Raw genomic sequence first — 72,089 nt, 5'->3', positions numbered from 1 at the left:
TGTAGAAGAGGTACCTTGACTATCACCTGCTGAGAATACAGCTTGTGAATGGCTTCCAAAACCGTCTCCCTTTCTGAGGGGGACGTTGGTAAAGCAGACTTCAGGAAACGGCGAGGTGGCTCTGTCTCTAATTTCAACCTGTACCCCTGAGATATTATCTGCAGGATCCAGGGATTTACCTGCGAGTGAGCCCACTGCGCGCTGTAATTTTTGAGACGACCGCCTACCGCCCCCGAGTCCGCTTGCGAAGCCCCAGCGTCATGCTGAGGCTTTTGTAGAAGCCGGGGAGGGCTTCTGTTCCTGGGAAGGAGCTGCCTGTTGCTGTCTCTTCCCTCGTCCTCTGCCTCGTGGCAGATATGAATAGCCCTTTGCTCTCTTATTTTTAAAGGAACGAAAGGGCTGCGGTTGAAAGGTCGGTGCCTTTTTCTGTTGGGGAGTGACTTGAGGTAGAAAGGTGGATTTCCCGGCCGTAGCCGTGGCCACCAAATCCGATAGACCGACCTCAAATAACTCCTCTACGCATCGCCTGTCCACTGTCGTGTCCATAAAGCTCTTCTGGCCGAAATGGACATAGCACTTACCCGTGATGCCAGTGTGCAGATATCTCTCTGTGCATCACGCATATAAAGAAATGCATCCTTTATTTGTTCTAACGACAGTAAAATATTGTCCCTGTCCAGGGTATCAATATTTTTGATCAGGGACTCTGACCAAACTACCCCAGCACTGCACATCCAGGCAGTCGCAATAGCTGGTCGTAGTATAACACCTGCATGTGTGTATATACCTTTTTGGATATTTTCCATCCTCCTATCTGATGGATCTTTAAGTGCGTCCGTCTCAGGAGAGGGTAACGCCACTTGTTTTGATAAGCGTGTTAGCGCTTTGTCCACCCTAGGAGGTGTTTCCCAGCGCTCCCTTACCTCTGGCGGGAAAGGGTATAAAGCCAATAACTTCTTTGAAATTAGCAGTTTTTTATCGGGGCACCCCACGCTTCATCACACACGTCATTTAATTCTTCTGATTCGGTAAAAACTACTGGTAGTTTTTTAATACCCCACATAATACCCTGTTTAGTGGTACCTGTAGTATCAGCTAAATGTAACATCTCCTTTATTGCCAAAATCATATAACGTGTGGCCCTACTGGAAAATACGGTTGATTCGTCACCTTCACCACCGGAATCAGTGCCTGTGTCTGGGTCTGTGTCGACCGACTGAGGCAAGGGACGTTTTACAGCCCCTGACGGTGTTTGAGGCGCCTGGACAGACACTAATTGAGTGTCCGGCCGCCTCATGTCGGCAAACGACTGCTTAAGCGAGTTGACGCTATCCCGTAATTCCACAAATAAAGGCATCCATTCTGGTGTCGACCCCCTAGGAGGTGACATCCTCATATTTGGCAATTGCTCCGCCTCCACACCAATAACGTCCTCATACATGTCGACACACACGTACCGACACACAGCAGACACACAGGGAATGCTCTATACGAAGACAGGACCCACTAGCCCTTTGGGGAGACAGAGGGAGAGTCTGCCAGCACACACCAAAAAGCGCTATATATGACAGGGATAGCCTTATGATTAAGTGCTCCCTTATAGCTGCTTTTATATTAATATATTGCCATTTATTCTGCCCCCCCTCTCTGTTATACCCTGTTTCTGTAGTGCAGTGCAGGGGAGAGACCTGGGAGCCTTCCTGACCAGCGGAGCTGTGACAGAAAATGGCGCCGTGTGCTGAGGAGATAGGCCCCGCCCCTTTTTCGGCGGGCTCGTCTCCCGCTATTTAGTACATTTAGGCAGGGGTAAATATCTCCATATAGCCTCTGGGGCTATATGTGAGGTATTTTTAGCCTTATTTAAGGTTTTCATTTGCCTCCCAGGGCGCCCCCCCCCAGCGCCCTGCACCCTCAGTGACTGCCGTGTGAAGTGTGCTGAGAGGAAAATGGCGCACAGCTGCAGTGCTGTGCGCTACCTTAAGAAGACTGCAGGAGTCTTCAGCCGCCGATTCTGGACCTCTTCTTGCTTCAGCATCTGTGAGGGGGCCGGCGGCGTGGCTCCGGTGACCATCCAGGCTGTACCTGTGATCGTCCCTCTGGAGCTTCATGTCCAGTAGCCAAGAAGCCAATCCATCCTGCACGCAGGTGAGTTCACTTCTTCTCCCCTCTGTCCCTCGTTGCAGTGATCCTGTTGCCAGCAGGAATCACTGTAAAATAAAAAACCTAAGCTAAACTCTCTAAGCAGCTCTTTATGAGAGCCACCTAGAATTGCACCCTTCTCGGCCGGGCACAAAAATCTAACTGGAGTCTGGAGGAGGGTCATAGGGGGAGGAGCCAGTACACACCACCTGACCTGTAAAAGCTTTACTTTTGTGCCCTGTCTCCTGCGGAGCCGCTATTCCCCATGGTCCTTTCAGGAACCCCAGCATCCACTTAGGACGATAGAGAAAATAATAATACCACATATCAGGGTGCTGGGGGCTGTGTATAGACACTATATAATAATAATACCACATATCAGGGTGCTGGGGGCTGTGTATAGACACTATATAATAATAATACCACATATCAGGGTGCTGGGGGCTGTGTATAGACACTATATAATAATAATACCACATATCAGGGTGCTGGGGGCTGTGTATAGACACTATATAATAATAATACCACATATCAGGGTGCTGGGGGCTGTGTATAGACACTATATAATAATAATACCACATATCAGGGTGCTGGGGGCTGTGTATAGACACTATATAATAATAATACCACATATCAGGGTGCTGGGGGCTGTGTATAGACACTATATAATAATAATACCACATATCAGGGTGCTGGGGGCTGTGTATAGACACTATATAATAATAATACCACATATCAGGGTGCTGGGGGCTGTGTATAGACACTATATAATAATAATACCACATATCAGGGTGCTGGGGGCTGTGTATAGACACTATATAATAATAATACCACATATCAGGGTGCTGGGGGCTGTGTATAGACACTATATAATAATAATACCACATATCAGGGTGCTGGGGGCTGTGTATAGACACTATATAATAATAATACCACATATCAGGGTGCTGGGGGCTGTGTATAGACACTATATAATAATAATACCACATATCAGGGTGCTGGGAGCTGTGTATATACTATATAATAATAATACCACATATCAGGGTGCTGGGGGCTGTGTATAGACACTATATAATAATAATAATACCACATATCAGGGTGCTGGGGGATGTGTATAGACACTATATAATAATAATACCACATATCAGGGTGCTGGGGGCTGTGTATAGACACTATATAATAATAATACCACATATCAGGGTGCTGGGGGATGTGTATAGACACTATATAATAATAATACCACATATCAGGGTGCTGGGAGCTGTGTATATACTATATAATAATAATACCACATATCAGGGTGCTGGGGGCTGTGTATAGACACTATATAATAATAATAATACCACATATCAGGGTGCTGGGGGCTGTGTATAGACACTATATAATAATAATACCATATATCAGGGTGCTGGGGGCTGTGTATAGACACTATATAATAATAATAATAATACCACATATCAGGGTGCTGGGGGCTGTGTATAGACACTATATAATAATAATACCACATATCAGGGTGCTGGGGGCTGTGTATAGACACTATATAATAATAATACCACATATCAGGGTGCTGGGGGCTGTGTATAGACACTATATAATAATAATACCACATATCAGGGTGCTGGGGGCAGTGTATAGACACTATATAATAATAATACCACATATCAGGGTGCTGGGGGCTGTGTATAGACACTATATAATAATAATACCACATATCAGGGTGCTGGGGGCTGTGTATAGACACTATATAATAATAATAATAATACCACATATCAGGGTGCTGGGGGCTGTGTATAGACACTATATAATAATAATACCACATATCAGGGTGTTGGGGGCTGTGTATAGACACTATATAATAATAATACCACATATCAGGGTGCTGGGGGATGTGTAAAGACACTATATAATAATAATAATACCACATAGGGTGCTGGGGGCAGTGTATAGACACTATATAATAATAATACCACATATCAGGGTGCTGGGGGCTGTGTATAGACACTATATAATAATAATACCACATATCAGGGTGCTGGGGGCTGTGTATAGACACTATATAATAATAATAATAATACCACATATCAGGGTGCTGGGGGATGTGTATAGACACTGTATAATAATAATAATACACATATCAGGGTGCTGGGGGCTGTGTATAGACACTATATAATAATAATACCACATATCAGGGTGCTGGGGGCTGTGTATAGACACTATATAATAATAATACCACATATCAGGGTGCTGGGAGCTGTGTATAGACACTATATAATAATAATAATACACATATCAGGGTGCTGTGTATAGACACTATATAATAATAATACCACATATCAGGGTGCTGGGGGCTGTGTATAGACACTATATAATAATAATACCACATATCAGGGTGCTGGGGGCTGTGTATAGACACTATATAATAATAATAATACACATATCAGGGTGCTGTGTATAGACACTATATAATAATAATACCACATATCAGGGTGCTGGGAGCTGTGTATAGACACTATATAATAATAATAATACACATATCAGGGTGCTGTGTATAGACACTATATAATAATAATACCACATATCAGGGTGCTGGGGGCTGTGTATAGACACTATATAATAATAATACCACATATCAGGGTGCTGGGGGCTGTGTATAGACACTGTATAATAATAATAATACACATATCAGGGTGCTGTGTATAGACACTATATAATAATAATACCACATATCAGGGTGCTGGGGGCTGTGTATAGACACTATATAATAATAATACCACATATCAGGGTGCTGGGGGCTGTGTATAGACACTATATAATAATAATACCACATATCAGGGTGCTGGGGGCTGTGTATAGACACTATATAATAATAATACCACATATCAGGGTGCTGGGGGCTGTGTATAGACACTATATAATAATAATAATAATACCACATATCAGGGTGCTGGGGGATGTGTATAGACACTGTATAATAATAATAATACACATATCAGGGTGCTGGGGGCTGTGTATAGACACTATATAATAATAATACCACATATCAGGGTGCTGGGGGCTGTGTATAGACACTATATAATAATAATACCACATATCAGGGTGCTGGGGGCTGTGTATAGACACTATATAATAATAATACCACATATCAGGGTGCTGGGGGCTGTGTATAGACACTATATAATAATAATAATACCACATATCAGGGTGCTGGGGGCTGTGTATATACACTATATAATAATAATAATACCCCATATCAGGGTGCTGGGGGCTGTGTATAGACACTATATAATAATAATACCACATATCAGGGTGCTGGGGGCTGTGTATAGACACTATATAATAATAATACCACATATCAGGGTGCTGGGGGCTGTGTATAGACACTATATAATAATAATAATAATACCACATATCAGGGTGCTGGGGGCTGTGTATAGACACTATATAATAATAATACCACATATCAGGGTGCTGGGGGCTGTGTATAGACACTATATAATAATAATAATACCACATATCAGGGTGCTGGGGGCTGTGTATAGACACTATATAATAATAATACCACATATCAGGGTGCTGGGGGCTGTGTATAGACACTATATAATAATAATAATACCACATATCAGGGTGCTGGGGGCTGTGTATAGACACTATATAATAATAATAATACCACATATCAGGGTGCTGGGGGCTGTGTATAGACACTATATAATAATAATACCACATATCAGGGTGCTGGGGGCTGTGTATAGACACTATATAATAATAATACCACATATCAGGGTGCTGGGGGCTGTGTATAGACACTATATAATAATAATACCACATATCAGGGTGCTGGGGGCTGTGTATAGACACTATATAATAATAATACCACATATCAGGGTGCTGGGGGCTGTGTATAGACACTATATAATAATAATAATAATAATACGACATATCAGGGTGCTGAGGGCTGTGTATAGACACTATATAATAATAATACCACATATCAGGGTGCTGGGGGCTGTGTATAGACACTATATAATAATAATACCACATATCAGGGTGCTGGGGGCTGTGTATAGACACTATATAATAATAATACCACATATCAGGGTGCTGGGGGCTGTGTATAGACACTATATAATAATAATACCACATATCAGGGTGCTGGGGGCTGTGTATAGACACTATATAATAATAATAATAATAATACGACATATCAGGGTGCTGAGGGCTGTGTATAGACACTATATAATAATAATACCACATATCAGGGTGCTGGGGGCTGTGTATAGACACTATATAATAATAATACCACATATCAGGGTGCTGGGGGCTGTGTATAGACACTATATAATAATAATACCACATATCAGGGTGCTGGGGGCTGTGTATAGACACTATATAATAATAATACCACATATCAGGGTGCTGGGGGCTGTGTATAGACACTATATAATAATAATAATAATACCACATATCAGGGTGCTGGGGGCTGTGTATAGACACTATATAATAATAACACCACATATCAGGGTGCTGGGGGCTGTGTATAGACACTATATAATAATAATACCACATATCAGGGTGCTGAGGGCTGTGTATAGACACTATATAATAATAATACACATATCAGGGTGCTGGGGGCTGTGTATAGACACTATATAATAATACCACATATCAGGGTGCTGGGGGCTGTGTATAGACACTATATAATAATAATAATACCACATATCAGGGTGCTGGGGGCTGTGTATAGACACTATATAATAATAATACCACATATCAGGGTGCTGGGGGCTGTGTATAGACACTATATAATAATAATACCACATATCAGGGTGCTGGGGGCTGTGTATAGACACTATATAATAATAATACCACATATCAGGGTGCTGGGGGCTGTGTATAGACACTATATAATAATAATACCACATATCAGGGTGCTGGGGACTGTGTATAGACACTATATAATGATAATACCACATATCAGGGTGCTGGGGGCTGTGTATAGACACTATATAATAATAATACCACATATCAGGGTGCTGGGGGCTGTGTATAGACACTATATAATAATAATACCACATATCAGGGTGCTGGGGGCTGTGTATAGACACTATATAATGATAATACCACATATCAGGGTGCTGGGGGCTGTGTATAGACACTATATAATAATACCACATATCAGGGTGCTGGGGGCTGTGTATAGACACTATATAATAATAATACCACATATCAGGGTGCTGGGGGCTGTGTATAGACACTATATAATAATAATACCACATATCAGGGTGCTGGGGACTGTGTATAGACACTATATAATGATAATACCACATATCAGGGTGCTGGGGGCTGTGTATAGACACTATATAATAATAATACCACATATCAGGGTGCTGGGGGCTGTGTATAGACACTATATAATAATAATAATACCACATATCAGGGTGCTGGGGGCTGTGTATAGACACTATATAATAATAATACCACATATCAGGGTGCTGGGGGCTGTGTATAGACACTATATAATAATAATACCACATATCAGGGTGCTGGGGGCTGTGTATAGACACTATATAATAATACCACATATCAGGGTGCTGGGGGCTGTGTATAGACACTATATAATAATAATAATACCACATATCAGGGTGCTGGGGGCTGTGTATAGACACTATATAATAATAATACCACATATCAGGGTGCTGGGGGCTGTGTATAGACACTATATAATAATACCACATATCAGGGTGCTGGGGGATGTGTATAGACACTATATAATAATAATAATACCACATATCAGGGTGCTGGGGGCTGTGTATAGACACTATATAATAATAATACCACATATCAGGGCGCTGGGGGCTGTGTATAGACACTATATAATAATAATAATACCACATATCAGGGTGCTGGGGGCTGTGTATAGACACTATATAATAATAATACCACATATCAGGGTGCTGGGGACTGTGTATAGACACTATATAATGATAATACCACATATCAGGGTGCTGGGGGATGTGTATAGACACTATATAATAATAATACCACATATCAGGGTGCTGGGGGCTGTGTATAGACACTATATAATAATAATAATACCACATATCAGGGTGCTGGGGGCTGTGTATAGACACTATATAATAATAATAACACATATCAGGGTGCTGGGGGCTGTGTATAGACACTATATAATAATAATACCACATATCAGGGTGCTGGGGGCTGTGTATAGACACTATATAATAATAATACCACATATCAGGGTGCTGGGGGCTGTGTATAGACACTATATAATAATAATAATACCACATATCAGGGTGCTGGGGGCTGTGTATAGACACTATATAATAATAATACCACATATCAGGGTGCTGGGGGCAGTGTATAGACACTATATAATAATAATACACATATCAGGGTGCTGGGGGCTGTGTATAGACACTATATAATAATAATAATACCACATATCAGGGTGCTGGGGGCTGTGTATAGACACTATATAATAATAATACCACATATCAGGGTGCTGGGGGCTGTGTATAGACACTATATAATAATAATAACACATATCAGGGTGCTGGGGGTGTGTATAGACACTATATAATAATAATACCACATATCAGGGTGCTGGGGGCTGTGTATAGACACTATATAATAATAATACCACATATCAGGGTGCTGGGGGCTGTGTATAGACACTATATAATAATAATAATACCACATATCAGGGTGCTGGGGGCTGTGTATAGACACTATATAATAATAATACCACATATCAGGGTGCTGGGGACTGTGTATAGACACTATATAATGATAATACCACATATCAGGGTGCTGGGGCTGTGTATAGACACTATATAATAATAATACCACATATCAGGGTGCTGGGGGCTGTGTATAGACACTATATAATAATAATACCACATATCAGGGTGCTGGGAGCTGTGTATAGACACTATATAATAATAATACCACATATCAGGGTGCTGGGGGCTGTGTATAGACACTATATAATAATAATACCACATATCAGGGTGCTGGGGGCTGTGTATAGACACTATATAATAATAATACCACATATCAGGGTGCTGGGGGCTGTGTATAGACACTATATAATAATAATACCACATATCAGGGTGCTGGGGGCTGTGTATAGACACTATATAATAATAATACACATATCAGGGTGCTGGGGGCGTGTATAGACACTATATAATAATAATACCACATATCAGGGTGCTGGGGGCTGTGTATAGACACTATATAATAATAATACCACATATCAGGGTGCTGGGGGCTGTGTATAGACACTATATAATAATAATAATACCACATATCAGGGTGCTGGGGGCTGTGTATAGACACTATATAATAATAATACCACATATCAGGGTGCTGGGGGCTGTGTATAGACACTATATAATAATAATACCACATATCAGGGTGCTGGGGGCTGTGTATAGACACTATATAATAATAATACCACATATCAGGGTGCTGGGGGCTGTGTATAGACACTATATAATAATAATACCACATATCAGGGTGCTGGGGGCTGTGTATAGACACTATATAATAATAATACCACATATCAGGGTGCTGGGGGCTGTGTATAGACACTATATAATAATAATACCACATATCAGGGTGCTGGGGGCTGTGTATAGACACTATATAATAATAATACCACATATCAGGGTGCTGGGGGCTGTGTATAGACACTATATAATAATAATACCACATATCAGGGTGCTGGGGGATGTGTATAGACACTATATAATAATAATACCACATATCAGGGTGCTGGGGGCTGTGTATAGACACTATATAATAATAATACCACATATCAGGGTGCTGGGGGCTGTGTATAGACACTATATAATAATAATACCACATATCAGGGTGCTGGGAGCTGTGTATAGACACTATATAATAATAATACCACATATCAGGGTGCTGGGGGCTGTGTATAGACACTATATAATAATAATACCACATATCAGGGTGCTGGGGGCTGTGTATAGACACTATATAATAATAATACCACATATCAGGGTGCTGGGGGATGTGTATAGACACTATATAATAATAATAATACCACATATCAGGGTGCTGGGGGCTGTGTATAGACACTATATAATAATAATACCACATATCAGGGTGCTGGGGGCTGTGTATAGACACTATATAATAATAATACCACATATCAGGGTGCTGGGGGCTGTGTATAGACACTATATAATAATAATACCACATATCAGGGTGCTGGGGGCTGTGTATAGACACTATATAATAATAATACCACATATCAGGGTGCTGGGGGCTGTGTATAGACACTATATAATAATACCACATATCAGGGTGCTGGGGGCTGTGTATAGACACTATATAATAATAATACCACATATCAGGGTGCTGGGGGCTGTGTATAGACACTATATAATAATAATACCACATATCAGGGTGCTGGGGGCTGTGTATAGACACTATATAATAATAATACCACATATCAGGGTGCTGGGGGCAGTGTATAGACACTATATAATAATAATACCACATATCAGGGTGCTGGGGGCTGTGTATAGACACTATATAATAATAATACCACATATCAGGGTGCTGGGGGATGTGTATATAATAATAGGATAATATATAACACGTCACCTGGTTACCTCGTGCAGGAGAAGTCAGTCAGTGGATGATGACGTCATATCTCTGCGTCGTATTGTGTGAGGTTGGTGCTTGGAGCGGGCTATAAGAACATGGCCGCCATTAGGACAATACAGTCTCCCGTACAGTGTGTGTGCCACAGGAAAATGGCCGCCCAGCTTGTTGCTGGAGAAGTGTGTGCTGTACAGAGCTTCCTCTAGTGTTTGTACTTGGATAAGAAGCCGCCTGTAAAGAACATTACCCTCCACTGAGCATGCGCGTTACTACAGCAACCATGGTGAAGCCTCGGCGGCCATGTTGGATTGGGGCAGTGTGAATAGTAATGTGATATCTGTTCTATACTGTATCTCATGTATGTATGTATATTATATGTACTGTGTGTTATATGTTAAACTACAAACATTTTACATATCATATGTTATGTGTACATTCTCCTGTATGTTATACACTGCATGTTATATATTATATATCTGTACTGTATATTACACCCCATGTATGTATATTATATGTACTGTGTTATATGTTATCCTACATACATGTTACATGTCATATATTATGTGTACATTCCCCTGTATGTTATACACAGTATGATATATATTATATATCTGTACTGTATATTACACCCTATGTATGTATATTATATGTACTGTATGTTATCCTACATACATGTTACATTTCATATATTATGTGTACATTCCCCTGTATGTTATATATTATATATCTGCACTGTATATTACACCCCATGTATGTATATTATATGTACTGTGTGTTATATGTTATACTACATACATGTTACATTTCATATATTATGTGTACATTCCCCTGTATATTATACACTGTATGTTATATATTATATATCTGTACTGTATATTACACCCCATGTATGTATATTATATGTACTGTGTGTTATATATTATGCTACATACATGTTACATGTCATATATTATGTGTACATTCCCCTGTATATTATACACTGTATGTTATATATTATATATCTGTACTGTACTTTATATTATATGCACACCCCCTCTCACCCTACCTCCTCTCTGACACTGCACACCCCCTCTCACCCTGCCTCCTCTCCGCACTGCACACTCTCCACTCACCCTGCATCCTCTCCCACCCTGCACACACCCCTCTCACCCTGCATCCTCTCTTATCCTGCACACACCCCTCTCATCCTGCCTCCTCTCCACCCTGCACACCCTCCTCTCACCTTGCCTCCTCTCCACCCTGCACACACCCCTCTCACCCTGCATCCTATCCACCCCCCTCACCCTGCCTCCTCTCCACCCTGCACACACCCTCTCACCCTGCCTCCTCTCCGCCCTGCACACCCCCTCACCCTGCCTCCTCTCCACCCTGCACACCCCACTCACCCTGCTTCCTCTCCACCCTGCACACCCCCACTCACCCTGCCTCCTCACCCACCCTACACCCCCCCTCTCACCCTACACCCCCCCTCACCCTGCCTCCTCTCCTCCCTGCACACCCCCCCTCACCCTGCATCCTCTCCTCCCTGCACCCCCCCTCACCCTGCATCCTCTCCTCCCTGCACCCCCCCCCCCTCACCCTGCATCCTCTCCGCCCTGCACCCCCCCACTGACCCTGCCTCCTCTCCACCCTGCACACCCCTCTATCACCCTGCCTCCTCTCCGCCCTGCACCCCCCCACTCACCTTGCATCCTCTCCGCCCTGCACCCCCCCACTCACCCTGCCTCCTCTCCACCCTGCACACCCCTCTATCACCCTGCATCCTCTCAAACCCTCCACACACCCCTCACCCTACCTACCTGCTCTCCGGCCTGCACACCCCCCACTCACCCTGCACCCCCCCCCCCCTCACCCTACCTCCTCTCCGCCCCTGCACACCCCTCTATCACCCTGTGTGAGGACCCCGGGTTCATGTTATTCTCGCCTCTCACTCATGTCCGCCTTGAGAAAGGCAGCAGTTACAGCTCCGCACGGCGCCCCGGGGTCACTACTGGGTTCTGAGATCACACAGTTGTCAAAGTCAAAAAATATTGCAGTACACACTACAAACTACACACAGATGGTCTCCGCGCGTTTATTTACATATTTAAATCCAAATAGTGCACAATGTACACATAGTCTCCCTGCACCACAGCAGAAAGTAACAGCAGTTTAAATGGTAACAGAATAAAGGGATTAATCTTTACAGGATAGGAGGGGAGAGAACAAGGTTATAAGGTGGTGTTTGTTATCCAGCTGTAGGGTATTTTAAGGGTAATATTCCGGTGTTGGTTGGCAGAAGATCGCACGCTCCTGCGTATAGTTATGTGCAGGAGCAGAATATAGATATAAACTGTATTTACTGTACATTAGGTATGCGACGAGAACCCAGAGACCACCCACAAGTGCATCTTGAACAGACATCGGCCACCTATTCAAACCAACCTATGACCTCTCCTGTACTGTAAATGACCATCCCTGTGTCCAATGGACAAAGAGATTACAGTATCCATTGTATTATGTTTTGGAAGATTGTATAAAAGGAGCCAGCTGCAGGCCTGGTCACACAAGACTCTCAAAGTTATCTATCTAGATAACCGAGGACCAGACTGGGTAGCGCAGCGAAAACCAAACACGTATGTACCATTGACTGTAGCCATTATTCTTTTGTATTGTATTGCTTTGTTATTGTAACCCCCTTTCAGTAATAATATGTTGTGGTGTCGGAACCCGGCATTTTAAATACAAACTGCTGTCGTGTTTTCCTTTCCCTGCTAAGGTTATAATAAGATTTTACTTACCGATAAATCTATTTCTCGTAGTCCGTAGTGGATGCTGGGACTCCGTAAGGACCATGGGGAATAGCGGCTCCGCAGGAGACAGGGCACAAAATAAAAGCTTAAGGATCAGGTGGTGTGCACTGGCTCCTCCCCCTATGACCCTCCTCCAAGCCTCAGTTAGGATACTGTGCCCGGACGAGCGTACATAATAAGGAAGGATCTTGAATCCCGGGTAAGACTCATACCAGCCACACCAATCACACCGTACAACTCGTGATCTGAACCCAGTTAACAGTATGATAAATGCAAAGGAGCCTCTGAAAAGATGGCTCAAACAATAATAACCCGAATTTTTGTAACAATAACTATATACAAGTATTGCAGACAATCCGCACTAGGGATGGGCGCCCAGCATCCACTACGGACTACGAGAAATAGATTTATCGGTAAGTAAAATCTTATTTTCTCTGACGTCCTAGTGGATGCTGGGACTCCGTAAGGACCATGGGGATTATACCAAAGCTCCCAAATGGGCGGGAGAGTGCGGATGACTCTGCAGCACCGAATGAGAGAACTCCAGGTCCTCCTCAGCCAGGGTATCAAATTTGTAGAATTTAGCAAACGTGTTTGCCCCTGACCAAGTAGCTGCTCGGCAAAGTTGTAAAGCCGAGACCCCTCGGGCAGCCGCCCAAGATGAGCCCACTTTCCTTGTGGAATGGGCTTTTACTGATTTTGGCTGTGGCAATCCTGCCACAGAATGTGCAAGTTGAATTGTGCTACAAATCCAACGAGCAATCGTCTGCTTAGAAGCAGGAGCACCCAGCTTGTTGGGTGCATACAGGATAAACAGCGAGTCAGTTTTCCTGACTCCAGCCGTCCTGGAAACATATATTTTCAGGGCCCTGACAACGTCTAGCAACTTGGAGTCCTCCAAGTCCCTAGTAGCCGCAGGCACCACAATAGGTTGGTTCATGTGAAATGCAGAAACCACCTTAGGTAGAAATTGAGGACGAGTCCTCAATTCCGCCCTGTCAGAATGAAAAATTAAGTAAGGGCTTTTATATGATAAAGCCGCCAATTCTGACACACGCCTGGCTGAAGCCAAGGCTAACAGCATCGACACCTTCCACGTGAGATATTTTAAGTCCACAGTGGAAAGTGGTTCAAACCAATGTGATTTTAGAAAACTCAATACAACATTGAGATCCCAAGGTGCCACTGGAGGCACAAAAGGAGGCTGTATGTGCAGCACCCCTTTCACAAATGTCTGAACTTCAGGTACTGAAGCCCGTTCTTTCTGGAAGAAAATCGACAAGGCCGAAATTTGAACCTTAATGGACCCTAATTTTAGGCCCATAGACAGTCCTGTTTGCAGGAAATGCAGGAAACGACCCAGTTGAAATTCCTCTGTAGGGGCCTTCTTGGCCTCACACCACGCAACATATTTACGCCAAATGCGGTGATAATGTTTTGCGGTTACTTCCTTCCTGGCTTTGACCAGAGTAGGGATGACTTCTTCTGGAATGCCCTTTTCCTTTAGGATCCGGCGTTCAACCGCCATGCCGTCAAACGCAGCCGCGGTAAGTCTTGGAACAGACAAGGCCCCTGCAGTAGCAGGTCCTTTCTTAGAGGTAGAGGCCACGGTTCGTCCGTGAGCATCTCTTGAAGTTCCGGGTACCAAGTCCTTCTTGGCCAATCCGGAACCACGAGTATAGTTCTTACTCCTCTCCTTCTTATGATTCTCAATACTTTTGGTATGAGAGGCAGAGGAGGGAACACATACACTGACTGGTACACCCACGGCGTTACCAGAGCGTCCACTGCTATTGCCTGAGGGTCCCTTGACCTGGCGCAATATCTGTCCAGTTTTTTGTTTAGACGTGACGCCATCATGTCCACCTTTGGTTTTTCCCAACGGTTTACAATCAGGTGGAAGACTTCCGGGTGAAGTCCCCACTCTCCCGGGTGAAGGTCGTGTCTGCTGAGGAAGTCTGCTTCCCAGTTGTCCACTCCCGGAATGAACACTGCGGACAGTGCTATCACATGATTTTCCGCCCAGCGAAGAATCCTTGCAGCTTCTGTCATTGCCCTCCTGCTTCTCGTGCCGCCCTGTCTGTTTACGTGGGCGACTGACGTGATGTTGTCCGATTGGATCAACACCGCCTGACCCTGAAGCAGAGGTTTTGCTTGACTTAAGGCATTGTAAATGGCCCTTAGTTCCAGAATGTTTATATGAAGAGATGTTTCTATGCTTGACCACAAGCCCTGGAAATTCCTTCCCTGTGTGACTGCTCCCCAGCCTCTCAGGCTGGCATCCGTGGTTACCAGGATCCAATCCTGAATGCCAAATCTGCGGCCCTCTAGAAGATGAGCACTCTGCAGCCACCACAGGAGAGACACCCTTGTCCTTGGCGACAGGGTTATCCGCTGATGCATCTGAAGATGCGATCCGGACCATTTGTCCAGTAGATCCCACTGAAACGTTCTTGCATGGAATCTTCCGAATGGAATCGCTTCGTAAGAAGCCACCATTTTTCCCAGGACCCTCGTGCACTGATGTACTGAGACCTGTCCTGGTTTTAGGAGGTTCCTGACTAGCTCGGATAACTCCCTGGCCTTCTCCTCCGGGAGAAACACCTTCTTCTGGACTGTGTCCAGAATCATTCCTAGGAACAGTAGACGTGTCGTTGGAATCAGCTGCGATTTTGGAATATTTAGAATCCACCCGTGCTGACGTAACACTACCTGAGATAGTGCCACTCCGACTTCTAACTGTTCCCTGGTTCTTGCCCTTATCAGGAGATCGTCCAAGTAAGGGATAATTAAGATGCCTTTTCTTCGTAGAAGAATCATCATTTCGGCCATTACCTTGGTAAAGACCCGAGGTGCCGTGGACAATCCAAACGGCAGCGTCTGAAACTGATAATGACAGTTTTGTACTACAAACCTGAGGTACCCTTGGTGAGAAGGGTATATTGGGACGTGGAGATAAGCATCTTTGATGTCCAGAGACACCATATAGTCCCCTTTTTCCAGGTTCGCTATCACTGCTCTGAGTGACTCCATCTTGAATTTGAACCTTTTTATGTAAGTGTTCAAAGATTTCAGATTTAAGAATGGTCTCACCGAGCCGTCCGGCTTCGGTACCACAAACAGCGTGGAATAATACCCCTTTCCCTGTTGTAAGAGGGGTACCTTGATTATCACCTGCTGGGAATACAGCTTGTGAATGGCTTCCAAAACTGCCTCCCTGTCGGAGGGAGACTTTGGTAAAGCAGACTTCAGGAACCGATGAGGGGGAAACGCCTCGAATTCCAGTTTGTACCCCTGTGATACTACCTGTAGAATCCAGGGATCCACTTGCGAGTGAGCCCACTGCGCGTTGAAATTCTTGAGACGGGCCCCCACCATATCTGAGTCTGCTTGTAAAGCCCCAGCGTCATGCTGAAGACTTGGCAGAAGCAGAGGAGGGCTTCTGCTCCTGGGAAGCGGCTGCATGGTGCAGTCTTTTTCCCCTTCCTCTGCCCCGGGGCAGAAAAGAGTGGCCTTTTGCTCGCTTGTATTTATGGGAACGAAAGGACTGAGTTTGAAAAGACGGTGTCTTTTTCTGTTGATGTGAAGTGACCTGGGGTAAAAAGGTGGATTTTCCAGCCGTTGCCGTGGCCACCAGGTCCGATAGACCAGCCCCAAATAACTCCTCCCCTTTATACGGCAATACTTCCATGTGCCGTTTGGAATCTGCATCCCCTGACCACTGTCGCGTCCATAACGCTCTTCTGGCAGAGATGGACATAGCACTGACTCTTGATGCCAGGGTGCAAATATCCCTCTGTGCATCACGCATATATAGCAATGCATCCTTTAAATGCTCTATAGTTAACAAAATACTGTCCCTATCCAGGGTATCAATATTCTCAGTCAGGGAATCCGACCATGCGACTCCAGCACTACACATCCAGGCTGAGGCGATTGCTGGTCGCAGTATAACACCAGTATGTGTGTATATACTCTTTAGGATATTTTCCAGTCTTCTATCAGCCGGTTCTTTGAGGGTGGCCGTATCAGGGGACGGTAACGCTACTTGTTTAGATAAACGTGTGAGCGCCTTATCTACCCTAGGGGGTGTTTCCCAGCGCGTCCTAACCTCTGGCGGGAAAGGATATAGTGCTAATAATTTATTAGAAATTAGCTGTTTTTTATCGGGGGAAACCCACGCTTTATCACACACCTCATTTATTTAATCTGACTCAGGAAAAACTATTGGTAGTTTTTTCACCCCCCACATAATACCCTTCTTTGTGGTACTTGTAGTGTCAGAAAGGTTCAATGCCTCTTTCATTGCTGTGATCATGTAACGTGTGGCCCTGCTGGACATCACGTTTGTCTCGTCACCGTCGACACTAGACTCAGTATCTGTGTCTGGGTCTGTGTCGACCCACTGAGGTAACGGGCGTTTTAGGGCCCCTGACGGTGTCTGAGACGCCTGGACAGGCACTAATTGATTTGCCGGCTGTCTCATGTCGTCAACAGTTTTTTGCAAATTGCTGACATTATCACTTAATTGTTTAAATACAATCATCCAGTCAGGTGTCGACTCCCTAGGGGGTGACATCACTAACACAGGCAACTGCTCCGCTTCCACCTCATTTTCCTCCTCATACATGTCGACACACGCGTACCGACACACAGCACACACACCGGGAATGCTCTGATAGAGGACAGGACCCCACTTAGCCCTTTGGAGAGACAGAGGGAGAGTCTGCCAGCACACACCCAGCGCTATATATATATATACAGGGATAACCTTATATAAGTGTTACTCCCTTATAGCTGCTGTTAATATATTTATTTGCTGCCAAACGTGCCCCCCCTTCTCTTTTTTACCCTGATTCTGAAGCAGGACTGCAGGGGAGAGTCAGGGAGCCGTCCTTCCAGCGGAGCTGTGAGGGAAAATGGCGCTTGTGTGCTGAGGAGATAGGCTCCGCCCCTTCACGACGTCCTTATCTCCCGCTTTTTCTGTGTAAAATGGCAGGGGTAAAATACATCCATATAGCCCAGGAGCTATATGTGATGTATTCTTTTTAGCCACCTAAGGTATATACTGTAATATTGCGTCTCAGGGCGCTCCCCCCCCAGCGCCCTGCACCCTCAGTGACCGGAGTGTGAAGTGTGCTGAGAGCAATGGCGCACAGCTGCGGTGCTGTGCGCTACCTTAGTCTGAAGACAGGATCGTCTTCTGCCGCCGATTTCACCGGACCTCTTCGTCTCTTCTGGCTCTGAAAGGGGGACGGCGGCGCGGCTCCGGTGACCCATCCAGGCTGAACCTGTGATCGTCCCTCTGGAGCAGCTAATGTCCAGTAGCCTAAGAAACCCGATCCACTCTGCACTCAGGTGAGTCCGTTTCTTCTCCCCTTAGTCCCACGATGCAGTGAGCCTGTTGCCAGCAGGACTCACTGAAAATAAAAAATCCTAAACTAAACTTTTATTCTAAGCAGCTCAGGAGAGCCACCTAGATTGCACCCTTCTCGGCCGGGCACAAAAATCTAACTGAGGCTTGGAGGAGGGTCATAGGGGGAGGAGCCAGTGCACACCACCTGATCCTTAAGCTTTTATTTTGTGCCCTGTCTCCTGCGGAGCCGCTATTCCCCATGGTCCTTACGGAGTCCCAGCATCCACTAGGACGTCAGAGAAAAGTGTATTGCTATTGCATGCATAGCTGTTAAGGGTTCACGGTTTATCTTTGGGTGTGTACGCACTGAGTGTACCTTGTACAGCCAGCGCGGCATTTGTACGCAAAATACATACACGGTACGGGACTCTGTACGCTAATGGTGTAATAAGTACGTAGGTTGAGGATTAAGTATAGCGGCCGCAGCGGCTCCATTTAAAGTGTATGAAATGTCTTTTTAAAGTGTTGCTTTTAGTCCTGTATACAAATCAGCATTTACAATTGGGGGTATCGTCCAGTTTCCACATACTCACAGCCTAACAGGTCATAGCAGACTTAATCTATCAGCAAAGGGCGGAAAGAAGGTATCCTACGTAACCTTTTCTTGGTCAATGGATACACTGAAAACCCTACTTGTGTGCTGATTAGATAACGTCTGCTCTGTATGGTCTGCAGAGGTGCAGGTAGAACCCATTAAAACACAGGAAAAAAGCTATTTCAAAATCTGTGAATTTTTTGGGCGCCAAAAAGCGTTCACAAAAGACACCCATACTTTGCATACCCTCTCACATTGTTGCCATAAGACTCAGATTGCTAGATTCATTTAGATCTGTGTGAAACTGTATACATTTGTTGCTATATAGTTAAAACTAAAATAAGTGTTTAAGGAAGTAATAGTAAAGACACAAACGCAGGTCTGCATAAAAGTTTATGCAGAACAAGTTGTGTCTAGTGGGCAATAGTAATTAGTATTGTTTACATTTATAGAGCTGTGTGGTTTGTTTTATTGCGGACGCATGGTTTTGTACACGTGTCTCGGACAAAGTACAGGACTGCGCACGAAGCGTAAAAGACACGCACGATCCCGTGTTTACGCAAAGTGTGTAAGAGTGCGGGCGCTAAGTACAAATTACACAATAGTGTCATTTAGTTCAAAGGTGGGACAGTAGCCATGCTAAAATAGCACAAAGCTACCCGGTTTCTAAAGCAGATTAGTATAAAACTTTTGTTTAAACTGTATTGCCTTGTTAGGTTCCTGGTGCTCAGAACAAGGGAGATGTTGCGTAGTGAGTCCAGAGCACCAGAACGTGACACTGAAATAAGGTGTGGTATGTAAATAGCCCCTAGCACCCTACCTCCATTGTTTTACCCGTGTGGTCAGTTCACGCCTGAGTGACTATGGTTTCTTGGGCCCACGGCAGCCGCGTTTGAAGGGCGGATTAGGTCTGCCCAACTCCGATGCCCCCAGGTCTTAGAGTGAGACAAGGCGTGAACCGAGACAGGATAATAACAAGGGGACCTCTAACTAAAGCAAACAGAAGGCTAGGGGCTACTAACAACCCTAAAACTAAATGTATGTGCGGCTTGCCGCCAAAGGAAAAGAACAACAAAGGAAATGCTGTCCCCCCGCCGATACAATACTGTTGTGTACCGGCGGTGACAGCATAAGCAGAACCCTCTGCAAAACACCAGTAACAAAATATAACCAAAGAATACTGCAGCCTAGGCCGACGGACGCAGCAACGCCGCTACTCACGAACCGGTACAAATACTGGCAAACGGACAGGAACCCCCAATGTATCCGACACAGACTCTCAGAACCGGAGGACAGGCAGAATCCCAAACGACAGACCGGTGGACACCAAGAAGCCAGATACTCGACCAGGCACAGACAAAGCCACAGGACTCCTGGACAGGAACGCTTCACGGCAGGACACGGGATCAGACACTGGAACCGACACTGGAACCGACACTGGAACCGACACTGGAACCGACACTGGAAGCAGCTAGACAGACACTGCTAGACAAGAGCTCAGGAACTGGCAGGGACTAGCTCTGAACTCAAGAACTCTGGAACTATCACCAGCGTCTGTGTATTGCACTGAGCCAGAATATAAATGAGAGTCCTAATTAATTATGTCGTGCAGCTGCCCTGCTGCACAACTGAGAGGTGCAATTAACAGACAGGTGAGGCTGAACACATGGGAACAAGCTGCAATCACACAGACTCACCACCTGCAGCAAACAAGAGTCTTCTCAAACCAGAGCAACGGGAAATCCTGGCCTGCAAGACAACTCTAAACATAAAATAGGAATGAACCACTACCTGTGGTTCATAACAGTACCCTCTCCTTAAGGGTGAGCTCCGAACACCCCATGACACCCACGGGGAACATAAACAGAAGTATAACATAAAATACATAACCAAAATGCAAAACAGGAATGAGCCACAGCCGTGGCTCATAACAGTACCCCCCTCTTGAGGAGGGGTCAAAGGACCCCAAAATTCAGACTTTCCAAAACAAGGGATACAAAAAAAAACCTGACACACTGGTCTAACAGAAACAAGCTGTGGCAACAGCTTGTAACGGTGCGGTGCCCCCCCCCCCCCCCTTGACGGTGGCCACTGGACACAAGACAAGGGGGAAAAAAACTTTTTTTTTTTTTTATATCAAGGCAAGAGTCAGTAATTATTTCTTTTTCTTCTTATTATTTTTACAAAGTTCTTGAGGTCTGACCAAGGTAATTCCCCAAACATTGTCTGAACTGATGGTACCTCCCAGCAAGGCTGGGTTCAAATCAGAGATTGGTTTCTTAACCTTGGGAGCTGAACTTTCAGGCAAAGTACTACTATTAGAAGAAGACAGAAAAGCACATCCTGCAGTCAAAACAACGGGCTGAGACTCTTGTGCCGAGTTTACAGTATACGGTGAACTCTCAACAGATAAGACGGGTGACCTAGAGGAACTTGAACCAATTTCTTTGGAACCATATCTTTTAATAACTGCATCACTGAATGCTGGGGGATCCTGAAGAATGGGATCTTCAGCTTTCATTAGGCTGGTCGCCCACTCAAAAGGCTCTCCTCTAAAGGAAGATATCAGATAGAGCACAAGGTTCTCTGTAGTGATGCCCAGAAATGGTCTAGACAACAAAATGGTGTAATAGTGTTTGTAAAGCACCAGAAATTGGACTAAGTCCCCATCAAAGATTATAGATGTTGAGATATCAACAGAGTCAGGATCTGCTTCCTTCCCATCTGACTGACTACAGTGCTTTGCTAGGACCTGGTCACTATTGACCTTACTCAAGGCTGAGACTTTCTGAACCCCAACTGGGGCAGTGACTTTCTGAACCCCACCAGGAGCAGTGGCCCTCGGAACCCCACCAGGGGTAGTGACTTTCTGAACCCCACCCGGGGCAGTGACTTTCTGAACCCCACCCGGGGCATTGACTTTCTGAACCCCACCCGGGGCAGTGACTTTCTGAACCCCACCCGGGGCAGTGACTTTCAGGAACCCCGCTGGGGCAGTGGCCTTCGGGAACCCCGCTGGGGCAGTGGCCTTCGGGAACCCCGCTGGGTCAGTGGCCTTCGGGAACCCCGCTGAGGTCAGCACCTCGGATTCTTTTACCGGGACCGGGCCGTCAGCCTCCCTCTCTGGGACTGAGCCGTCAGCCTCCCTCTCCTAGTCGATAATTATCAAAACTTCTCCCGGGACAATGACTTCCGGGACTTTTGCTGAAGCTATAACCTTCAGAACCTCCACTGACGCTATGCCTCTTGAGTCCTTTCCTGGGGAAGCGACTTCTAGACCCTTCTTTGGGGCTTTGTCTCTCGAGACCTCACTTGGGGATATTACTTCAAAGATCCCTTCTGGGGTTTTGCTTCTCGAGTTCCCTTCTAGAACTATGGTTTTAGACACCTTCTCTGGAGTTGCGCTTTTCAAGTCCCTACCTGGGGTAACAGCTTCTGAGACCCCCTTCTGGTATTGACACCTGAGCTATAATATTCGATGTCCCTCTATAACCTAGAGCATCGGGTACCGCTCCAGGACTCTGGGCATCGGGTACCGCTCCAGGACTCTGGGCATCGGGTACCGCTGCAGGACTCTGGGCATAGGGCACCGCTCCAGGACCCTGGGCATCGGGCACCGCTCCAGGACCCTGGGCATCGGGCACCGCTCCAGGACCCTGGGCATCGGGCACCGCTCCAGGACCCTGGGCATCGGGCACCGCTCCAGGACCCTGGGCATCGGGCACCGCTCCAGGACCCCAGGTATCTGGCACCGCTCCAGGACCCTGGGCATCGGGCACTACTCCAGGACCCCGGGCATCGCTCCAGGGGCTTGCAACTCTGCTTCAACAGGAAAATCAAGAGAGGAGAGAAACATTCTCCTTTGGTTCCTGAATCTATAATGGGGCTCCCTAGCCCAAGGACCCCAATTATAGGACAGAGTGCTTTTTAGTGTGGGTTGTGTGACAAGTACCTCTGCCACAGTAGAGACAGGAGTAGGTCTTGTATCCTGACTCAACTTGGCCAGAGGGCAGGACTTGTCGCCACACTTTGGCTTGCGCAACTCACAGGTCTGCAGATAGTGGCCTAAACCCCCACAATATAGGCATACATCTAAGTTTCTGCGACGCAGACGCTCCTCTTCTGAGAGCCTGGGCCGCAGAAAACTTTCAAACTTTTTCTCTCTAATTAAATCTGAGGATTCACTTGTCACCATACTGTGAACAAGAGTCTCTTTAGAGAATGAACTCTCAAGTACTTCTGGCAAAATAAGCAAAATTTTGGTCAGAAGGTTTTGCAGTTGCTTTAAGGATTGCTGCAAAACTTCCAGCTGCTCAGGTTTCAAAGCACTGAAAGCAGAGTTCAGGGCTGAGAGAGACGCCTGCAGGGCTTACATAGTAGGCATAGGAGGATTTCAAACTAGACAAGACAAGACTAGACACGATTCTAAGACAAGATTCTAGACACGATTCTAGACAAGATTCTTAGACAAGATTCTAGACAAGACAAGACTGGATTTTTAAGCTAGACTAGACAAGACTGGATTTTTAAACTAGACAAGACAAGACTGGATTTTTAAACACCGGACTGGATTCTGCACACTGAGTTCTAGACAGGACTGGATTCTAAACACCGGACTGGATTCTGCACACTGAATTCTAGACAGGACTGGATTCTGCACACTGAATTCTAGACAGGACTGGATTCTAAACACCGGACTGGATTCTGCACACTGAGTTCTAGACAGGACTGAATTCTTGACAGGACTGGATTCTAGACTAGACACTGGACCAAAAAAGAAAAAACTACTATTTAGCTTTGTTTCTTTTTTGTTGTATGGCTGGTGATAATGTTAGGTTCCTGGTGCTCAGAACAAGGGAGATGTTGCGTAGTGAGTCCAGAGCACTAGAACGTGACGCTGAAATAAAGGTGTGGTATGGAAATAGCCCCTAGCACCCTACCTCCATTGTTTTACCCGTGTGGTCAGTTCACGCCTGAGTGACTATGGTTTCTTGGGCCCACGGCAGCCGCGTTTGAAGGGCGGATTAGGTCTGCCCAACTTCCATGCCCCCAGGTCTTAGAGTGAGACAAGGCGTGAACCGAGACAGGATAATAACAAGGGGGACCTCTAACTAAAGCAAACAGAAGGCTAGGGGCTACTAACAACCCTAAAACTAAATATATGTGCGGCACGCGGCCAAAGGAAAAGAACAACAAAGGAAATGCTGTCCACACGCCGACACAATACTGTTGTGTACCGGCGGTGACAGCATAAGCAGAACCCTCTGCAAAACACCAGTAACAAAATATAACCAAAGAATACTGCGGCCTAGGCCGACGGACGCGGCAAAGCCGCTACTCACGGAACCGGTACACCCCTGCCAATTCCTGAGCTCCTGTCTAGCAGTGTCTGTCTAGCTGCTTCCTGTGTCGGTTCCAGTGTCTGATCCCGTGTCCTGCCGTGAAGCGTTCCTGTCCAGAAGTCCTGTGGCTATGTCTGTGCCTGGTCGAGTATCTGGCTTCTTGGTGTCCACCGGTCTGTGGTTTGGGATTCTGCCTGTCCTCCGGTTCTGAGAGTCTGTGTCGGCTACATTGGGGGTTCCTGTCCGTTTGCCAGTATTTGTACCGGTTCCGTGAGTAGCGGCGTTGCCGCGTCCGTCGGCCTAGGCCGCTGTATTCTTTGGTTATATTTGTTACTGGTGTTTTGCAGAGGGTTCTGCTTATGCTGTCACCGCCGGTACACAACAGTATTGTGTCGGCGTGTGGACAGCATTTCCTTTGTTGTTCTTTTCCTTTGGCGGCGTGCCGCACATACATTTAGTTTTAGGGTTGTTAGTAGCCCCTAGCCTTCTGTTTGCTTTAGTTAGAGGTCCCCTTGTTATTATCCTGTCTCGGTTCACGCCTTGTCTCACTCTAAGACCTGGGGGCATCGGAGTTGGGCAGACCTAATCCGCCCTTCAAACGCGGCTGCCGTGGGCCCAAGAAACCATAGTCACTCAGGCGTGAACTGACCACACGGGTAAAACAACGGAGGTAGGGTGCTAGGGGCTATGTCCACACCTTATTTCAGCGTCACGTTCTGGTGCTCTGTTCTGGTGCTCTGGACTCACTACGCAACATCTCCCTTGCTCTGAGCACCAGGAACCTAACAGCATCATCTCTGGTATATTATCTCTCTTCCTTGTGGTAACCATTTGAATACAGCATAGGCCACATCTATTACAGTATGGGCTAAATCTATAAAAGGCATATATGAGCAGAATAAAAATTATGATCACAAGAAATACAATACTAAATACAATATCCTTAAAAAAAAAATGTTAATCCTGAAAATTGAATTCTAGGATTTAAACATTTATCCTTTCCAGTCCATATCATAACGTCTTGGTTGAAGTTCTTCTTTTATATCCTGGGCCTCCTTTATATAATAGGTAATAATAGTATCTGGAATGTCATTGGTCAGATAAATACAGCAGTGAACTCAAAGTGGTTTCAGAAATCAAACAACATCCTCCAATTTGTGGTATTAAAGAGTCTAGAACAATGTGGTATTGTAATAGTCCAATATCCTGGAATGTCTTATCATAAAGTTCAGTCACATTATCAATAAATGTAGATGAAATAAAAGTAAACTCCCTGTTGATTAATCATGACACTCCAATAGCCATAGGAGAACTTATTAGCAACCTGTAAACATTCAATGTTTTATTGATGCTCTGGTGATCGGAACATGTTGGCGGATTACTGGGTCATACGCTCTTACAGGCCAGTGTACATCCTGTAACAAAACTTTTCTCAAGTGTTATTGCAGAATTTATCTTCTTACATAACAAATACCTTCAGAATTAATAGGTCACCAATTGTATATCATAGCCTAAGGACATAGTGGCAACCAATCCGGTTATCTAACAATAATATAGAAATAAAATACAGATTGCTTTCTCCATTTGTTCTTTATTATTTGAGATGTAATTTCCTGCTTCCCCTCCATATACAGCTAAAACCAGTTTCCATTCCTAAAACAGTCTGATTTAACTTCTCTTTCACAAATGTAAATTTACATTGGAAACGAGTAATTCTACAAATGCACATGGAGTACTAAATATAACATGCTAACATACATTGTTACACATACAGTACAGTGTATACAGAAAGTATTCACTGCGCTTCACTTTTTACACATTTTCTTATGTTACAGCCTCATTCCAAAATGGAATAAATTCATTTTTCCCCTCAAAATTCTACACACAATACCCCATAATGACGTGAAAAAAGGTTGTTTTTTGAGATTTATGCAAAGTTATTAAAAATAAAAAAATTAAGAAATCACATGTACATAAGTATTCACAGCCTTTGCCATGATGCTCCCAATTGAGCTCAGGTGCATCCTGTTTCCAATGATCATCCTTGAGATGTTCCTACAGCTTAATTGGAGTCCACCTGTGGTAAATTCAGTTGATTGGACATGATTTGGAAAGCCACTCACCAGTCTATATAAGGTTCCACACTTGACAGTACATGTCTGAGTACAAACCAAGCATGAAGTCAACGGAATTGTCTATAGACCTCCGAGACAGGATGGTCTCGAGGCACAAATCTGGGGAAGGGTACAGAAAAAGATCTGCTGCTTTGAAGGTCCCAATGAGCAGTTACTTTCCATCATCCGTAAATGTAAGTTCAGAACCACCAGGACTCTTCCTAGAATTGTCTGGCCGTCTAAACTGAGCGATCGGGGGAGAAAGGCACTACTCGGGGAGGTGACCAAGAACCAGATGGTCACTCAGTCAGAGCTACAGCATTCCTCTGTGGAGAGAGGAGAACCTTCCAGAAGGACAACCATCTCTGCAGCAATCCACCAATCAGGCCTGTATGGTAGAGTGGCCAGATGGATGCCACTCCTTAGTAAGAAGCACATGGCAGCCCGCCTGGAGTTTGCCAAAATGCACCTGAAGGACTCTAAGACCATGAGAAACAAAATTCTCTGGTCTGATGAGACAAAGATTGAACTCTTTGGCGTGAATGCCAGGCATCATGTTTGGAGGAAACCAGGCACCGCTCATCACCAGGTCAATACCATTCCTACAGTGAAGCAGGGTGGTGGCAGCATCATGCTGTGGTGATGTTTTTCAGTGGCAGGAACTGGGAGACTAGTCAGGATAGAGAAAAAAAGATGAATGCAGCAATGTACAGAGACATCCTGGATGATAACCTGCTCCAGAGCGCTCTTGCACTTAGACTGGGGCAACATTTCATCTTTCAGCAGGACAACGACCCTAAGCACACAGCCAAGATATCAAAGGGGTGGCTTCAGGACAACTGTGAATATCCTTGAGTGGCCCAGCCAGAGCCCATACTTGAATCTGATTGAACGTCTCTGGAGAGATCTGAAAATGGCTGTGCACTGACGCTTCCCATCCAGCCTGATGGAACTTGAGAGGTGCTGCAAAGAGGAATGGGCGAAACTGCCCAAAGATAGGTGTGCCAAGCTTGTGGCATCATATTCAGAAAGACTTCAGGCTGTAATTGTTGCCAACGGTGCATCAATAAAATATTGAGCAAAGGCTGTGAATACTTATGTACATGTGATTTCTTAGTTGTTGTTTTTTTTATAAATTTGCAAAAATCTCAAAAACTTTTTTTTCCACACTGTCATTATGGGGTATTGTGTGTAGAATTTTGAGGGGGAAAAATAAGCTTTTAAACCTACCGGTAAATCTTTTTCTCCTAGTCCGTAGAGGATGCTGGGGACTCCGTAAGGACCATGGGGTATAGACGGGCTCCGCAGGAGACATGGGCACTAAAAAGAACTTTAGATATGCGTGTGCACTGGCTCCTCCCTTTATGCCCCTCCTCCAGACCTCAGTTAGAGAAACTGTGCCCAGAGGAGACGGACAGTACGAGGAAAGGATTTTGTTAATCCAAGGGCAAGATTCATACCAGCCACACCATCCACACCGTATAACATGGAATATACGAACCAGTTAACAGTATGAAACAAAACAGCATCAGCTAGAGACTGATCTCAACTGTAACATAACCCTTATGTATGCAACAACTATATACAAGTCTTGCAGAATGTTGTCCGCACTTGGGACGGGCGCCCAGCATCCTCTACGGACTAGGAGAAAAAGATTTACCGGTAAGTAAAATCTTATTTTCTCTTACGTCCTAGAGGATGCTGGGGACTCCGTAAGGACCATGGGGATTATACCAAAGCTCCAAAACGGGCGGGAGAGTGCGGATGACTCTACAGCACCGAATGAGCAAACATGAGGTCCTCATCAGCCAGGGCATCAAACTTGTAGAATTTAGCAACCTTCCAGGTGAGAAATTTAAATTACACCGTTTGAAGCGCCTCAAACCAGTGAGACTTAAGAAACTGTAGCACCACGTTAAGGTCCCATGGTGCCACTGGGGGCACAAAAAGAGGTTGGATGTGCAGCACTCCCTTTACAAAAGTCTGGACTTCTGGAAGAGAAGCCAATTCCTTCTGAAAGAAAATGGATAGGGCCGAAATCTGAACTTTAATGGAGCCTAATTTTAGGCCCAAATTCACACCAGTCTGTAGGAAGTGAAGAAAGCGGCCCAGATGGAATTCTTCCGGAGGAGCATTCTTGAACTCACACCAAGACACATACTTCCTCCAGATACGGTGATAATGTTTCGCTGTCACCTCCTTCCTAGCCTTTATCAGAGTAGGAATGACCTCATCCGGAATTCCCTTTTCAGCTAGGATCCGGCGTTCAACCGCCAAGCCGTCAAACGCAGCCGCGGTAAGTCTTGGAATAGACAGGGCCCCTGATGCAATAGGTCCTCTCTGAGAGGAAGAGGCCACGGATCTTCTGTGCGATACCAGGCCCTTCGAGGCCAATCTGGAACAATGAGAATTGTCTGTACTCCCCTTCGTCTTATGATTCTCAATATCTTTGAAATGAGAGGAAGAGGAGGGAACACACAGACCGACTGGAATACCCACGGTGTCACCAGGGCGTCCACTGCTACTGCCTGAGGGTCCCTTGACCTGGCGCAATACCTCGGAAGCTTCTTGTTGAGGCGTGACGCCATGATGTCTATTTGAGACAGTCCCCAATGACTTGTAATCTCTGCAAAGACTTCCTGATGAAGTCCCCACTCTCCTGGATGGAGATCGTGTCTGCTGAGGAAGTCTGCTTCCCAGTTGTCCACTCCCGGAATGAAGACTGCTGTTAGAGTGCTTACATGATTTTCCGCCCAGCGAAGAATCCTGGTGGCTTCTGCCATTGCCGCTCTGCTTTTTGTTCCGCCTTGGCAGTTTACATGAGCCACGGCTGTGACGTTGTCTGACTGAATCAGAACCGGTAAGTCGCGAAGCAAATTCTCCGCTTGACGAAGGCCGTTGTATATTGCCCTTAATTCCAGTACGTTGATGTGTAGACAAGCCTCCTGGCTTGACCACAGACCTTGGAAGTTTCTTCCCTGTGTGAATGCTCCCCATCCTCGGAGGCTCGCGTCCGTGGTTACCAGAACCCAGTCCTGAATGCCAAACCTGCGACCCTCCAGAAGGTGAGCACTCTGCAGCCACCACAGGAGAGATACCCTGGCCCTGGGGGACAGGCTGATCATCTGATGAATATGTAGATGTGATCCGGACCACTTGTCCAGAAGGTCCCACTGATAAGTCCTTGCATGGAACCTGCTGAATGGAATGGCCTCGTAAGATGCCACCATCTTTCCCAGAACTCGAGTGCATTGATGCACCGACACCCTTTTCGGCTTCAACAGGTCTCTGACCATGTTCTGGAGTTCCTGGGTCTTTTCCATCGGGAGAAAAACCCTTTTCTGTTCTGTATCCAGAATCATGCCTAAGAAAGGCAAACGGGACGTTGGAACCAACTGTGACTTTGGTAGATTAAGAATCCAGCCGTGCTGCAACAACCTCAGGGAGAGTGATACACTGTTCATCAACTGCTCTCTTGATCTCGCTTTTATTAGATCGTCCAAGTACGGGATAATTGTGACACCCTGCTTGCGCAGGAGCACCATCATTTCCGCCATTACCTTTGTGAAAACCCTCGGGCCGTGGAAAGCCCAAATGGCAACGTCTGAAATTGGTAATGACAATCCTGTACAGCAAATCTCAGGAACGCCTGATGAGGAGGATATATGGGGACATGAAGGTATGCATCCTTAATGTCCAGGGACACCATAAAATCCCCCCCCTCCAGGCTGGCGATGACCGCTCTGAGCGACTCCATCTTGAATTTGAACCTTTTTAAGTATAGTTTTAAGGATTTTAAATTCAGAATGGGTCTGACCGAACCGTCCGGTTTCGGGACCACAAACAGGGTTGAGTAATACCCCATCCCCTGCTGAAGCAGGGGAACTTTGACCACCACTTGTTGAAGACACAATTTTTTAATTGCATTTAAAACTACCTCCCTCTCTGGGGGAGAAGCCGGTAGGGCCGATTTGAAAAACCGGCGAGGAGGCACCTCTTCGAATTCCAGCTTGTAACCCTGGGAAACCATGTCTATTGCCCAGGGATCCACCTGTGAGTGAACCCAGACGTGGCTGAAAAGTCTAAGATGTGCCCCCACTGGGGCGGACTCCCTCAGCAGAGCCCCAGCATCATGCGGTGGATTTTGTAGAGGCCGGGGAGGACTTCTGCTCCTGGGAACTAGCTGTAGTTGGCAGCTTTTTCCCCCTGCCCTTACCTCTAGCAAGAAAGGAAGATCCCCGTACTCTCTTGGATTTATGCGACCGAAAGGACTGCATCTGATAATGTGGCGTTTTCTTAGGCTGTGAGGAAACATAAGGTAAAAAAGTTGATTTACCTGCAGTAGCTGTGGAAACCAGGTCCTTGAGACCTTCCCCAAATAAGTCCTCACTCTTGTAAGGCAAAATCTCCATATGCCTCTTCGAGTCGGCATCACCCGTCTTGCTGAGTCCATAGGGCTCGCCTAGCAGAAATCGCCATAGCGTTGGCTCTGGAACCCAGTAGGCCAACGTCTCTCTGAGCATCTCTCATATATAGGACAGCATCTTTAATATGACACAGGGTCAATAAAATGGTTTCCTTATCCAGCGTATCTATATCAGCAGATAAGGTATCTGTCCAAGCTGCTACAGCGCTACAAACCCAAGCCGACGCTATCGCCGGTCTGAGTAATGTACCAGTATGTGTATAAATTGACTTCAAGGTAGTCTCCTGCCTGCAATCAGCAGGATCCTTGAGGGTTGCGGTATCTTGAGGTGGCAGCGCTACCTTTTTGGATAAGCGCGTCAACGCTTTGTCCACCCTTGGGGAGGATTCCCACCGTATCCTATCCTTGGCCGGGAAAGGATACGCCATAAGAATCCTCTTGGGAATCTGCAGTTTCTTGTCTGGAGTTTCCCAAGCCCTTTCAAATAACTCGTTTAGCTCATGTGAAGGGGGAAAAGTAACCTCAGCCTTCTTTTCTTTAAACATGTGTACCCTCGTGTCAGGTACAGAGGGGTCGTCTGTGATATGTATAACGTCTTTTATTGCAATAATCATATAATGAATACTTTTTGCCAATTTTGGCTGCAACTTCGCATCATCGTAGTTGACACTGAAATCAGAATCCGTGTCGGTATCAGTGTCTACTACTTGAGATAGTGGGCGCTTGTGAGACCCAGACGGTCCCTGTGACATAGTGAAAGTCAGGGCTAGACTCCCTGTACATTCCCTGGACTCCGCTTTGTCCAACCTTTTGTGCAATAAATTCACATTTGCATTTAAAACATTCCACATATCCTGCCAATCAGGTGTTGGCGTTGCCGACGGAGACACCACACTCATTTGATCCACCTCCTCCCTAGAAGAGCCTTCCACATCAGACATGCCGACACACGCGTACAGACAACCCACACACTCAGGGAAATCTCTAATCTGGAGACAGTTCCCCAACAAGGCCCTTTGGAGAGACAGAGAGAGAGTATGCCAGCACACACCCAGTGCCAATGACCCTGGAAAAAATTCCAGATATATATAGCGCTTTTTATTATATATATTAACTGCGCCAAATTATGTGCCCACCCCTTCTTTAAAACCCTCTGTCACCGTGTTCAGCAGGGGAGAGTCCGGGGAGCCAGCTTCTCAGCGGTGTGCTGTGGAGAAAATGGCGCTGGTTAGTGCTGAGGGATCAAGCTCCGCCCCCTCAGCGGCGGGCTTCGGTCCCGCTCGATTTCTTTAAAAACTGGCGGAGGATTTCTATACACAGCCCTCAGAGCCTATATATATTGTTTGGCAAGTCCTAGAGGTTTAAAATTGCTGCCCAGGCACCCATCAGTGCCTACCGTGTGTGTTGTATGTGGGAGCAATGGCGCGCAGCGTTACAGCTGCGCGTTTACCTCAGTGAAGATCTGAAGTCTTCTGCCGCCTCTGAAGTCTTCTATCTTCTTATACTCACCCGGCTTCTATCTTCCGGCTCTGTGAGGACGGCGGCGCGGCTCCAGGACGAATAGCGAGGGGAGACCTGCGTTCCAACTCCCTCTGGAGCTAATGGTGTCCAGTAGCCTAAGAAGCAGGACCTATCTTCAGTGAGTAGGGCTGCTTCTCTCCCCTCAGTCCCACGATGCAGGGAGCCTGTTGCCAGCAGAGCTCCCTGAAAATAACAAACCTAACAAAATACTTTTTACAGAGAAACTCAGGAGAGCTCCCTGTAATGCACCCAGTCTCCTCTGGGCACAGGATCCAACTGAGGTCTGGAGGAGGGGCATAGAGGGAGGAGCCAGTGCACACCCATACCTAAAGTTCTTTTTTAGTGCCCATGTCTCCTGCGGAGCCCGTCTATCCCCCATGGTCCTTACAGTGTCCCCAGCATCCTCTAGGACGTAAGAGAAATGAATTTATTCCAGTTCGGAATAAGGCTGTAACATAAGAAAATGTGGAAAAAATGAAGCGCTGTGAATACTTTCCGCATGCACTGTATGGTCACCGGTTCCCTCCTCTTATCTGTGAGTGTGGTTCCTGTATGTACCATTCTTCCTTTTCTCTCCTCCTGCTTTGGGCTTGTTAACTAAAACTGAATTGCCTGAGCATGGGGGTGGTGGTGAGGGGGGGGGGGAGAGAAGCCCAGTGCATCCTGGGAGGCTCACAAGCTTACGCTGTCCGGTGCCAGTCCTGGTCTCCACCAGTCATACCTAAAGATATCCCTGTGGATCCCATGACCCTGGAAGAGAAAGAGATGTTTTACCATAACTTTCTTTTTTTGCTTTCACGATACTTGCTACTTCTTTTGCAAACCACAATGGCTTCCCTTTCTTTGTGTTTTCTCCTAACACTTCTGATACAAAGGTCTGTTGCCTGTAATATTGCACTTTTTAATGTTTCCCACCCCTCCTGCACTCCTTCCAAGTTCCTCCACTCTGCCAAAGAATCGCTTACAAGACACCTACAAAAACTCTCATGTAAAGGTTAATGTCAGTGGTATAAATCTTGTACACCAAGCAACTTCCTCACATATAAGACTATTTACCACTCGTATCCCTGTCATGTATACTGCCAAACATATTTCCAAACGCTCATCTCTGCTCAAGCTTCTAACCCCAAGCCACTTTTTACTACATTCAAATCACTTCTTAATCCTTATTCCTCCCTCACCTCGCAAGCCCTCCTCCCTCACCAGCCTTCCGCCTTCACCTCACCAGCCCTTCTCCCTCACCTCACCATCCCTCCTCCCTCACCAGCCTTCCTCCCTCACCTCACCAGCTCTTCTCCCTCACCAACCCTCCTCCCTCACTACACCAGCCCTCCTGCCTCACCTCACCAGCCCTTCTCCCTCACCTCACCAGCCCTTCTCCATCACCTCACCAGCCCTCCTCCCTCACCTCACCAGCCTTCCTCCTTCACCTCACCAGCCCTTCTCCCTCACCTCACCAACCTTCCTCCCTCACCTCACCAACCTTCCTCCCTCACCTCACCAACCTTTCTCCCTCACCTCACCAACCTTTCTCCCTCACCTCACCAGCCCTTCTCCATCACCTCAGCAGCCCTCCTCCCTCACCTCACCATCCTTCCTCCCTCACTTCACCAGCACTCTTCCCGCACCCTCACCAGCCTTCCTCCCTCACCTCACCAGCCTTCCTCCCTCACCTCACCAGCCTTCCTCCCTCACCTCCCCTCCCTCACCAGCCTTACTCCCTCACCTCACCAGCCTTCCTCCCTCACCAGCCTTCCTCCCTCACCTCACCAGCCTTCCTCCGTCACCTCACCAGCCCTTCTCCCTCAGCTCACCAGACCTTCTCCCTCACTTCAGCCTTCCTCCCTCACCAGCCACTACCAGTGCGCAAGTTCTTGCTTCCTACTTCAAAGACAAGATTGATAAGATGTCATGAGCCACCGCAGCTCGCTCCCTGTGGTTGCCAGGAGACGCTAGTTTCCAGCCGGCATTCATTGGTTCCTTGGCAGCCAGGGCTACTGCCAGGAGACTATTGTTGGGAATCTTCCCGGCTGTCAGGGCTCCTGCAGCATTACAGCTGCTTCTAGTTGTTTCAATGGGAAACTCTTCCTGCTTGAGACTGATCCCAGAAATGAAGATGAAGTATCAACACTCCTCATCCTGCTACTCTACTACCTCTCCTCTTGAGCCTATACCCTCACAAATAGGTAAAGTCTCCTGCGCTCATGGAACAAAAGGGAAGATGTGAATCCGCACTGACCTGATCCAATTAGGATCAAATAGACGTGTACAGTATTATAGAACCAACATATAGGGCATCATATATTATGGCAAAATCCTACTAAATCACAAGGTTGGTGGTGAACCCTAGAGTCAAATATCATGTATAAACCAAATAAAGAAGACTCTTTTTGTTGGGGCACTCTCCAGTACAGATACAGAACACACTACAGTGGGTTATGAAATTATTGTTACACAGTTTATTATTAGATGTAAGAAGATACAAACAGTACAATTATGTGATGTGGGTGAAAAATAGAGCTATAAAAAGCAATGAATATATCAGCCAGTAGTAGAGTCATTTCCAGGATTTGAAGTGAAGATAAAGTATCAACAATCTTCTCATCCTGCTACTCTACTACCTCTCCTCTGGAGCCAACACCCTCATAAATACGTAAATCTGTCTCCTGTGCTCAACCCAACCCTAAATAACATCTGTAATCTCTGTCTCCACTGGTACAAGCATGCAGTGATTACTCCCATTCTATAAAAAACTAAATTCTGACCCAAACTCTCTAATACCACCCCATCTCTCAGCTCCCGTGCCCCTCCATGTTACTTGAGACTTGCCTACACTCGGCTCACACACTTTCTAATCTCACACAATTTACTGGACCCACTTCAGGCAGGCTTTCGTTCCCAACACTCCACAAAGACTGACTGACAAAAGTAGTGAATGTTTTGGTCACTGATAAGTCTCTGCTGCATGTGACACTGTTGACCTATCTTCTCATACAAACTTTACAAACCCTAGGTCTACAGGACACAGCCCTTTCTTGGTTCTAATCCTATCTAATCAGTCTTTCAGTGTCCGCTTCTCTGAATCCACTTCTTCACTACCTCTATCAGCTGGAGTACCGCAAGGCGCAGTCTTAGGTCCTCTGCTTTTCTCAATCTATATCACATCTCTTGGCAAACTAATCAGCTGTTTTGGATTCAATATCATCTGTATGCGAATGATACTCAAATCTACCTATCCTGCCCAGATTTGTCATTATCTGTGTTGGTCCGTGTCACTGAATGCTCTTCTGCCATTTCCTCTTGGATGTCTTCTTGCCACCTCAAACTTATTCCCAAAACAGAATTACAGTAATTATATTTCCACCAATAGCAGTTGCCAACCTGATATCTCTATCACTGTTGAGAATTCAACAATCAATCCTACACATAAGCTCGCTGCTGAGGAGTCATCCTCGATTCTGAACTGTCCTTTGTTCCCCACATTCAATCTGTCTCTAACTCTTGCTACATGCATATAAAAAAACAGATCCAAAATATGCCCATACCTTACACAAGACACTGCAAAAACTCTAATCCATGCTCTAATTATCTCCTGTATTGATTATTGCAATAGTCATCTCACTGGTCTTATCAAAGAGACTCTCACCACTGCAATCTATTCTGACTGCAGCTGTGAGGCTTATCTTAGATCACTGGATGTTCATTATATGCAGAGTCGCTCTGTCAGTCCCTCCATTGGTTACCTGTATTCTACCGTATTCAATATAAAATACCTTTACTCACACACAAGGCCATTAACCAAACTACACCAATGTACATCTCTTTGCTTATCTCAAACTACCTCACAACCCGACCTCTTCGCTCTTCACAAGATCTACAGCTTTCATCAACATTGATTATTCGCTCCCACTCAAGATTGCAGGACTTTTTTTGGGCTGCACCCACTCTGTGGAAAGCCCTACCTCACACAATAAGGCTGTTCTCTAGTCTCCAAACCTTAATGCGCTCCCTGGAAACTCACCTTTTCAGGCAAGCTTAAAAAATTCCGGAACCGCCCACATAACCTTCATAATATTTCCTATCCAATTACTTCCCCACTGTAGAGCCCACTTATATCCTCCACATATTTTCCTGTTCTTCAATTCCCCATCCTCCTGACCGCTGGCCAACATCACTGTGTGACCATATCATACAGCCCACCAAGGACATTTGCAATATGGTGGACCTTTACATAATAGATAACACTTATCCTTGAGTACAAATGCCTATCTCCCTGTAGAGTGTAAGCTTGCGAGCAGGGCCTTCCTGCCTCTGACTGTCTTTTATTACCCAGTCTCGTTTTCTCAATGTTGTTTCCAATTGTTTTATTTTGTTATCACGGTTTCCACTTGTAAAGTGCAACAGAATTTGCTGCACTATATAAGAAAACTGTTAATAAATATCTGAACATAGCATTGGAAGATGGATAATAAAATAAGATTTTAAACCTACCGGTAAATCTTTTTCTCCTAGTCCGTAAAGGATGATGGGGACTCCGTAAGGACCATGGGGTATAGACGGGCTCCGCAAGAGACATGGGCACTAAAAAGAACTTTTAGTATGGGTGTGCACTGGCTTCTCCCTCTATGCCCCTCCTCCAGACCTCAGTTAGAAAACTGTGCCCAGAGGAGATGGACAATACGAGAAAAGGATTTTTGTTAATCCAATGGCAAGATTCATACCAGCCACACCAATCATACCATATAACCTGTAATATACGCAACCAGTTAACAGTATGAACAAAACACAGCATCAGTCAAAGACCGATTCCAACTGTAACATAACCCTTATGTAAGCAACAACTATATACAAGTCTTGCAGAGTTTCCGCACTTGGGACGGGCGCCCAGCATCCTCTACGGACTAGGAGAAAAAGATTTACCGGTAGGTTTAAAATCTTATTTTCTCTTACGTCCTAGAGGATGCTGGGGACTCCGTAAGGACCATGGGGTTTATACCAAAGCTCCAAACCGGGCGGGAGAGTGCGGATGACTCTGCAGCACCGACTGAGCAAACGCTAGGTCCTCATCAGCCAGGGTATTAAACTTGTAGAATTTAGCAGAAGTGTTTGAACCCGACCAAGTAGCTGCTCGGCACAACTGTAAAGCTGAGACGCCTCGGGCAGCCGCCCAAGAAGAGCCCACCTTCCTAGTGGAATGGGCCTTTACCGAATTTGGTAACGGCAATCCAGCCGTAGAATGAGCCTCCTGAATTGTGTTACAGATCCAGCGAGCAATAGTTTGCTTTGAAGCAGGCGCGCCAACTTTGTTGGCTGCATACAGGACAAACAGAGCCTCTGTTTTCCTAACTCTAGCCGTCCTGGCAACATAAATCTTTAAGGCCCTGACTACATCCAGGGACTTGTAGTCCTCCAAGTCACTCGTAGCCACAGGTACCACAATGGGTTGGTTCATATGAAATGAAGATACCACCTTGGGCAAAAACTGTGGACGAGTCCTCAACTCTGCTCTATCCACATGAAAAATCAAGTAGGGGCTCTTGTAAGACAAGGCCGCCAATTCAGACACCCGCCTTGCGGAAGCCAAGGCTAACAACATGACCACCTTCCAGGTGAGAAATTTAAATTCAACCGTTTGAAGGGGTTCAAACCAGTGTGATTTAAGAAACTGTAACACCACGTTAAGGTCCCATGGTGCCACTGGGGGCACAAAAGGAGGCTGGATGTGCAGTACTCCCTTCACAAAAGTCTGGACTTCTGGGAGAGAAGCCATTTCCTTCTGAAAGAATATAGATAGGGCCGAAATCTGTACTTTAATGGAGCCTAGCTTCAGGCCCATATCCCCTCCTGTCTGTAGAAAGTGGAGAAAACGACCCAGATGGAAATCTTCCGTAGGAGCTTTCCTGGTTTCACACCAAGTTACATACCTCCTCCAAATACGGTGATAATGTTTCGCCGTCACCTCCTTCCTAGCCTTTATCAGAGTAGGTATGACTTCCTCCGGAATACCTTTCCCAGCTAGGATTCGGCGTTCAACCGCCATGCCGTCAACCGTAACCGCGGTAAGTCTTGGAACACGCAGGGCCCCTGCTGCAACAGGTCCTCCCTGAGAGGAAGAGCCCAAGAATCTTCTGTGAGCATTTCCTGAAGATCTGAGTATCAGGCCCTTCGAGGCCAGTCTGGAACAATTAGTATTGTCAGTACTCTTTTGCGTCTTATGATCCTCAATATTTTTGGGATGAGAGGAAGAGGAGGAAACACATAGACCAACTGGTGTCACCAGGGCGTCTACTGCTGCTGCCTGAGGGTCCCTTGACCTGGCACAATACCTCCGTAGCTTCTTGTTGAGGCGTGACGCCATCATGTCTATTTGAGGAATTCCCCAGAGACTTGTTATCTCTGCAAAAACTTCTTGATGAAGTCCCCACTCTCCTGGATGGAGATCGTGTCTGCTGAGGAAGTCTGCTTCCCAGTTGTCCACTCCCGGAATGAAGACAACTGACAGAGCGCTTACGTGATTTTCCGCTCATCGAAGAATCTTGGTGGCTTCCGCCATCGCGACTCTGCTCCTTGTCCTGCCTTGGCGGTTTACATGAGCCACGGCTGTGACATTGTCTGATTGAATCAGAACCGGTAGGTCGAGAAGAAGATTCTCCGCTAGTCGTAGGCCATTGTATATGGCCCTCAATTCCAGTATATTGATGTGTAGACAAGTCTCCTGGCCTGACCATATTCCCTGAAAATGTCTTCCTTGCGTGACTACTCCCCACCCTCGGAGGCTCGCGTCCGTGGTTACCAGAACCCAGTCCTGAATGCCAAACCTGCGACCCTCTAGAAGGTGAGCACTGTGCAGCCACCATAGTAGAGATACTCTGGCCCTGGAGGACAGTGTTATTTTCTGATGTATCTGTAGATGGGACCCGTACGACCACTTGTCCAGACGGTCCCACTGAAAAGTCCTCGCATAAAACCTACCGAAGGGGATGGCCTCGTAGGCTGCCACCATTTTTCCCAAAACTCGAGTGCATTGATGAACTGACACTCTTTTTGGCTTTAGCAGTCTCGGACCATGTTATGGAGATCCTGGGCTTTTTCTGACAAGAGAAAAACCTTCTTCCGTTCCGTGTCCAGAAGCATGCCTAGAAACGATAGTCGAGTCGTTGGAACCAATTGTGACTTTGGCAGATTGAGAATCCATTCGTGCTGTTGGAGCACTCTCAGGGAGAGCGACACATTCTTCAGCAATTGATCCCTTGATCTCGCCTTTATCAGGAGATCATCCAAGTATGGGATAATTGTGACTCCTTACTTGCGCAGGAGCACCATCATTTCCGCCATCACCTTGGTGAAAATCCTCGGGGCCGTGGAAAGCCCAAACGGCAACGTCTAAAACTGGTAATGACAGTCCTGTACAGCGAATCTCAGGTACTCCTGATGAGAGGGATATATGGGGACAAGAAGGTATGCATCCTTTATGTCTAGTGACACCATAAAATCCCCCCCTTCCAGGTTGGATATTACAGCTCCGAGCGATTCCATCTTGAATTTGAATTTTTTCAAGTACAAGTTCAGGGATTTTACATTTAAAATGGGTCTGACCGAACCATCCGGCTTCGGGACCACAAACAGGGTTGAATAATACCCTTTTCCTTGTTGGGCCAGGGCAACCCTGACAATCACTTGCTGCAGGCACAGCTTTTGAATTGCAGCTAACATTACTTCCCTCCCTTGGGGAGAAGCTGGTAAGTCCGACTTGAAAAATCGGCGAGGGGGCACCTCTTCGAATTCCAGCTTGTAGCCCTGGGAAACAATTTCCATCGCCCAAGGATCCACGTCTGACCGAACCCAGACCTGGCTGAAGAGTCGAAGGCGTGCCCCCACCGATGCGGACTCCCTTATGGGAGCCCCAGCGTCATGCGGTTGATTTTGTAGAAGCCGGGGAGGACTTCTACTCCTGGGAACTAGCCGTAGCAGGTGTTCTATTTCCTCTACCCTTACCTCTGGCAAGGAAGGAGGAGCCCCGACCTCTTCTGGACTTTTGCGACCAAAAGGACTGCATCTGATACTGTGGAGTTTTCTTTTGCTGTTGGGGAACAAAAGGCAAAAAGGTAGATTTACCCACGGTAGCTGTGGAAACCAGGTCAGCGAGCCCCTCCCCAAACAACACTTCACCCATGTAAGGTAAAACCTCCATATGCTTTTTTGAGTCCGCATCACCCGTCCACTGTCGGGTCCATAAGGCTCGTCTCTCAGAAATAGCCATGGCATTGGCTCTAGAACCCAGCAGTCCAATGTCTCTTTGAGCGTCTCTCTTATATATAAGAACGCGTCCTTAATATGGGCCAAAGTTAGTAAAATGGTATCCCTGTCCAGGGTATCAATGTCAGCTGACAAAGTATCTGTCCAAGCTGCAACTGCGCTACATACCCATGCCGACGCAATTGCTGGCCTGAGCAAAGCACCAGTATGTATATAAATTGACTTTAACGTAGTCTCCTGCCTGCGGTCAGCAGGATCCTTGAGGGCCACAGTGTCAGGAGACGGCAGCGCAACCTTTTTAGACAGGCGTGTTAAAGCCTTGTCCACCCTGGGAGAGGATTCCCAACGTATCCTGTCCTGTGCAGGGAAAGGATACGCCATAATAACCCTTTTGGGAATCTGCAGTCTCTTATCTGGAGTTTCACAAGCTTTTTCAAATAACTCATTAAGTTCATGGGACGGGGGAAAGTTTACTACAGGCTTTTTCCCCTTAAACATGTGTACCCTCGTGTCGGGAACAGAGGGCTCATCAGTGATATGCAAAACATCTTTTATTGCAATAATCATACACTGTATATTTTTTGTCACCCTAGGGTGCAACCTTGCTTCATCGTAGTCGACACTGGAGTCAGACTCCGTGTCGGTATCCGTGTCTATTATCTGTGACAAGGAACGTTTCTGAGACCCCGAAGGGCCCTGTGACTCGGTCCAATCCATGGATTGATCCCCTGTTGTCTCCCTGGACTCTGCTTTGTCCAGTCTCTTATGTAGTGATGCCACACTTGCATTTAACATATGCCACATATCCATCCACTCCTGAGTCGGCACCGCCGATGGGGACACACCACTCATCTGCTGCACCTCCTCCTTGGATGAGCATTCTGCTTCAAACATGCCGACATGCACGTATCCGACACCCCACACACACCGGGATATAACTATAAGGGGACAATTCCCCACCAAGGCCCTTTGGAGAGACAGAGAGTATGCCAGCACACACCCAGCACCAAACTGACACTGGAATAACCCAGATAGCGCTTTTATATTATAATAATAACCTATACACTCACTGCGCCAATAATTTTGCCCCCCTCTTTTCTAGCCCTCTGTCTGAGTTCAGCAGGGGAGAGTCCGGGGAGCCAGCAGCTCTGCAGCTTCTGTGGAGAAAATGGCACTGGTTAGTGCTGAGGAATCAAGCTCCGCCCCCTCCAGCGGCGGGCTTCGGTCCCGCTTGAATTAACAAAAAATGGCGGGGGATCATGGATTTACTGCCTCCACAGTCTAATATCTCCCAATATGCCAGTCCCAAGGTTTATTGCTGCCCAGGGCGCCCCCCATGCGCCCTGCACCCATCTGTGCCTGCACTGTGTGTGTGTTGTGGGAGCAATGGCGCGCAGCTTTACCGCTGCGCGCTTACCTCAGTGAAGATCTGAAGTCTTCTGCCGCCTTGAAGTCTTCTTTTCTTCTAATACTCACCCGGCTTCTATCTCACGGCTCTGCGAGGACGGCGGCGCAGCTCCAGGACGAACGGCAGGGTGAGACCTGTGTTCCGACTCCCTCTGGAGCTAATGGTGTCCAGTAGCCTAAGAAGCAGAGCCTATCAGTTAAGTAGGTCTGCTTCTCTCCCCTCAGTCCCACGATGCAGGGAGCCTGTTGCCAGCAGTGCTCCCTGAAAATAAAAAACCTAACAAAATTCTTTTATCAGAGAAACTCAGGAGAGCTCCCCTGTAATGCACCCAGTCTCCTCTGGGCACAGGATCCAACTGAGGTCTGGAGGAGGGGCATAGAGGGAGGAGCCAATGCACCACCCATACTAAAAGTTCTTTATAGTGCCCATGTCTCCTGTGGAGCCCGTCTATACCCCCATGGTCCTTATGGTGTCCCCAGCATCCTCTAGGACGTGAGAGAAAATTATTTATCTTCATTATTCAGACCAAAGGGCAAAGGTACCGAAGTCCTCAGGGTTCTCTCAACTACGATAATATTATTGTCATGCGGCAAAAAAGGCTCAGGTATCAGTAAGGACATCTGTGCAACACCAACTTGGAGTCATTAAGTGATGCTTTTTCCCTTCAAAACCGTTCATATAGTTGTTGTTTTAAATTTTAGTTTTAAAAGTATTTTTAAAACTATTTCAATATTATATTATGCACATCTGCAAAATGGATCTCCAGGTCAAAAACTAGGGGACACGTGATCTCACCATGGTAAGTGGTTAAATATGAAGGACACCCACTTGGAAGTCAAGTTCTGCAAAGTGTAGTTTAGTTGTGACTTCTTAGGTGATCTTTCAGGTGTGATTGTCTGGTGAAACATTTCCCACATTCTGGGCAGGAATGAGGAGACTCTCCTGTATGGAGTCTCTGATGCACTATCAGATATGACTTGCTGCCAAAACATTTCCCACACTCAGAGCAGGAATACGGTTTCTACCCTGTGTGACTTCTTAGGTGACCTTTCAGGTGTTTTTGTTTGGTGAAACATTTCCCACACTCAGAGCAGGAATACGGTTTCTCCCCTGTGTGACTTCTTAGGTGACCTTTCAGGTGTGATTGTCTGGTGGAACATTTCCCACATTCTGGGCAGGAATGAGGAGACTCTCCTGTATGGAGTCTCTGATGCACTATCAGATATGACTTGCTGCCAAAACATTTCCCACACTCAGAGCAGGAATACGGTTTCTACCCTGTGTGACTTCTTAGGTGACCTTTCAGGTGTTTTTGTTTGGTGAAACATTTCCCACACTCAGAGCAGGAATACGGTTTCTCCCCTGTGTGACTTCTTAGGTGACCTTTCAGGTATGCTTTTATGGTGAAACATTTCCCACACTCGGAGCAGGAATACGGTTTCTCCCCTGTGTGAATTCTTAGGTGATCTTTCAGGTGTGCTTTTACGGTGAAACACTTGCCACACTCAGAGCAGGAATATGGCTTCTCTCCTGTATGGAGTCTCTGATGCACTCTCAGACAAAACTTACTGACAAAACATTTCCCACACTCAGAGCAGGAATATGGTTTCTCTCCTGTGTGGACTCTCATATGTACAACAAGACTTGATCTAGTTCTGAAACATTTCCCACACTCAGAGCAGGATAACGGCTTCTCTCCTGTGTGACATCTTAGGTGATCTTCCAGTTGTGATTGTCTAGTGAAACATTTCCCACATTCTGGGCAGGAATGAGACTCTACTGTATGGAGTCTCTGATGCACTCTCAGATATGACTTACTGGCAAAACATTTCCCACATTCTGGACAGGAATATGGCTTCTCTCCTGTATGGAGTCTCTGATGTACTATCATATATGACTTACTGACAAAACATTTCCCACATTCTGGGCAGGAATGAGACTCTACTGCATGGAGTCTCTGATGTAGTCTCAGATATGACTTGCTGCCAAAACATTTCCCACACTCAGAGCAGGAATATGGATTCTCTCCTGTGTGACTTCTCTTATGTATAGCAAAACTTGATCTAGATCTGTAACCTTTTCCACATTCAGAGCAGGAATATGGTTTCTCCCCTGTGTGGACTCTTTTGTGATCTTTCAGATTTAATGCAGTAGTAAAGAATTTGCCACACTCGGAGCAGGAATACGGTTTCTCCACTGTGTGGACTCTCTTATGTACAGCAAGACTTGATCTACTTGTGTAACATTTCCCACACTCCGAGCAGGAATATGGTTTCTCCCCTGTGTGGACTCTCTTATGTACAACAAGACCTGATCTAGTTCTGTAACATTTCCCACACTCAGAGCAGGAATACGGGTTCTCCCCTGTGTGGACCCTCTTATGTTTAACAAGACCTGATCTAGTTCTGTAACATTTCCCACACTCAGAGCAGGATAACGGCTTCTCTCCTGTGTGACTTCTTAGGTGTTCTTCCATGTGTGATTGTCTAGTGAAACATTTCCCACATTCTGGGCAGGAATATGGCTTCTCTCCTGTGTGACTTCTTAGGTGTTCTTCCATGTGTGATTGTCTAGTGAAACATTTCCCACATTCTGGACAGGAATATGGCTTCTCTCCTGTATGGAGTCTCTGATGTACTCTCAGATATGACTTACTGGCAAAACATTTCCCACATTCTGGACAGGAATATGGATTCTCTCCTGTGTGACTTCTCTTAAGTCTAACATAAGTATAAATATTTGCAGCACTAGATGAAGATCCTGGTTCCTCCTCAATACGAGTAGATTTATGTTGTGTATGATCTACAGATGCATTGTCAGTGTGGGTTCCTCCATCACATGAGCCTGGTTCCTCCTTAATATGAGTAGCTGTATCCTGTGTATGATCTGTGGGTGTATAAATGTCACGGTCTGTGAGGGTTCCTCCATCACATGAGACTGGTTCCTCCTTAATATGAGTAGATGTATACTGTGTATGATCTGTGGGTGTATAAATGTTGGTGTCTGTGAGGTCTCCTCCATCAGAGGAGACTGGTTCCTCATTAATATGAGTAGCTGAATACTGTGTATGATCTGTAGGTGTATAGATGTTGGTGTCTTTGAGGGTTCCTCCATCACATGAGACTGGTTCCTCCATAATATGAGTAGCTGTACACTGTGTATGATCTGTGGGTGTATAAATGTCACTGTCTATGAGGGTTCCTTCATCACATGAGACTGGTTCCTCCATAATATGAGTAGATGTATACTGTGTATGATCTGTGGGTGTATAAATGTCACTGTCTGTGAGGGTTCCTCCATCACATGAGACTGGTTCCTCCTTAATATGAGTAGCTGTATACTGTGTATGATCTGTGGGTGTATAAATGTCACTGTCTGTGAGGGTTCCTCCATCACATGAGACTGGTTCCTCCTTAATATGAGTAGATGTATACTGTGTATGGTCTGTGGGTGTATAAATGTTGGTGTCTGTGAGGGTTCCTCCATCAGAGGAGACTGGTTCCTCCTTAATATGAGTAGCTGTATACTGTGTATGATCTGTGGGTGTATAAATGTCATTGTCTGTGAGGGTTCCTCCATCACATGAGACTGGTTCCTCCTTAATATGAGTAGATGTATACTGTGTATGGTCTGTGGGTGTATAAATGTTGGTGTCTGTGAGGGTTCCTCCATCACATGAGAATGGTTCCTCCTTAATATGAGTAGATATATACTGTGTATGATCTGTGGGTGTATAAATGTTGGTATCTGTGAGGCTTCCTCCATCACATGAGACTGGTTCCTCCTTAATATGAGTAGATGTATACTGTATATGATCTGTGGGTGTATAAATGTTGGTGTCTGTGATGGTTCCTCCATCACATGAGTCTGGTTCCTCCTTAATACGAGTAGCTGTATACTGTGTATGATCTGTAGGTGTATAAATGTTGGTGTCTGTGAGGGTTCCTCCATCACATGAGTCTGGTTCCTCCTTAATATGAGATGTATCCTGTGTATGACCTGTGGGTGTATAAATGTCACTGTCCATGAGGGTTCCTCCAACACATAAGACTGGTTCCTCCTTAATATGAGTAGCTGTATACTGTGTATGATCTGTGGGTGTATAAATGTCACTGTCTATGAGGGTTCCTCCAACACATGAGACTGGTTCCTCCTTAATATGAGTAGATGTATACTGTGTATGATATGTGGGTGTATAAATGTTGGTGTCTATGAGGGTTCCTCCATCACATGAGACTGGTTCCTCCTTAATATGAGTAGCTGTATACTGTGTATGATCTGTGGGTGTATAAATGTCACTGTCTATGAGGGTTCCTCCAACACATGAGACTGGTTCCTCCTTAATATGAGTAGATGTATCCTGTGTATGATCTGTGGGTGTATAAATGTCAGTGTCTATGAGGGTTCCTCCATCACATGAGACTGGTTCCTCCATACTAGGAGTAGCTGTATCCTGTGTATGATCTGTGGGTGTATAAATGTCAGGGTCCGTAAGGTTTCCGCCATCACATGAGACTGGTTCTTCCTCATTATGAGCAGATGGATTTTTTCGTAGTTCTGCTGGGAAAAATATATGGTGGTGAGACATACAATGTTCAGAATCCTGCAATTTCACAGTACAAATCCTGGGGACTACCCTTATTTATTACTAAGGATTTGATCTTTCACTAAAGAAGCCTGAAATGTGATTAATGGTAGATGTGAAACATCCAAGTAACAGCCACATTCTTGGTCTTTAGTGTAACAAGCCTCAGAGGCTCCGCAATTACTAGATGAACTTCTCCATCATACTGGAGCGGTGGATTGGCTCTCTGCTTCTTTATCAATGCAAATTGCTGTGGTACTATTGCTTTAGAGGGCCCCACTAGTCTCTGACCCCACACTAATTTCACCAAAATGTGTATATGTTTTGTGTATCTATATATAGCAAAGTCTACACTCACGTATACAGACAAATGTGGTGCTGGGGTAGCAACCCAGGTAGGTCCAGTAGAAACAGGGTGTCCATGCAATGTGTAATAATATGGGTGCACTCACCAGACTAACACAGAGAAGCCATTTTATTGCCCAAGTCACATCATGCAGAGTACAGTCACCAATGTTTTGGTCATGGATTGGACCTTTAACAATGTACTATGCGTGATGGGACTGGGTAAAATAAAATTACTTCTGATGGGTGGGGGCAAATATACCAAATTACACACTTACACACTTACACACACACACACACACACACTGTGTTGAGACAAAGTTTGTAAGCCCTTAAGATACTTGCTGAGAAAATGCTCAGATCTTCACTTAAGTCATAAAAATCGATAAAGAGATAAATCCAGCATTATGGGGTAAATTCACTAACGGTCGATTTTGGGTTTATAGATAATTTTTTGCAAACCGAACACTACAGAAGAGGAAAGCAATGTCAAAACTACCAAACACCCAACTTCAGAATACTGCCGACCAACAACAGACTTTTTTAAATAGACAGGAAATAGCAGATTTACTAATGGTCAGTCATAAAATGACAACAAACCCACCCAAAGAACAGACCTGTGACCCGCGAGATTGAGGGCAGCACCCCACAGATCACTACGATCTCTGCAGGATTCCTTAGGTTCAAAGGGTTAGAAAGAGCTAAAAATAAAAACAACATGTGTGGGGTCCCCACCATAACCTGCCCCATACCACCTAGCCTGGGCTTGTACTGGACAATCAGGGGGAAATGGCGTAGGGTCCCCCATCATAACCTGCCCCTGACCACTTAGCCTGGGCTTGTACTGGACAATCAGGGGGAAATGGCGTAGGGTCCCCCACCATAACCTGCCCCTGACCACTTAGCCTGGGCTTGTACTGGACAATCAGGGGGAAATGGCGTAGGGTCCCCACCATAACCAGCCCCAGACTACTTAGCCTGGGCTTGTAATGGACAATCAGGAGGAAACGGCGTAGGGTCCCGACAATAACCAGCCCCTGACCACTTAGCCTGGGCTTGTAATGGACAATCAGGGTGACAACGGCGTAGGGTCCCCCACCATAACCTGCCCCTGACCACTTAGCCTGGGCTTCTACTGGACAATCAGGGGGAAACGGCGTAGGGTTCCACACCATAACCAGCCCCTGACCACTTAGCCTGGGCTTGTATTGGACAATCAGGAGGAAATGGTGTAGGGTCCCCCACCATAACCTGCCCCTGACCACTTAGCCTGGGCTTGTACTGGACAATCAGGAGGAAACGGCGTAGGGTCCCCCACCATAACCATCCCCTGACCACATAGCCTGGGCTTGTACTGGACAATCAGGAGGAAACGGCGTAGGGTCCCCCACCATAACCATCCCCTGACCACATAGCCTGGGCTTGTACTGGACAATCAGGGGGAAATGGTGTAGGGTCCCCCACCATAACCTGCCCCTGACCACTTAGCCTGGGCTTGTACTGGACAATCAGGAGGAAATGGCGTAAGGTCCCCCACCATAACCTGCCCCTGACCACTTAGCCTGGGCTTGTACTGGACAATCAGGGGGAAACGGCGTAGGGTCCCCCACCATCACCTGCCCCTGACCACTTAGCCTGGGCTTGTACTGGACAATCAGGGGGAAAAGGCGTAGGGTCCCCCACCATAACCTGCCCCTGACCACTTAGCCTGGGCTTGTAATGGACAATCAGAAGGAAACGGCGTAAGATTCCCACCATAACCTGCCCCTGACCACTCAGCCTGGGCTTGTACTGGACAATCAGGGGGAAACGGCGTAGGGTCCCCCACCATAACCTGCCCCTGACCACTTAGCCTGGGCTTCTACTGGACAATCAGAGGGAAACGACGTAGGGTTCCCCACCATAACCAGCCCCAGACTACTTAGCCTGGGCTTCTACTGGACAATCAGGGGGAAACGGCGTAGGGTTCCCCACCATAACCTGCCCCTGACCACTTAGCCTGGGCTTGTATTGGACAATCAGGAGGAAATGGCATAGGGTCCCCCACCATAACCTGCCCCTGACCACTTAGCCTGGGCTTGTACTGGACAATCAGGAGGAAATGGCGTAGGGTCCCCCACCATAACCTGCCCCTGACCACTTAGCCTGGGCTTGTACTGGACAATCAGGAGGAAATGGCGTAGGGTTCCCCACCATAACCAGCCCCTGACCACTTAGCCTGGGCTTGTATTGGACAATCAGGAGGAAATGGTGTAGGGTCCCCCACCATAACCTGCCCCTGACCACTTAGCCTGGGCTTGTACTGGACAATCAGGAGGAAACGGCGTAGGGTCCCCCACCATAACCATCCCCTGACCACATAGCCTGGGCTTGTACTGGACAATCAGGAGGAAACGGCGTAGGGTCCCCCACCATAACCATCCCCTGACCACATAGCCTGGGCTTGTACTGGACAATCAGGGGGAAATGGTGTAGGGTCCCCCACCATAACCTGCCCCTGACCACTTAGCCTGGGCTTGTACTGGACAATCAGGAGGAAATGGCGTAAGGTCCCCCACCATAACCTGCCCCTGACCACTTAGCCTGGGCTTGTACTGGACAATCAGGGGGAAACGGCGTAGGGTCCCCCACCATCACCTGCCCCTGACCACTTAGCCTGGGCTTGTACTGGACAATCAGGGGGAAATGGCGTAGGGTCCCCCACCATAACCTGCCCCTGACCACTTAGCCTGGGCTTGTAATGGACAATCAGAAGGAAACGGCGTAGGATTCCCACCATAACCTGCCCCTGACCACTCAGCCTGGGCTTGTACTGGACAATCAGGGGGAAACGGCGTAGGGTCCCCCACCATAACCTGCCCCTGACCACTTAGCCTGGGCTTCTACTGGACAATCAGGGGGAAACGGCGTAGGGTTCCCCACCATAACCAGCCCCAGACTACTTAGCCTGGGCTTCTACTGGACAATCAGGGAGAAACGGCGTAGGGTTCCCCACCATAACCTGCCCCTGACCACTTAGCCTGGGCTTGTATTGGACAATCAGGGGGAAACGGCGTAGGGTCCCCCACCATAACCTGCCCCTGACCACTTATCCTGGGCTTGTACTGGACAATCAGGGGGAAACAGTGTAGGGTTCCCCACCATAACCTGCCCCTGACCACTTAGCCTGGGCTTGTACTGGACAATCAGGGGGAAACGGCGTAGGGTCCCCCCACCATAACCTGCCCCTGACCACTTAGCCTGGGCTTGTACTGGACAATCAGGAGGAAACGGCGTAGGGTCCCCACCATAACCTGCCCCTGACCACTTAGCCTGGGCTTGTACTGGACAATCAGGGGGAAACGGCGTAGGGTCCCCCACCATAACCTGCCCCTGACCACTTAGCCTGGGCTTGTACTGGACAATCAGGGGGAAACGGCGTAGGGTCCCCCACCATAACCTGCCCCTGACCACTTAGCCTGGGCTTGTACTGGACAATCATTGGGAAGCGGCGTAGGGTTCTCACCATAACCTGCCCCTGACCACTTAGCCTGGGCTTCTACTGGACAATCAGGGGGAAACGGCGTAGGGTTCCCCACCATAACCTGCCCCTGACCACTTAGCCTGGGCTTGTACTGGACAATCAGGAGGAAACGGCGTAGGGTCCCCCACCATAACCTGCCCCTGACCACTTAGCCTGGGCTTGTACTGGACAATCAGGGGGAAACGGCGTAGGGTCCCCCACCGAAACCTGCCCCTGACCACTTAGCCTGGGCTTGTACTGGACAATCAGGAGGAAATGGCGTAGGGTTCCCCACCATAACCTGCCCCTGACCACTTAGCCTGGGCTTGTACTGGACAATCAGGAGGAAACGGCATAGGGTCCCCCACCATAACCTGCCCCTGACCACTTAGCCTGGGCTTTTACTGGACAATCAGGGGGAAACGGCGTAGGGTCCCCCACCGTAACCTGCCCCTGACCACTTAGCCTGGGCTTGTACTGGACAATCAGGAGGAAATTGCGTAGGGTTCCCCACCGTAACCTGCCCCTGACCACTTAGCCTGGGCTTGTACTGGACAATCAGGAGGAAACGGCGTAGGGTCCCCCACCGTAACCTGCCCCTGACCACTTAGCCTGGGCTTGTGCTGGACAATCAGGGGGAAACGGCGTAGGGTCCCCCACCGAAACCTGCCCCTGACCACTTAGCCTGGGCTTGTACTGGACAATCAGGAGGAAATGGCGTAGGGTTCCCCACCATAACCTGCCCCTGACCACTTAGCCTGGGCTTGTACTGGACAATCAGGAGGAAATTGCGTAGGGTTCCCCACCGTAACCTGCCCCTGACCACTTAGCCTGGGCTTGTACTGGACAATTAAGGGGGAAATGGCGTAGGGTTCCCCACCATAACCTGCCCCTGACCACTTAGCCTGGGCTTGTACTGGACAATCAGGGGGAAGCGGCGTAGGGTTCCCCACCATAACCTGCCCCTGACCACTTAGCCTGGGCTTGTACTGGACAATCAGGGGGAAGCGGCGTAGGGTTCTCACCATAACCTGCCCCTGACCACTTAGCCTGGGCTTGTACTGGACAATCAGGGGGAAACGGCGTAGGGCTCCCCACCATAACCAGCCCCTGACCACTTAGCCTGGGCTTGTACTCGACAATCAGGGGGAAACGGCGAAGGGTTCCTCACCATAACCAGCCCCTGACCACTTAGCCTGGGCTTGTACTGGACAATCAGGAGGAAATGGCGTTGGGTTCCCCACCATAACCAGCCCCTGACCACTTAGCCTGGGCTTGTACTGGACAATCAGGGGGAAACGGCGTAGGGTCCCCCACCATAACCTGCCCCTGACCACTTAGCCTGGGCTTCTACTGGACAATCAGGGGGAAACGGCGTAGGGTTCCCCACCATAACCAGCCCCAGACTACTTAGCCTGGGCTTCTACTGGACAATCAGGGGGAAACGGCGTAGGGTTCCCCACCATAACCTGCCCCTGACCACTTAGCCTGGGCTTGTATTGGACAATCAGGGGGAAACGGCGTAGGGTCCCCCACCATAACCTGCCCCTGACCACTTATCCTGGGCTTGTACTGGACAATCAGGGGGAAACAGTGTAGGGTTCCCCACCATAACCTGCCCCTGACCACTTAGCCTGGGCTTGTACTGGACAATCAGGGGGAAACGGCGTAGGGTCCCCCCACCATAACCTGCCCCTGACCACTTAGCCTGGGCTTGTACTGGACAATCAGGAGGAAACGGCGTAGGGTCCCCACCATAACCTGCCCCTGACCACTTAGCCTGGGCTTGTACTGGACAATCAGGGGGAAACGGCGTAGGGTCCCCCACCATAACCTGCCCCTGACCACTTAGCCTGGGCTTGTACTGGACAATCAGGGGGAAACGGCGTAGGGTCCCCCACCATAACCTGCCCCTGACCACTTAGCCTGGGCTTGTACTGGACAATCATTGGGAAGCGGCGTAGGGTTCTCACCATAACCTGCCCCTGACCACTTAGCCTGGGCTTCTACTGGACAATCAGGGGGAAACGGCGTAGGGTTCCCCACCATAACCTGCCCCTGACCACTTAGCCTGGGCTTGTACTGGACAATCAGGAGGAAACGGCGTAGGGTCCCCCACCATAACCTGCCCCTGACCACTTAGCCTGGGCTTGTACTGGACAATCAGGGGGAAACGGCGTAGGGTCCCCCACCGAAACCTGCCCCTGACCACTTAGCCTGGGCTTGTACTGGACAATCAGGAGGAAATGGCGTAGGGTTCCCCACCATAACCTGCCCCTGACCACTTAGCCTGGGCTTGTACTGGACAATCAGGAGGAAACGGCATAGGGTCCCCCACCATAACCTGCCCCTGACCACTTAGCCTGGGCTTTTACTGGACAATCAGGGGGAAACGGCGTAGGGTCCCCCACCGTAACCTGCCCCTGACCACTTAGCCTGGGCTTGTACTGGACAATCAGGAGGAAATTGCGTAGGGTTCCCCACCGTAACCTGCCCCTGACCACTTAGCCTGGGCTTGTACTGGACAATCAGGAGGAAACGGCGTAGGGTCCCCCACCGTAACCTGCCCCTGACCACTTAGCCTGGGCTTGTGCTGGACAATCAGGGGGAAACGGCGTAGGGTCCCCCACCGAAACCTGCCCCTGACCACTTAGCCTGGGCTTGTACTGGACAATCAGGAGGAAATGGCGTAGGGTTCCCCACCATAACCTGCCCCTGACCACTTAGCCTGGGCTTGTACTGGACAATCAGGAGGAAACGGCATAGGGTCCCCCACCATAACCTGCCCCTGACCACTTAGCCTGGGCTTTTACTGGACAATCAGGGGGAAACGGCGTAGGGTCCCCCACCGTAACCTGCCCCTGACCACTTAGCTTGGGCTTGTACTGGACAATCAGGAGGAAATTGCGTAGGGTTCCCCACCGTAACCTGCCCCTGACCACTTAGCCTGGGCTTGTACTGGACAATTAAGGGGGAAATGGCGTAGGGTTCCCCACCATAACCTGCCCCTGACCACTTAGCCTGGGCTTGTACTGGACAATCAGGGGAAGCGGCGTAGGGTTCCCCACCATAACCTGCCCCTGACCACTTAGCCTGGGCTTGTACTGGACAATCAGGGGGAAGCGGCGTAGGGTTCTCACCATAACCTGCCCCTGACCACTTAGCCTGGGCTTGTACTGGACAATCAGGGGGAAACGGCGTAGGGTTCCCCACCATAACCAGCCCCTGACCACTTAGCCTGGGCTTGTACTCGACAATCAGGGGGAAACGGCGTAGGGTTCCTCACCATAACCAGCCCCTGACCACTTAGCCTGGGCTTGTACTGGACAATCAGGAGGAAATGGCGTTGGGTTCCCCACCATAACCAGCCCCTGACCACTTAGCCTGGGCTTGTACTGGACAATCAGGGGGAAACGGCGTAGGGTCCCCACCATAACCTGCCCCTGACCACTTAGCCTGGGCTTGTACTGGACAATCAGGGGGAAACGGCGTAGGGTCCCCACCATAACCTGCCCCTGACCACTTAGCCTGGGCTTGTACTGGACAATCAGGGGGAAACGGCGTAGGGTCCCCACCATAACCTGCCCCTGACCACTTAGCCTGGGCTTGTACTGGACAATCAGGGGGGAAACGGCGTAGGGTCCCCCACCATAACCTGCCCCTGACCACTTAGCCTGGGCTTGTACTGGACAATCAGGAGGAAACGGCGTAGGGTCCCCCACCATAACCTGCCCCTGACCACTTATCCTGGGCTTGTACTGGACAATCAGGGGGAAACAGCGTAGGGTTCCCCACCATAACCTGCCCCTGACCACTTAGCCTGGGCTTGTACTGGACAATCAGGGGGAAACGGCGTAGGGTCCCCCCACCATAACCTGCCCCTGACCACTTAGCCTGGGCTTGTACTGGACAATCAGGAGGAAACGGCGTAGGGTCCCCACCATAACCTGCCCCTGACCACTTAGCCTGGGCTTGTACTGGACAATCAGGGGGAAACGGCGTAGGGTCCCCCACCATAACCTGCCCCTGACCACTTAGCCTGGGCTTGTACTGGACAATCAGGGGGAAACGGCGTAGGGTCCCCCACCATAACCTGCCCCTGACCACTTAGCCTGGGCTTGTACTGGACAATCAGGGGGAAGCGGCATAGGGTTCCCCACCATAACCTGCCCCTGACCACTTAGCCTGGGCTTGTACTGGACAATCAGGAGGAAACGGCGTAGGGTGCCCCACCATAACCTGCCCCTGACCACTTAGCCTGGGCTTCTACTGGACAATCAGGGGGAAACGGCGTAGGGTCCCCCATCGTAACCTGCCCCTGACCACTTAGCCTGGGCTTGTACTGGACAATCAGGAGGAAACGGCGTAGGGTCCCCCACCATAACCTGCCCCTGACCACTTAGCCTGGGCTTGTACTGGACAATCAGGGGGAAACGGCGTAGGGTCCCCCATCGTAACCTGCCCCTGACCACTTAGCCTGGGCTTGTACTGGACAATCAGGAGGAAATGGCGTAGGGTTCCCCACCATAACCTGCCCCTGACCACTTAGCCTGGGCTTGTACTGGACAATTAAGGGGGAAATGGCGTAGGGTTCCCCACCATAACCTGCCCCTGACCACTTAGCCTGGGCTTGTACTGGACAATCAGGGGGAAGCGGCGTAGGGTTCTCACCATAACCTGCCCCTGACCACTTAGCCTGGGCTTGTACTGGACAATCAGGGGAAAACGGCGTAGGGTTCCCCACCATAACCAGCCCCTGACCACTTAGCCTGGGCTTGTACTGGACAATCAGGAGGAAATGGCGTTGGGTTCCCCACCATAACCTGCCCCTGACCACTTAGCCTGGGCTTGTACTGGACAATCAGGGGGAAACGGCGTAGGGTTCCCCACCATAACCTGCCCCTGACCACTTAGCCTGGGCTTGTACTGGACAATCAGGGGGAAACGGCGTAGGGTCCCCACCATAACCAGCCCCTGACCACTTAGCCTGGGCTTGTACTGGACAATCAGGGGGAAACGGCGTAGGGTTCCCCACCATAACCAGCCCCTGACCACTTATCCTGGGCTTGTACTGGACAATCAGGAGGAAATGGCGTTGGGTTCCCCACTACAACCTTTTTAGTTGGCTGATTAAGCCTGGCTGATTGATCCAGGGTGTAGGACTGTAAAGGGAGTAGGCTCAAAGGGAGCAGATATATGATTTTAATATCAAAGCCTGGCCTTAGCCTGGACGAAAAACTGAAAGAAACCATCAAACAACAAGAGATGAACTACTTATCAATATTAACTGTATATGCAAATGTATCACCCTCCAACTTTCATTCTGTGATCACTATGCAACCCATTTGCAGAAAGGAACATATGTAAGATCTGGTTTCCATCCATAATCAGGACCACAAAGATCTTCTTTGTCACAATTGTGAGTTCATCTTCTTATCACACCTAACAACTCCTGACTGTGTAACCTGGACAATAAGCACTGTATTTCCATGTTTTTTTATAACACACTTACAACTTTCCATTTCTCCTTCAGTTACTTTATGCTTACTTGCAGTATCACAAACATCTTCATGCACATGCTGAACCTATATCATTGTGTCTTTACACACCTGCAAATCCAGTCCAAACTACCTTTTACTTCTTGCTAACCCTCTCATGTCTTCTCATTTCTAACACCTCCTTCTACTTCAATTTCTGTAACTACATAAACTTTCTGCTGTAACCAAATTACTAATACTGACCACTTCCAACACTGTCCTATCACCTGCATTTCTGCTATCCTACTGCTCTGCACATCTTACATCCACCACTCCTATTTCCAAATGTATCACACTATTTACCCCATCCACACTACAGCGTGACCAGCCTGTCACTATCACCCCCCAATACTCCTTGTCTGCCCTGTCCTTATCTCTGTCCCCTGCTCCCACCTCTATCCTTCTCCCCTAGTCTCCTACATCTCCTCCTCTGTCTCCCATCCACTCCACTGCCTCACTTCCACTCCTCCCCTGATACACCACTGTCATTCACCTCTACCCTACCTTGGGCCCAATCGTCCACCACTCTGCCCTGCTCCCTCCCTCCTCTACTTACCTCACCTCTTACCCCTCTGTACCACACTATACTCCCTCCATGCTCAACTGCTGCAGTGTCCCTTCCTAGCCCAGGAGCCAGCACCCTCACTACACCCTCTGTATCCCTGTCTTCTAAATCCATCTCACCTCATTGCTACAGCAACCCTGATAATCTCATTCACATCACTCCCTCAGACTCTCTCCCCCTCTCCTGTGCCCTCTGGAATGCCAGATCTGTCTGTAACAAACTGGTCACCACCCATGACCTTTTCATCTCGAACTCCCTTCATCTCCTAGCCATCACTGACACCTGGATTACTCCCTCTGACACAGTTTCTCCTGCCACTCTCTCTGCACCTACTAGCCACTCACTGGTCATCTCCAGATTATACTGCAATCTCCTCCTATTTGGCCTCCCTCAAAAATGCCTCTCTCCAATTCAATCTATCCTCAAAGCTGCTGCCCGTCTCATCTTCATCAAACATACTACATCCAGATTGCCTCTCTTGCAGGACCTTCACTGGCTACCCTTCCCATTCAGAATCCAATTCAAGCTTCTCACACTCACCTACAAAGCCCTCGCCCACTCTTCTCCCTCTTACATCTCTGACCTTCTCTCTCTTTACACTCCCACCTGCCCTCTTCGCTCTGCTAATGCACGCCGTCTCTCCTGTTAACTAATTACTCCTCCCACTCCTACCTACAAGATTTTACACGTGCTGCTCCCTATATTGGAATGCTCTACCAATCCCCATCCGACTCTCCACAAAACTTCAAACGGGCTCTCAAGACCCACTTCTTCACCAAACCCAGCCAAATCTCCTCCTAACCCTCTCGTCTATGCTCACTGTCTACCCCGTCTGTGTCACCTCAGTCTGTTAGCCCCTCACCTTATAGATTGTAAGCTTGCACGAGCAGGGACTTCTTTCCTCATGTGCCTTTCCTTTTCTTACTTACACTATCTTATACTCCATACTCCCTCTGATGGCACCTAACCCCGGGTTTTCTATACCTGTCACATTTTGTCATGTACTATAAGTGCGGTTTTCTTGTTTGCTCATTTTATTATGTACTGTGTAATGGGCGCTGCAGATCCCTTGTGGCACCATATAAAGGATAATAATAATAACCTGGCCCTGACCACTTAGCCTGGGCTTGTAGTGGAGAATCAGGCCGACAACGGCGTAGGGTCCCCCAACATATGCAATGATGTGCGGTTAAGCAGTTTAGAGGCAGGGTATTCAGAGCGCCACTGATTTGGATGTTGAAATCACCTAAGATAATGGAGGGAATGTCTGAACTGAGTGAGACAAGAAAGAAAGTGATGACAAAATGACACCTACTTCAAGATGAACAGGTTGGAAGAAGCATATAGTATGTGTCTACAAAGTAGACAATGTAAGTAGAGATGAGCGGGTTCGGTTCCTCGAGATCCGAACCCCCCCGAACTTCACCCATTTTACACGTTCCGAGGCAGCCTCGGATCTTCCCGACTTGCTCAGTTAAAACAAACGCGCCCGAACGTCATCATCCCGCTGTCGTAATATCGCAAGATTCGTATTGCATATAAAGAGCACCCGCAGTCCAGTTCCTGATAGTAAATTGAAGATGTGACTGTTGAAGTACACCAGCATGAGGATATGGGTGTTGCTGGCGCTGAGGATGAAACTGACAAGGAGGATTCTGATGGTGAGGTGGTTTGTTTAAGTCAGGCACCCGGGGAGACACCTGTTGTCCATGGGACGAATATGGCCATTGACATGCCTGGTCAAATGACAAAAAAAAAAAATCACCTCTTCGGTGTGGAATTATTTTAACAGAAAAGCGGACAACAGGTGTCAAGCCGTGTGTTGCCTTTGTCAAGCTGTAATAAGTAGGGGTAAGGACGTTAACCACCTCGGAACATCCTCCCTTATACGTCACCTGGAGCGCATTCATCAGAAGTCATTGACAAGTTCAAAACTTTGGGTGACAGCGAAAGCAGTCCACTGACCACTAAATCCCTTCCTCTTGTAACCAAGCTCCTGCAAACCACACCACCAACTCCCTCAGTGTCAATTTCCTCCTTACACAGGAAAGCCAATAGTCCTGCAGGCCATGTCACTGGCAAGTCTGACGAGTCCTCTCCTGCCTGGGATTCCTCTGATGCATCCTTGAGTGTAACGCCTACTGCTGCTGGGAGTCGATCGGCATCCCAGAGGGGAAGTCGGAAGACCACTTGTACTACTTCCAGTAAGCAATTGACTGTCCAACAGTCCTTTGCGAGGAAGATGAAATATCACAGCAGTCATGCTGCTGCAAAGCGGTTAACTCAAGCCTTGGCAGCTGCAGTGGTGTTAAACGTGTGTCCGGTATCCACCGTTAGTTCACAGGGAATTAGAGAACTGATTGAGGTACTGTGTCCCCCGGTACCAAATACCACCTAGGTTCCATTTCTCTAGGCAGGCGATACCGAGAATGTACACAGACCTCAGAAAGAGTCACCAGTGTCCTAAAAAATGCAGTTGTACCCAATGTTCACTTAACCACGGACATGTGGACAAGTGGAGCAGGGCAGACCCAGGACTCATATGACTGTGACAGCCCACTGGGTAGATGTATTGCCTCCCGCAGCAAGAACAGCAGCAGCGGCACCAGTAGCAGCATCTCGCAAACGCCAACCCGTTCCTAGGCAGGCTACGCTTTGTATCACCGCTTTCCATAAGAGGCACACAGCTGACAACCTCTTACGGAAACTGAGGAACATCATCGCAGAATGGCTTACCCCAATTGGACTCTCCTGGGGATTTGTGACATCGGACAATGCCAGCAATATTGTGCGTGCATTACATCTGGGCAAATTCCAGCACGTCCCATGTTTTGCACATACATTGAATTTGGTGGTGCAGAATTTTTAAAAAACGACAGGGGCGTGCAAGAGATGCTGTCGATGACCCGAAGAATTGCGGACCACTTTCGGCATTCAGCCACCGCGTGCCGAAGACTGGAGCACCAGCAAACACTCCTGAACCTGCCCTGCCATCATCTGAAGCAAGAGGTGGTAACGAGGTGGAATTCAAGCCTCTATATGCTTCAGAGGATGGAGAAGCAGCAAAAGGCCATTCAAGCCTATACATCTGCCTATGATATAGGCAAAGGAGGGGGAATGCACCTGACTCAAGCGCAGTGGAGAATGATTTCAACGTTGTGCAAGGTTCTGCAACCCTTTGAACTTGCCACACGTGAAGTCAGTTCAGACACTGCCAGCCTGAGTCAGGTCATTCCCCTCATCAGGCTTTTGCAGAAGAAGCTGGAGACATTGAAGGAGGAGCTAAAACAGAGCGATTCCGCTAGGCATGTGGGACTTGTGTATGGAGCCCTTAATTCGCTTAACCAGGATTCACGGGTGGTCAATCTGTTGAAATCAGAGCACTACATTTTGGCCACCGTGCTCGATCCTAGATTTAAAGCCTACTTTGTATCTCTCTTTCCGGCAGACACAAGTCTGCAGAGGTTCAAAGACCTGCTGGTGAGAAAATTGTCAAGTCAAGCGGAACGTGACCCGTCAACAGCTCCTCCTTCACATTCTCCCGCAACTGGGGCTGCAAGGAAAAGGCTAAGAATTCCGAGCCCACCCGCTGGTGGTGATGCAGGGCAGTCTGGAGCGAGTGCTCCGGACTGAAGGTCCTGCCAACGATTACTGACATGTCGTCTACTGTCACTGCATAGGATTCTCTCACCATTGAAAGAATGGTGGAGGATTATATGAGTGACCGCATCCAAGTAGGCACGTCAGACAGTCCGTACGTATACTGGCAGGAAAAAGAGGCAATTTGGAGGCCCTAACCTCCAGAAAATGTGGAGAAGATGATGTTCATCAAAATGAATAATAATCAATTCCTCCGTGGAGACATTCACCAGCAATTGCCTCGAGACAGTACACAGGGACCTGAGATGGTGGTTTCCGGTGGGGACGAATTAATAATCTGTGAGGAGGGGGATGTACACAGTGAAAGGGGTGAGGAATCGGACGATGAGGAGGTGGACATCTTGCCTCTGTAGAGCCAGTTTGTGCAAGGAGAGATTGATTGCTTCTTTTTTGGTGGGGGCCCAAACCAACCAGTCATTTCAGTCACAGTCGTGTGGCAGACCCTGTCGCTGAAATGATGGGTTCGTTAAAGTGTGCATGTCCTGTTGGGTGGGAGGGCCCAAGGACAATTCCATCTTGCACCTCTTTTTTCTTTAATTTATCTTTGCATCATGTGATGTTTGGGGCCAATTTTTTTCAAGTGCCATCCTGTCTGACACTGCAGTGCCACTCCTAGATGGGCCAGGTGTTTGTGCCGCCCACTTGGGTCGCTTAGCTTAGTCATCCAGCAACCTCAGTACAAATTTTAGGACTAAAAATAATATTGTGAGGTGTTCAGAATAGATTGGAAATAAGTCAAAATTATGGTTATTGAGGTTAATAATACAATGGGATCAAAATGACCCCCAAATTCTATGATTTAAGCTGTTTTTGAAAAAAAACACCCGAATCCAAAACACACCCGAACCCGCCCCAAAAAATTTCAGGGAGGTTTTGCCAAAACGCGTCCGAATCCAAAACCAATACACAAAAGCCAAAAAATGACTAAATGTAAGAGAAGGTTCTGGAGGTATAACGTTGTAGGAGTAACATTAGGACAGAAGGATGACACCACCACTACTGCCATGGTGTGTGAGAATGTAAGGCTCCCAGGGGAGAGAGCAGCAACAGAAGTGGTGTAAGAGGAGGAAACCCCCTTGATGTCTAAGAAGATCTTACTACACCCAAGGTCACATTTCTGCAAATATTCCAATCATTGCATGCACACTGGTGACTCAAAACGCGTTGACTACAGGAGGCTTTGCGTCAGAGGACTCTGCGGGAAGGTAGGATCTCTGCTTTTTTCCTATCTAAATTGGGACTTCCATGCTGGCCACTTTGTCCCATATGGTTCCTACTTCCTCCAGAGCTAGGCATTTCCACTGAGCAACGCTTTTTATGACCTTTATGAGTTTTCATTGAAACAAATAAAATGTTCATTTTATCAATATCGGCTCAATGAAACTGGCTTTGAAAGAAACTGCTACGTGAGGATCCAATCAGCTCTAACTGTGAGTGATAGGTACGCACCTGGGAACCAAAAGTGCAAAAGATACCTTTATATGTGTCAACATACCCTGATCTGTGTAAGGTAGGTGTCCTGATATTGCTACCCCTGCTCTCTAGTGAAAGATAACACATCTGGGTACCAAAAGTGCAAAAGATACCTTTATATGTGTCAACATACCCTTGTCTGTGTAAGGTAGGTGTCCTGATATTGCTACCCCTGCTCTCTAGTGAAAGGTAACACATCTGGGTACCAAAGGTGTGAAAGATACCTTTATATGTGTCAACATACCCTTATCTGTGTAAGTTAGTGCCCATTCGGGAACGAACGTTTAAAGAAACCGACTTGGATATAATTACCGCAGCTAAGTATACTACCCTCCTGTTTTCACTCCACCTTATCACGTTTTCCAACGGTAGCGCCATCTAATCCACACTACCACAATTTTATCTATATCCTCGCTGCACTTGTCACAGGATCTATTCCCACTCTATGGGTGACGTGGACACACCAGTGGGAACAGTCCTGTTACGCCATTGCCGGCTGTCTACATCCTCGCTGCACTTGTCACAGGATCTATTCCCACTCTATGGGTGACGTGGACACACCAGTGGGAACAGTCCTGTTATGCCATTGCCGGCTGTCTACATCCTCGCTGCACTTGTCACAGGATCTATTCCCACTCTATGGGTGACGTGGACACACCAGTGGGAACAGTCCTGTTACGTCATTGCCGGCTGTCTACATCCTCGCTGCACTTGTCACAGGATCTATTCCCACTCTATGGGTGACGTGGACACACCAGTGGGAACAGTCCTGTTATGCCATTGCCGGCTGTCTACATCCTCGCTGCACTTGTCACAGGATCTATTCCCACTCTATGGGTGACGTGGACACACCAGTGGGAACAGTCCTGTTACGGCATTGCCGGATGTCTACATCCTCGCTGCACTTGTCACAGGATCTATTCCCACTCTATGGGTGACGTGGACACACCAGTGGGAACAGTCCTGTTACGCCAATGCCGGCTGTCTACATCCTCGCTGCAATTGTCACAGGATCTATTCCCACTCTATGGGTGACGTGGACACACCAGTGGGAACAGTCCTGTTACGCCATTGCCGGCTGTCTATATCCCCGCTGCACTTGTCACAGGATCTATTCCCACTCTATGGGTGACGTGGACACACCAGTGGGAACAGTCCTGTTACGGCATTGCCGGATGTCTACATCCTCGCTGCACTTGTCACAGGATCTATTCCCACTCTATGGGTGACGTGGACACACCAGTGGGAACAGTCCTGTTACGCCATTGCCGGCTGTCTATATCCTCGCTGCACTTGTCACAGGATCTATTCCCACTCTATGGGTGACGTGGACACACCAGTGGGAACAGTCCTGTTACGGCATTGCCGGCTGTCTATATCCTCGCTGCACTTGTCACAGGATCTATTCCCACTCTATGGGTGACGTGGACACACCAGTGGGAACAGTCCTGTTACGCCATTGCCGGCTGTCTATATCCTCGCTGCACTTGTCACAGGATCTATTCCCACTCTATGGGTGACGTGGACACACCAGTGGGAACAGTCCTGTTACGCCAATGCCGGCTGTCTACATCCTCGCTGCAATTGTCACAGGATCTATTCCCACTCTATGGGTGACGTGGACACACCAGTGGGAACAGTCCTGTTACGCCATTGCCGGCTGTCTATATCCTCGCTGCACTTGTCACAGGATCTATTCCCACTCTATGGGTGACGTGGACACACCAGTGGGAACAGTCCTGTTACGCCATTGCCGGATGTCTACATCCTCGCTGCACTTGTCACAGGATCTATTCCCACTCTATGGGTGACGTGGACACACCAGTGGGAACAGTCCTGTTACGCCATTGCCGGCTGCCTACATCCTCGCTGCACTTGTCACAGGATCTATTCCCACTCTATGGGTGACGTGGACACACCAGTGGGAACAGTCCTGTTACGCCATTGCCGGCTGTCTATATCCTCGCTGCACTTGTCACAGGATCTATTCCCACTCTATGGGTGACGTGGACACACCAGTGGGAACAGTCCTGTTACGTCATTGCCGGCTGTCTATATCCTCGCTGCACTTGTCACAGGATCTATTCCCACTCTATGGGTGACGTGGACACACCAGTGGGAACAGTCCTGTTACGCCATTGCCGGCTGTCTATATCCTCGCTGCACTTGTCACAGGATCTATTCCCACTCTATGGGTGACGTGGACACACCAGTGGGAACAGTCCTGTTACGCCATTGCCGGCTGTCTATATCCTCGCTGCACTCGTCACAGGAACTATTCCCACTCTATGGGTGACGTGGACACACCAGTGGGAACAGTCCTGTTACGCCATTGCCGGCTGTCTATATCCTCGCTGCACTTGTCACAGGAACTATTCCCACTCTATGGGTGACGTGGACACACCAGTGGGAACAGTCCTGTTACGTCATTGCCGGCTGTCTATATCCTCGCTGCACTTGTCACAGGATCTATTCCCACTCTATGGGTGACGTGGACACACCAGTGGGAACAGTCCTGTTACGCCATTGCCGGCTGTCTACATCCTCGCTGCACTCGCCACAGGATCTATTCCCACTCTATGGGTGACGTGGACACACCAGTGGGAATAGTCCTGTTACGCCGGGATGCTGGCTCGCGGCATTGTCAGCTGTCAGGATTCCACCGTCGGTATCCTGACCAATGGAATCCCGACAGCTAGCAAATTGAATGGATCCCATCTGAACTACATTTATAATATGAAATCTAACTGTTCACAATAGATAAGTATACACAGTGGAGATATCTCCTATACACTCAGACAGGCCTGTGATAAAACTTCTCACCTTGTGATGTGAGGGGCCGGTGATTCTCCATCATCACGTCCTTATACAGACCCCTGTGTTCCTCTATATACTCCTCCTCCTGCATGGAGACATAGACAGTGACATCCTGACACCTTATAGGAACCTGACACACACAGTGATACAGTCATCACCCAGACACATCCCCTGGTGTTACTGTATAATGCACCATTCCCAGCAGTCACCTCTCCAGTCATCACCCAGACACATCCCCTGGTGTTACTGTATAATGTCCCATTCCCAGCAGTCACCTCTCCAGTCATCACCCAGACACATCCCCTGGTGTTACTGTATAATGCCCCATTCCCGGCAGTCACCTCTCCAGTCATCACCCAGACACATCCCCCGGTGTTACTGTATAATGCCCCATTCCCGGCAGTCACCTCTCCAGTCATCACCCAGACACATCCCCTGGTGTTACTGTATAATGCCCCATTCCCGGCAGTCACCTCTCCAGTCATCACCCAGACACATCCCCTGGTGTTACTGTATAATGTCCCATTCCCAGCAGTCACCTCTCCAGTCATCACCCAGACACGTCCCCAGGTGTTACTGTATAATGCCCCATTCCCAGCAGTCACCTCTCCAGACATCACCCAGACACATCCACTGGTGTTCCTGTATAATGTCCCATTCCTAGCAGTCACCTCTCCAGCATCACCCAGATACGTCCCCCGCTGTTACTGTATAATGTCCCATTCCCAGCAGTCACCTCTCCAGTCATCATCCAGACACGTCCCCCGGTGTTACTGTATAATGACCCATTCCCGGCAGTCACCTCTCCAGTCATTACCCAGACACATCCCCTGGTGTTACTGTATAATGTCCCATTCCCGGCAGTCACCTCTCCAGTCATCAGCCAGACACGTCCCCCGGAGTTACTGTATAATGTCCCATTCCCGGAAGTCATCTCTCCAGTCATCACCCAGACACATCCCCTGGTGTTACTGTATAATGTCCCATTTCCGGCAGTCGCCTCTCCAGTCATCACCCAGACACATCCCCTGGTGTTACTGTATAATGTCCCATTCCCAGCAGTCACCTCTCCAGTCATCACCCAGACACATCCCCTGGTGTTACTGTATAATGTCCCATTCCCACAAGTCACCTCTCCAGTCATCACCCAGACACGTCCCCAGGTGTTACTGTATAATGCCCCATTCCCAGCAGTCACATCTCCAGTCATCACCCGGACACATCCCCTGGTGTTACTGTATAATGTCCCATTTCCGGCAGTCGCCTCTCCAGTCATCACCCAGACACATCCCCCGATGTTACTGTATAATGTCCCATTCCCAGCAGTCACCTCTCCAGTCATCACACAGACACATCCCCCAGTTTTACTGTGTAATGTTCCATTCCCAGCAGTCACCTCTCCAGTCAGCTGCTGAATTATCTTGTTGGTGAGTTCCAGGATCTTCTGGTCAATTTGTCTCTCCGTGAGCAAGGTGGAGGCACCGTGATGTGGCTCTGGGTCTGGCTCAGTCCTTCTAACTCACTAATCAGATTTCTTCACTATTTGTACAGTTCCCTCTCCACTATATAATGAAAAACAAGAGTTATGGTAGACTTATCATGGTTAACTCTATTTCTTCGAGGTCCATAGGATCCACAGGATATACATTGATTTGTAGGTGGCGTGAGATGATCGGGCACAAATGGTTAAACTTTTGAGCTCCCAGGATGCTTAGGTTCAGTCTCCCTATAACCACGCCTCCTGGCCCAGGGGATTCAGTTTGTCAAAAAGCCCAAAGCAGGAGCAGGATTAAAGTGAGAAGGTAGACCTATTCATGGGAGAAAAACACACACACTTCCGTAGCAGAAGGAAGGGATTAGTAAGTGTAGAGATTCTCAAATCAGATGCGTCAGGGTGGGCTCCCTGTGGATCCTGTGTACCTCGGAGAAACAGCGATAATCATGGTAAGTCTACCATAACTCGTTTTCTCCTTTGGGATCCACAGGATATACATTGGGATATCCCAAAGCAGCAATTAAAGGAGGGGACGCTCCCGATTTGACAGGAGAATCCTACGCCCAAAACACAGCATCCTGAGAGGCATAGGTATCTAAGGCATAATGTCTGACAAATGTATATATGGATGACCATGTGGCAGCCTTACAGAGTTGCTCAGCTGAAGCATCATGGTGAGCTGCCCATGAAGGACCGACTGAAAGGGTAGAATAGGTAGAGACATCATCAGGGATAGGGAGATTGGTTTGAGAGTAGGCTTCTGAGATAGTCATCTGAAGCCATCTAGCCAGTGTTTGCTTACTGGCAGGCCAACGTCTCTTGTGGAATCTGTATAGGACAAAGAGTGTCTGCTCTTCTGATGGCACAGGTATGATCCAAGTAGATCCTTAGTGCGTTAACTATGTCCAATGAAGCACCTCCCACAGAGATCCGGCATGCCGAAACTACTATTTCTTCATTAGGATGGAAATTTGAGACCACCTTAGGAAGATAACCAGACTTGGTTCGGATCACCGCTCCGTCTGAACCAGTCCTAGGTACCAAGGGGCCTCTGGAGGTACAAACGGTGGCTGAATGTGAAGCATTCCCTGGAATAATGTGCGAAGATCATGTAGATTTGAACGTTTGATTTGGAACCATATGGTTAATACTGACACTTGTACCTTCAGGGAGGTTAGGCGGAGGCCTCAGTCCATTCCAGCTTGAAGGAACGCTAAGATTCTTTAAACACCGAGTGACATTGGGTCATAGTTTCTGGCAGAGCACCATTGGAAATAAGCATGCCATATCCGGTAATAGATGCAAGCTAAGGATGGTTTCATTTCTTTAAGCATCATTTTATTACCACCTGTGAAAAGTCTTTCGCTTTTAGGATGGAAGTTTCAAGTGCCATGCCATCAAAGACAGCCGATCCAGGTATACATAGAGACAGGGAACCTGACTCTGTAGATCTGGTCGTTAAGGCAGTAGGAACGGAGTGTCCACGGATAGCCTCTGCCGACCTGTGAACCAATTTCGTCTGGGTCACTCCGAAGCTATTAATATCACGGCATCCTCTTCTTGTTTGAAATTTCTAATCACCATTGGCAACAGGGAGATTGGTGGGAAGATATATGCCAGCTGAAATCTCCATCTCACTAACAGCGCATCCACGAAGATTGCTTAGGGATCCCTTGTTTTTGACCCGTATACTGGTACCTTGTTATTCAGACTCCATAAGAGCCACTTCCGGCAATCCCCATGTGTTTACCAGAATCTTGACGACTTCTGGGTGCAAGGCCAATTCGCCTGCATGAATGTGGTGCCGGCTGAGGAAGTCCGCTTCCCAATTTAGGATTCTGGATATGAATACTTCGGACATAGCTGGATGATGAAGTTCTGCCAACTTTAATGTGCGGCTTACCTCCTTCATTGCCATCTGTGACTGGACAGTGCCGTACGAAAGACCTCAACGCTTTCACGTCCCGTCCCCAGTACACAGAATGGATGTTTAGGTCACACGGGACCTGGCCACATAGGGGATTCCCGCTTACCGTCAGTAACCGCCTGTTACTTACTCCTCCAACTGCGCCATGGGCTGGTTTATGCTGCCACCACCAAACTCCTAACCTGCCGTGGCGTTTGGAATCACGGTTCTGCTCTGTATGTGCCGATGCGCCGCTTTACCATACCTGTGTGGTGTTGACGAATCCCCACTAGCTAGGCCTCTACCGGTAGCTGACGGAAGGCAGAACTTGGAGACGCTGGTTCACCCTGGACAGCCGGTGAATGGGGCTAGGTTTCGCATAGCCCTGTAGGTCACAAGATGAAGCAGACTTCTTGAGGCGGATGATGTTTAATGCCAACAAATAGTTCTGAAAAGAACTCAGCAATACAGCAAGAATGAAACTGGTAGAATACATTCTGGATGCTCACAGGCCTCCTATTTATGTCAATTATCCACACAGTACAACAGGGGGTTATGCTCCCCCTGAGTCCTTTCCATCCAATCAGGATATCTTACAAAATACAAATAAATAAATTACATTTCAAAAGGATATCAGTGCATGAAGCAATTTCCTTCTTCCTGTCACACACAAAGTTCTTGTATTTTAACCAAATCTGCATCCTAGATAATGCAGCCTAGGAAATGTTACATCAAACTGTTGTTAACTGAACCCCACTAGTTTGCATTCATAAAATATAATCTGATTAACTTGTTCCTGTCCCATTCACATCTCCATGCAAACACAGTGTTTGGGATTACAACAGGAAAGACTGGAAACACATCCAGTCTTCTTTCCACATCTAGCCTTTACCTGCTGTGCACTGTCCAACATCAAAAGGTTTTGTCATTCACACCTCTCTGCTAGGACAGGGCCATTAGCATGCCACTTCCTATTCCCAGAGGATAGGAGACCCTTATTCAGACAGATATAGTAAGTGCATTTTCCCCTTTAAAATACAGGTGAGCACATCTTACATATAAATACATTTAAACATGCAATCCTACAATTGTGCACAGAGCACTACATATGACATTTAAAACACATCATTAAACATATTTTTAAACAGTCCGCGTCCAGCGCCGTAAGTACTTTTACCAGTGACGCCAAGCGCCTATTGTCCAAATGATGCATGGCAGCTGAGGATTAACCCCTTCAGTGCCGCGGCCACCATTACACGTGTGGCTGGTGAGTCTCTCCGGCCACCCCCCCCCAATTCAAGCGGGAAAACCAGCGAGTCATGTCCCAACGATAAGGCTCCTGGTCCGCAGTCTCTTGGTTGAAGGAGACGCTACATGGGGGGTGTAGGCTCCGGCCTAGACAGTTCATCCATATTATGGTGGCCCGATTCTTGTGGGGACACAATGTTCAAATAGTCCACATGAAGTCCAAGTCTCCACCATAACAGTCTGTCAGATTTCCCCAAGGTAGGTTGCAGCCACCTAACAGGTGGGTGGTAACTCACCACTGTGGGGGGGCCAGTTACACGAACAGAGTAAAAACTAGTCCAACGTACACACAAGTGCCACCAACTGTGGTACACCCCACCTCCCACCATATCAGTGTTCTGCTCAAACAGTCCACAGGTTGCTCATGCCCATATGGCTCTTTCTGGCTCAGTACTGCTCCCAGTCCGTGCAGTGGTGCAGTAGTTCGTACCACAACGTCCCGGTCAAGAATGTGCGCCATCAGCACTGGAGTGGGTACCAGAGCCTCCTTCAATGACTGGAATGCCAACTCGCCAGCAGGTGCAAAGTCCACTGACTTGGGAATGCCCTTCCTAGCCATCTCTGTCAAGGGGTTCACTACAGGACTAAAGTCAATGACAACATATCCGTAGGGCTTTACAGGTTCTAAGGTCAGTACCACTATGGGTGATGTGGGCCGGGGATAGCCTCTAGTTGCCTCCACCCCCTCTGGTTTGGGCCTACCCCTGTCTCCTCCCACACGGTGCCCCAGGCACTGCACCTCTGACATCCCTATCTGGCAACGGTCTGCCCTAACTGTCAGTCCTGCCCTCCAATCCTCCTCCGTCGACCTATAACTCGGGAAACTTACCCTGTCACCTAGGCTTACTCTTTCCTCCTTGTCCGCTACCTGTGCCACAGTGATGGCGGAGAGACCACCAACCTCTGGATCCTGTGTGGCATCCACTACAGGGAGACTGCGTGTCTTCCCCGATCTACTGCGCATAGGCAGAGGACCTGCTATATCCACAGCAACTTGCTGTAAAAGGTTCTCCTATGGGCAGAGGCCCAGAGACAACACAACCGCTGGAGTGCCCCAGCTGCCAACGCATGGCACCAGCCTTACAGTTGGTCTGGGCGTCATCCGACATTACAGACCAGGGTAAGCACTGTGTCAGGCATCAGGGTACGGTCTATCTCTGAGTGGCTGTCCAAAGAGGTTTCACTGGCAACCAACACCGGATGCGCAGGAAAGTTCCCTGGGGGGACCAGTTGGACACATTCCCTATCTGGTCTATCCCCTCCCACTTTCCTGGCTACCCTGTACCTTAACCCTTCCCGCCAGGTCAAACTTCCTGCCCCAACCCTGTCAAGGCCGTTGCCAGAGTGGCGCCTCATGCCTTTCAGGGATGGGTCAGAGAATTGTGCCTCCCTAAACTCCTGCCTGTGGCCCTCAATCTCTCCTAAATTGTGACACTCTACAGGGGAATCTAGGTGGGGACTACTAGGGTCAGTCTGGTAGGGGTCAGTCACGGAAAGGTCAGTGTGGTTTCTCATACTCACCGCCGGAGTTGGCAAACCACTAAGGAGCATCATTGGGCACCCCCACAGGATCAAACGAGCTGGAACCAATATCGTCTGCGTTGCTAGGAGACGTAGGCATACCAGATGCAAAAGACATGCAGGGGAGATGTACCGATCTAGCCGCTGTAATCTTTTCCTCTGGGCTAGTTGAGACTGTGGTTGGCTGTGCTGGCAGTTGTCTAGCAGCTGTAGTCTTTTCCTCTGGGCTGGGCTGGAGTAGCTGATGTCAACAATGGTTGTGCAACTTGACTCCGGGGAATGGCGCCAGCAAACGTGGTGACGAACCCACCACCCAGATCATTTCCTAGGACCACATCAGTTGGAAGACCATCCATGACAGCAACTTCTCGCAACTCTGGTCCAGCTCCCCAGTCCAGGTACACTCTTGCCATGGGAACCTCTTTCTCCGTTCCATCTGCCAGGGTGCGCTTGGCAGTGCGACCCTGCAATACTGCAGCAGGATCTATAAGGTGAGGGCTCACCACAGTGATTGAGGCCCCAGAGTCTCTTAGGCCTTCTCCCTGCAGGGGTCCCACATGGACCGGCTGCAGGTGCCTCCACATATTGTGTAGGGGCTGTATGGCCATGCAGGTGACTCTCTGGGCAGAGTGCACCTGTTTCTCGCCACACTCCATCGGACTGACTGGAGGGGGAAAAGTCTCTGTAGGCTCCTCTCCACTCGTCAAACAAGCGAACCGGGCTCCAGCACTCGGATTTGGGGCACGAGTCTGGGGTGCTTGGGATGCA

General features: G+C 47.9%; 1 protein-coding gene across 1 annotated transcript; it reads right to left on the bottom strand.

Moving 5' to 3' along the window:
* Positions 1-35,379: 35,379 nt before the first annotated feature.
* Positions 35,380-66,649, bottom strand: LOC134983554 (oocyte zinc finger protein XlCOF7.1-like). The gene is made up of 3 exons (XM_063949201.1): positions 66,488-66,649; positions 65,098-65,176; positions 35,380-47,164 (listed from the first exon to the last, which is right to left on the bottom strand). Exons 2-3 carry the CDS (start codon positions 65,129-65,131, stop codon positions 43,881-43,883), a joined length of 3,318 nt encoding a protein of 1,105 aa, XP_063805271.1. The 5' UTR covers positions 65,132-65,176; positions 66,488-66,649; the 3' UTR covers positions 35,380-43,880.
* Positions 66,650-72,089: the final 5,440 nt, after the last annotated feature.

The sequence above is a fragment of the Pseudophryne corroboree genome, assembly GCF_028390025.1.
Source record: "Pseudophryne corroboree isolate aPseCor3 chromosome 3 unlocalized genomic scaffold, aPseCor3.hap2 SUPER_3_unloc_18, whole genome shotgun sequence".
Lineage (NCBI taxonomy): Eukaryota > Metazoa > Chordata > Amphibia > Anura > Myobatrachidae > Pseudophryne > Pseudophryne corroboree.
This window is presented reverse-complemented; position numbering and strand designations above follow the sequence as displayed.

Coding starts and splice junctions, on each gene's coding strand:
- LOC134983554 (XM_063949201.1), bottom strand. CDS start 65,131: ATGATGGAGAATCACCGGCCCCTCACATCACAAG. Junction 47,165..65,097: donor CCGGCCCCTCACATCACAAG/GTGAGAAGTTTT, acceptor TTTTCCCAGCAG/AACTACGAAAAAATCCATCT.